The following is a 67,789-nucleotide window of genomic DNA, read 5'->3' as shown; positions in this document are numbered from 1 at the left end:
AGGGGAGGCGGTTCGAGGATTCCTGATATCAGTATTTGTAATATGCTGGCTACTGCCCCGTAGTGCTGATCATGTGGTTTTGCATGAGACTGTGGGTCTGCCTGCTCTTACATAAGTGCAGCAGTTTTCCTCTTGCTCATAGTGTCTCCAGTGAGTTGCTATCTACTAAGCCGTCTAGGATCTTCTGCCAGTTCATTGTAACCCTGAGGGTCATCAGTGTGTGTTTGTATGTGTGTATAAGTGTGAGGCTGTTTACTGATGCTGATCTGCCCCAATGGCAAGCATTGTCAGTGGGTTGGTTTTCCACTGCTCAGCAGTCTTAACTCTGACATCACCAACGTCGCTCTCCAATTTCCCCCTGCGGTCACCGGCCCGAACCGCGGCAGATCATATCAGTGCAACTCTCTAATGACAATAAAGACGTCTGGGTGGAAAAAACATCACTACAACCACATCTGCATCCGCCCACCTACACACATACAGTATATTAACACAAATTGTGCGTGTCCTATGTCAATGATGGAAACATTGTCTTTATGCTTTTTCTCTGCCACTTTACCACCTGGGAATACACTTCTCACAAACGCGAAAAAGGAAACCTATTTTACTCAGGAAATTACCTCCATTCTATGTTCTAAGCTTTACTTAATGTCTCATACACTTAAGCACTGCTAGGTAATGTATTTTCTGTATGCCGGAATGCGCTAAGAGCAAAGCAGAGCCAGTAATGAGTGCATCCTGAATTATCAGGTAATGCAGAAAACAACAGCACAAACATTTAAGGGTCATTGATAATGATTGAAAAAAGGACCTCCTATGTATTTGTTAATAATGTTCTAATAATGTCAGTAATCAGAAAGCACACAGTTTGGTACAGATGGTTTATTCTGTACCTTTAGGTTATACAGGGTGTTTGTGCAGGGAGAAGGGGGGGCAGTATTTGCACTGATCATTCACAAGAGGAACACCGTTGTGTATATTTTAAACACTCTTTTTCCCTGAAGTACCTCCCCTCTGCCTTGTTATCTCCCCGCTCTTGGTGCACTTACTACTGTTGGAAATATTGCAGATATACTGAGAGGATGGGGGTGGGTGGGTGGGAGAGTCAGGGTGAGAGACGGAAAGAAAAAGAGAGAAGGCAAAATCTCGGTGGTATCTGTTTCCCCCAGTTGACGCCTCTGGCTTTTCCCCCTCTCCCCCTTCCCTATAAACTGCTGAAATATTACCGTTAGGGTTTTGGCACATATTGCTGTCTTTTATGCGCAGTGGATGAGATTGCATCTGAATGTGTTATGATCCAGAAGTGGGCAAGTTTGTGTGGAAATAAATGTGTGTGTGTGTGTGTGTGTGTGTGTGTGTGTGTGTGTGTGTGTGTGTGTGTGTGTGTGTGTGTGTGTGTGTGTGTGTGTGTGTGTGTGTGTGTGTGTGTGTGTGTGTGTGTGGTATGTCTATGTGTGGGACAGCAATATGTTCCCTCCAAAAATTCACCATAACATCACCATAAAAATAGAATGCAAATAATTTGTATTACATGTGGAGCCGGATAAATATTCTTACAAAAGAGGGTTTATTCTATCGTTCAGACCACAGAGCTCCACAGAGAGGCTGTGTGAGGTTGATTTCTTTTATCAAATAAATATGGCACAGTTCATGGTAAACTGTGGCTCTTTTTAAAACAGCATTCAATTTGTGAACAAAATACAACAGAGCTTTCATTTCACTCTAAGATACCATCAGCTTGGAGCGAATGTGTGAGCACGTATGTGTGCGGAGAAAATAGGATTTACCACACTAATATGTGCATTTGTCCATATGTGCTGGTGAACATTGAGATTTATCGCCCATTTGCGTGTTTGCTATGTGTGTGTATGTCTACTCACCTGCATGTGTGTGTGTGCACAGTTTGTGTATGTGTATATAGTGTATGAGTGCGATCATATGTGTGTTTATCTCGTGTGTGTCCGCACATGCACCAGTGAGAATATAAAAATGCCATGAACAGTTGTGTCTGCATATGGGTGAAGCCATGCACACATCTGTCCTGCACTGCAGATTGATAGGAATGAAATATTCAGTAATCTAAATGTAAATGGAAGTGAAATTTACCGGTGGGTTCTATGTAATTACCAGTGCCACAATTTATTAGAGTTGTGTTTGTGTAAGGTGGTGAGCAAGAAAGAGAGTATGAAAGAGAGCGAGAAGGGGGATTGAGGGGAAATAAAGAGAGCAAATGCGAGAGTGTGGAAGGGCTATCAGAATGACAGAGTAAGAGAAAGGATGATTTATATTTAGTTATGGTTTCATGGTTGAGCAGTATAGGTGCAGGCTCACTGCATAGGGAGAGGAAATAGGAAATAAGAGGCTGGTCAAATCTGGTCAGAAGAAAAGGAGTGGAGTGGCCTCTGCTCTGAATAGGACTCTGTTCAGCACACAACAGAGAGGAGCGGAGGGTAAAATATGGGACGAGGGCCAGACTTGAGCCGACAACCTGGCTTTGGATTTGGGCTTGATCTCCTGGGTGGCGGTCAATTAGTCACTCTCTGGTAAAGGGTTCTCATATGTCTTTGATATATGGACAGTTCATGAGTTATGCTCTGTCCTGACCTGAACCTTGCCGGCCCTGCAGCCAAAATGAAATGGTGTCAGAGGCAGTTGCACCGAAAAAGAAAGGGATCATTTAGGTGTGCTGCTGCGCTTTCACTATTAATATATAAGTGTTTATTTACCAAAGTGTGTATATATTTCTCTTTTAGTTTCTGTGTGTATGTTTGTGTCTGTATTTGCATTGCATTTGCTCAAACTCCCTGTGCTACATTCCGTTGGGGTTGAGATTCAAGATGTAGTTTTAATGCACTTTTAGCAATTCATTTCACATATCCCAAATTCCTCTCCCCCTCCTCCACCCTCTTTTTGCCCCCTCTCCCCTCTGCAGCCCTCTCTCCTCCCTTGGCATGCTCCCTGGAAGCTAATCAGCATATATTCTGCTGCAGATGAAAGTAATGGCCCTAAGAGCTAGCACCGATACAGAAATACACAACCCCCTGCCCAGAATGAATGACATCAGTCTGAAGTTCTGCATTTGTGCATGGCCTATTTTGTGCATTTCTCTCCTTCTTTTGTTTGTGTTTGTAAGTATGTGTGCCTTGAACCTATACCACTTTCGACCCCATACTTGTTTGGCATTGTGATGCCTGATTCGAAATGCTATTGCCTGGATCAAAAGATGCCGCTCCGCCTGAATGCCGTAAAGCATATGAATGTGTTTCCTCTTGTTTGTGACAGTAGAAAGTTGTTTGGAATGGCAGCTCGCTTATTTATTGGAATATCAGCGGTGCTTTGTAAATAATAGATAAGGTCTGTTGATGGGGTCTGGTTTGTCCCAGAGGACAATGGGAAACACACTGTGCGCAGCCAATTTTAGTCAAACACACGGGAGCACACTCAAGAGTCCTCTCATCTACAGTTATTGTACTTCAAAGCTATGACAGTTAAGATTAAATATGGTGTAAAAGAGAGCACAGGCTCCACCGCCCTACACCGGTGAGTGCGAAGGAGAGGAGAGGAGAGGAAAAGAGGAGAGGAAAGGAGAGGAAAAGGGAGAGGAGAGGAGAGGAAACGGGAGAGGAGAGGAGAGCGGTCCGAGCTGATTTGGAGAAGCCCTTATCTGCTCTGGCTCTGTGCCCCTCCGCTCTTGGCTGTCCGCCACGTCGAGCAGTGCCTAGCAGGGTCAGAGGAAGGGAGGTCATGTGAATCATGGATGCAGTTAAAGATCCACTTGGCAGCAAATGGCAAATTCACCACTGAAGGTCAGACATACATCACCTATCAGAGAGAGATAGGCCTGCTGCTGGGGCAGAAAGAGATAGAGAGGGGGAGACAGGGGAGATCCTCATCTTTCACTCTGTAGTTGAGAGAGAAGTACGAGCAGGATATGGGGCCCGTCTTTTCACACAGTAACATATAGCCCACCAAGGGAGCTTTATAGTGTTGTTTTGTGCTTGAAAGCAAAGATGTCATGCAGATAAACAGCAGCTGCTGCTCTTTTCATTGTATCCTCTCTTCCATCCAACTGCACACACACAAACACACTAACACCTTTTGGTCTCAACAAAAGAAATTAAATTCCCAGAGAATTTAACGCAAGTGAGTATCCACGACCATGTCGTCCTGGTAGTGAAAGTTTCTGGAGCCAGAGGACCAGCACAGTGACCCATCTCAAGCCGCCTTAATCTAATCAGTCTCCTCCACCTAATAGGCTGGTTTCCCAACAGCCTGGTCCACTGGGACTGTAGCTGCTTTTTATCTGTTGTGTGCCTGTTTACTGTTCAGGGGTCAGGAAACGGCCTCTCTTTCTGTGCAAGAAACTAAAGCTACATCACAGTACATTACATCCAGGCCCACTGTGATTAATGTGCCAGGGAATCCAGTTTTGTGTTTATTCCATGCACAAGTGTGTGTGCATGTGTGTGCTTGTGTGTGTGTGTCTGTCTGTGAGTGTGTGTGTGTGTGTGTGTGTGTGTGTGTGTGTGTGTGTGTGTGTGTGTGAGAGTTTTAATGTGCTTGGCTGGGTCTATCAGATAGACTATAATCTAATCTGGTAGCCAGGCCTGCCATGGTGACCTGTAATGATTTAGAGCTGACCTCAGCTCTCTAACTCAATACACTCTTACCAACTCAGCTGCAGCATGCATATGTGTGTGTGTGTGTGTGTGTGTATAAATATGTGTGTAAGAGCATGCTTGTCTGTATGTCATACAAACCCATTTACATATAGACAGTGAGTATGTGCTTGTGTGTCATGATGCCACCTTGACTTTGCCACCGATCTGAACATTGGCTCTTTGACCCCCCTCATCCACAATCGCACACACACACACACACACACACACACACACACACACACACACACACACACACACACACACACACACACACACACACACACACACACACACACACACACACACACACACACACACACACACACAACACACACACACACACACACAAACAAGCGCACACACATCCCCCACTCTTTTCCTCTCCATACTTGACTCTGTCTTTCTTTCTCTCTCTTTGACCTTCAGTTTGAGTTTATGAGAGTAACCTCCAATCCTATAAACAAGCCACAGTCTAGCCCGCACACATACATACATGCACACACACCTATACACACACACACACACACACACACACACACACACACACACACACACACACACACACACACACACACACACACACACACACACACACACACACACACACACACACACACACACACGCACACACAATGGTTATTGGATTCATAACTGGGATACTCCTATCCTCCTACTCTCTGTGTAAGATGAGAGGTGTTGAAATGAAATTCTCCCGCAGAAAAGCTCTGCTCTTAACTGGGATTTAGAAAATCTCTTTCTCTCTCTCTCTCTCTCTCTCTCTCTCTCTCTCTCTCTCTGTCACAAACACACACACACACACACACACACACACACACACACACACACACACACACACACACACACACACACACACACACACACACACACACAACACAGGGTAGCAGAGGCTGTACATTGAAAGAGAGAGAAAGAGAGTGCAAAATAAGAAGAGTGAGCGAGTGAGACTCAGAGAGACAGAGGGGGCTTACAACGACTGAACTGGGAATGGTAGCAGGATGACAGGAAGAGGAAGAGGAGCTATGAAGGTACTCAAAAAGACTTGGGGAGAGCTGAGTTTCAGACAGAATTGATCTGTCAATCTCTAAGGCTGAAGAGAGGTGGGCGAGGAGACCAGGGGTGGTCAATGGGGCAAGGCAGAACTCATTCTGTTCTCAAGGCAGAGTAGCTGAACTTATTTTCCCCAACACATAAATCTATGAAAAGCTTTAACAGGACAAGTTTTACCCAAAATGATTGTAAAATTCTGTGAATCCTCTCAGCTAACACATCTAAATAGGTTGATTGTGCTGTTCAACACATCCAACAACATTACAAACATGAATCCTTTGAATGTTTTCTGATTTGCTATCTGCTTCAGTTTTGATCAGTTCAAGCCACTGAAACCACTTGGCTAAGTCTAACCCCAAGGTCCATTTAGTAGCCATTTTGGAGCTGTCAGTCATATCGCATGAGCATCATCAACAAATGGAGAGGTGTAGATGAGCACTTTGCGTCTGTGTTGACATTTAAACACTATATGAAGTGTGTTTGGTTAAGGTACGTGAACATGGTTAAAAGTAACAATCACGGATGGTTGACAGATGATAAGATGGGTTCCACAGAGCCTGATGTCTAATGCTTTTTATACCCAATCATCCACCCTGACTTTTTTTCTTAGAGGTTTTACAGCATACGGCATCACACTGTTTCAGCCTTTACTACTCAGAGACAAAAGTCATTATTCGTATGATATTTGAACAAACAGACAATGCCCATTAAATGCCCATGAAATTGAATGTAATGTTGCAGTCTAGACTCAGCTTTACTTTTCTCTTTGATCCTTGTTCCTTTGCAGAGTCCAAGATTGTTAACTTTAACTTGTATTTCTTGTCTTATGAAAAAAGAAATCCAGTGACACTTCTTATAATAACTAATTTGCTATTGTAAATTATGAATTTGGCTATAGATTTACTGTGGAATTTGTCTCTTGATCAGTCCAGTTAAGGCATTCTCAGACTGCGCTGTACAATACAACACAGTATGTTTAAATTAGTGTCTTTCTCTATTTCTCACTGCTTTTGCCAAGCAAAAGCTCTTTGAAATGCAGAGGCACAGACACAAAAGAGACCGAGACATCTTACAGAAAAACCTTACCTGAAAAAAACAAACTTGTTTATTTAACCTGAAAAAGACAAGAACATTATTCACACAATTTCATGCCAGCCTGTGATCACCTTCCCAGAGTATGAGGGTAAACATGCAGACATGCACATTATTCGCTTAAAAGTACCAGAAATACAAATGATGGTAGCTATAATTACAGCAGTACAATAAATAACTTCTGTAACTACTCCCCCGAGGAGTTTGCTTTGGTTATATTGAGACCACGGTAACACAGTGAACCTCTCTATTCTCAGCCTGAAGCAATTAAACGGCTCGCATGATTACGCCCATAAAACATCCCGTGTCTTCAACAGGTCCTCTTTTTTGTGTTGTTAAGCAGAGTCATTACATCTGAAAATATTTTTGGTTGATGGAGTGTGTGCGGTTGAAAAGAGCGGAAAAAAATCTGCAGCTGGATGAATCCTGTGAATGATTTTATAAAGTCTCTATTTTAATTATCTCAGAGTAGGGAGAACAGAGATGAGGTCACAATGGCCCTCTTGCTCTCCCGTGCTATCGGTTTATCTTTTAATTATCCACTACTCCTGTGTGGAAAGCAGAGGGTTGGTATGGAAAAGAAGAGATAGCAGGGGCTCACATTCCCTCATCAACTGCCTGCCAGAAGCGTATGATGATGGGATGATTGAGTCCCCTCTCTTTCCCTCCCCTCTCTCTCTCCATCTAATACCGCAATAGAGGATTCAACTCTCTGTCATCTTAAAAGAGTCTCTTAAACACTTGTCTCTCCTCCATCTCCCACTATACCTTCACAATACCTCTTTTGCATACTATGTACTCACTGTAGGGCATTGGAATTCATTGTAGAAAGAGATCCTGACATGACCTGAAACCTTTTTGTTTATCCACAGGAAGTAGGTATTAGTCAGATGTGAGCATAAAGGAAAGTACCACCACGGAGAACTAAAAATCCTTCAGTGGTACGATGTAGTCAACTGAATCTCTCTTGCAAGGGTACATTGAAGGAAAGCATTACGAAATGTGTCACCATACCATGAATCACTCTCAATGGTTTGATATTTACCTTGACCCGTGAGACACTGCAGCTAATTCCTCGGCCTCTGTAAAAGAAGAGCTGCCTTGGTCAGGTCTGTTGAAGCAGATAGTCATAGAGGGCCATACCACAGTGTTTTTCCCATTACAAATCAAATCATGTGTCATTTTCATTTTCATTTGACTATAATGCAAAAGAAAATAGCAAACACATGAAACTTGCTAAAATGATTTCATTCATCAGAGAGAATATTAACTTTAAAATTGTTGTGCAGTTAATGTGCAGGTTAAATTCTAAATCTGCAATGCATTACCACACAATGACAATTGATCTTCTATCAATGTCTGTGTGTTGTGCTGTTGATGGTACTTTGACAACGTTCACTATGTCACTTTTTCCAGCTTTAGCTCATGTGGTAAATGGATTATCTGTGCATCTGAATAGCCTGAGAGATGGCAATATAATGCAGACTTAATGTTCTCTGTGATATTACACAACTCAAGCATCTTTACAAGTCTGCTAATTGATTTACATAAAATAGAAAGCATTGTCTGCTTGGAATGGTAAGAAACACTGTAAATCATACATTTGAAAATGATCAGATGTAATGTATAACTTGCAAACACATTAAAATGTTCCTTCAAGGAGATCCACCCAATCTCATGTTTATATGCAGTGTACTCAAGAGTCAATTCAATTTAGTTCAACACCCTGCATCCCCATCATGTCCTATATTTCAACTTCCTACATAACATACTATTAGTGTTGACCAAAAGTTTATAGATAACAAATCAGAGGGAAATCTCCCCGACCCTTTCATGTCCAATATTCAAACTTTTCTAAATAACAGATTCATTCATACTCATTCATACAGTGTTTTAATCTCCATCTTCCCAAACATCTCACTAGCAGAGGTCACTGTTTAATAAGATATAGTGCTCTTGACTTATTATTATCCTGTTATCTTGGTTAAAATGAAATATTTCGCTGAAAAATGGAATGAAATGAAAAAATGAACATTGATTTTATCAAAATCTGAGTATATCTTCAAAAACCCTGAAAACTAATTGTAACTAGTCTTTACAATGAAATCAAAACACTGAATTTGTCAATGTTTTGATTTCATTGTAAAGACTAATTTTCAGACTTTCTTATTGCGATGGTGAGAAGCTGGTGTCTCTGGCATTCGGCCTTCTACTAGCATATACACAACAAAAAGCTTGTTAAAAACTCCACAAGGCATCGAGTTTGTCGATGTGTGAGAATATCTGTTTGCATGTGCGTGTTTGTGTGCGTGTCTGTTTACTGTAATCTGTAATCTATAATTAATCATTGTCACTGTCCTAGAATCTGGGCTTTTTTTCTCGCAAATGTGAATACCTACTCTACAATCTCTCGCTCTCTCTCTCTCTTTCTCTTCCTCTTTCTTTCCCATGGGGAATGTCTATTTTAGGAACCTGATGTTCTCTGACAGCTTTCACACATTCCTCCATGGCATTAACGCTGAGAGACGCACACACACAAACACACACATGAAGGGATATTAATTCTCTCTAACATTAATATTTACAGACAGTCCTCAGGACATGTCAGCTGCACTCGGGTAGATTAGCCTCTGGACATACCCAATAAAAAACAACACAATACAAAACGATCTTCTAAAAGGCGCAGTGCATTACCACACACAATACATAACATTTGCATACAATACAATATGATGCGGCACAATACAACTCTGCTCAGTACGAAACATCCCCGGACATTACAATGAGATGGACTGCATTATGTGTATTTCCTCATCCATTTAGTATTGAGTGTAGTCAGGCTGTCTCTGTTAGAGGTCTGCCAACCATGATGATATGATATCAAGTCATAGTTTCTGTCAAAACTTGTCAAGTAAGATTATGGCCAGCTTCAGACATGACATAGAACGGGGATGGGTAGGGGGGGGGGATCACATCCCGAGGCTTTTATAGAGAGTGTGTGGGCTTGTGTGTGCACAGTATGTGTAAAACCAATACGACTGATAGTTCTTAATATGGCACAGGCATCACACACACACATACTTGTGCAGTGACACACACACAAAGACAAAGGAGTGTGAATGACACTTAAATGTCAATCTATAGCTCAGGAAGTCAGAGATTAATTACACTCCTCTGCTGAACACAAATACATTCTTTTGGCTCTTTCTTTGAATCTCCACGGCTACCTGACAGGATACGTGACATGGGCAAAGCCAGTGGAATTACTGCACACACACACACACACACACACACACACACACACACACACACACACACACACACACACACACACACACACACACACACACACACACACACACACACACACACATTGACAAACACACTCATAGAGAACCACATGTTTTGGGAGAAACATTATACAAAGTGATCTCTGTCACACACATGTACACCTTCAGAAGTAAAGTTTGTTGTCACGTTGGGCCATATATTGTCATCTTGTTCACAGCCAAACAGATCACTATTGTGTGTAAGAACAGCCCATATAGCATGTGATCATTTATTATTTTTAAGCCAAAGCTTAAGCTGTTTGCTGAGTGTTTTTTCTTTTTCAGAGCAAAGTCAGGAACTATCCTGTTGCAAGATTAAAAACATCGAGTTTTTGGTGTTTGTGCCTGAGCTTATGTGCGCCTCGAATGTGCTGTGAAGGTCATCAGCAAGGGTGTTCAGAGTAATTATAAATGTGCTCTCCTGCAAGAGGAGACCATGCCTGACCCTTGACAGGTCAGAGTTCATTGCTCTCAGCATGGTCACACAGCAATTAACCTTCGCTTACTGTACAAACGGTTTCTCTTTCTTACTCGCTGTCTCTCTCCCTCACACACACACACACACACACACACACACACACACACACACACACACACACACACACACACACACACACACACACACACACACACACACACACACACACACACACACACAAACATATTCAAGCACACATGCATGAACTGCAACCCATGCAAATTTGAACTGGACATCACCCTCTCTGCTCTTTTTCCATCTGTGCCCTTCTAAATGGGGTCAATTTTATCAAACGGAATATTTTTTGGCAGGGACATTTGCACACTGGAGGGAATAGGATCTAATGTAAACTATAGCATGTGCAGCAAGTTTTAGGCCAACCTTTGTCAAATATTGCCCCTGTGTCCTTTACAGTCTCTCTTTCTGTCTTTCTCTCTTTTCTCATGATGCTCGATGCATCATTCGGTGTGTTATTTTCACCTGTACCTGCAGACAACTGCAATTTCAGGTTTGCATGCGCTGCATTTTTCACCCAACTGCCTCGTGTAACACAAACTCTCTTTCTCACACACACACACACACACACACACACACACACACACACACACACACACACACACACACACACACACACACACACACATGCACACACACACACACACACACACACACACACACAGATGCACACACACACACACACACACACACACACACACACACACACACACACAGACATCTACACACATCATTCATGTTTGAATCCTCTAATATTTGATTGCTAAGTCATTCATTATTTACACATCTCTCAAAATCTATTTTCCTGAAAGACTGGCATAGTCTCTCTCTCTCTTTCTCTGTCTCTCTCTCTCACATTTGCAGATCTACACGTTAGCGCACACACACTTCACACACAGCTTTATTTCAAACAGCTGTTTCCATTTTCGGGTTGTAACTATTGTAACTCTCTGTTAATTAAAACAGAATAAAAAAAATTAAATCATTATATACTAATGCACAAATTTAACACCAATTATTCAAAGACATATTTTCCATTAAAATGTGATTAACTATATGTACTGCAGGTGAAATATTTCAACGCAAGAATCTGACACACACACACTGAATGAGATGAGAGTGGAAAAACACAGTTGTGTTCTTTTATGGCAGCTTGGCATGTATAAATATTAAATATTACACCCAATCATCATTTTTATTTATTCATTTATCTGCTAAATGTCTGTTTCTTATCGCTGTTAGCGAACCATCTGCTGTTTGGAAACACAATGTTGAATGATTGCTCAGGAATGTTCAGCACAATAGAACATAATAGAATCACATAGAATGGCAAACAGAAGTGCAGACCTTACAGATTAGCTGACAATGAATAATTCTCTTTCTCTATTAAAAATAACCCCTCATGAGACAGCAAAATGCACAAGGAACTGGTTAGTCTTATCAGCGCTCACAATATGTATGGTAGTATTTTCTCCAGGAAAGCACGAGACACAGGGATGGCTCTAAGATAATGAGAATATTCTCATTTTTTTTGCAATAATGGAGAAATTTAAGTAACAAAGCTTTTACATTACAATACATCCTTAATTCGAAGTAGATCCTTGGAAATCATGTTTTTCCCTGAATAACAACATTAACAAGCTAACACAGATATAGACTGGTGACCAGACACACAGACAAACTAAGAGACAGATAAACAGACAGACAGAGAGACAGAGAGACAGCCAAACACACACACGTACTTCCTATGAAGAGAAAGATAGATTGACAAACTGGGATGGCACCAAATAACCACATCACAAGCAGGAAATGCAGGTCACTGACAACTTTAAAGCTAACTTTATTGCGGTCTGTGAGAATTCCCCACAAAACATCGTTCTATGGACGTAAGAAGAGAGATGTCTGCTCTGATATTATCAACACCAAACATGAAAACACCCACAGTAGGAACTGATGTCCACAATAATTCATATATTCATATAACTTCATGTATTCTTGAAAAAAACAAAGGTAAATTGCAGAAAAGGCAATTTCAGGCAAAGCCATTCTTTGTTAAAGGTAGCGTTATTAATTGTTAATTAATCCTTTACAGTTGTTACATGTTGTTAACCTAAAGATATAAGTACTGACTGATTTAGTGACACTTGTGGTTACCTTGAAGTGCGAACCGCCTTGACAAACTCACTTTTATTGTCCTGTTCACAATAAAAGCCCCCCTGTGTTTCCTTATTTGACCATTTAATGTGAACCAGCAGCAGTTGGTTGTTCTGTTTGCACTGGCAATATCTTAATACAGCTTAATAGAGTATAAAGAAAGTGAACAGTAAAAGTGAGGATAATGGCCACTCAAAGCACTTTTACAATGCATGCCAGGCCTATCAGAACCAGCTCACAGTCATAACCATTTAAACGCCTCCGGAGAAAGTTGGGGATAAGTGTCCTCCTCAAGGTCACACCAACATGGACTAGCAGGGCTGGGAATTGAACCACCTGATTGAAGGGCGACCCTCTCTATACTGAGCCATAATGGTCCCCTTATCGTTATTCATGATGTCTGTAAGTTTGTGTCTGTGTGTGTGTGTGAGTGTGTGAAGGCAATTAAATCCAGCATGGGAATGGCAGATTCGCCAGTAACCAGTAAACAATGAACAGACAAACATGAGAGAGACCGGTAGATGGACAAGACTGAAAGGACAGACAAGGCCTCAATTAAACTTAGTAACCATGCAACTAATCTTACAGGGCTGCTGCAGGCTCGTAATTATTTTTTCACCAATCATGGGTTCATGTGAGTAGCCTCATTGTGGCATTGTATCCCAGAAGGCAGTTTGAAGGGGAATGAGAACAAATGGCATCCTCCCTTGTTATGAGAATTTTTCCTCCTTGTTAACCACAGATTCGGTGTGAATATGTAGCCTAGATAGAAACAACAATTTACCTAATCACCATTAATCACTATACTGCTCATTTAATATGTGCAAATTGCATGCTGCCTACCCCACTCTCTTCAATTCCTTCACCCTTACTGCTGTAAAATTATAGAGCAGAAAAATTGCATCTCTGATGAGTCTGAGGTTTTCATCCTTATAGAATTAGACTTCTGTGTCAGCTTTTTCCTACCTTGTCAGCTCTTTCACTCGACTAGAGGTAAGGCTGAGGAGATGAGGCGAAAAATTCTTTAGGCCTATTCCAGCCTTATAATGGGCTGCCGATTTCCCTGCAGCCACGAGGGAGGAGCTGTGTGGATGCATGCTATTTGTAAACCACAGCTGTTCGTCAAAGATATGATTATATAGAATGACACAGACACATCAGAGATTTCCATCTTAACTCTCACAGCAGGACAACCAAAACGGCCCTGTTCAGTTTCATCCATCTTAGATCACATAAAGAGTGACGTGGAGTCGAAGAGGGAAGGGAGAAGTCAGATGAGGCAAAAAGATTGTCAAAGCTTGCTTTCCAAGGAGAGGATAAGACAATCCCATGCAAGCATTATCTCTGTCGAGATATTTTCAAAGCGTCACAGTCCCCTGTGTTGAAGGCTGAATTCTGAAATAAGTAATATAATTCAGCAGCGATGTGTGTCGGACGAAAGAGGAAAATCTCTAAATCTGCAGTTTCGTGCAGCTCCTCCCCACCTCTGATTTCTGCCGCTTGGCTTGCCAGATAAGATTCTTAACTTCAAACATGCAGTCAATGTTCATCCTGTTAAAGCAGAGATAGGGGACGAGGCTCTCTGAGTTCGGAAATGTTTCTATGTGGTATATAGGCCCGCTGTGGTGATGGTTGATAATGTGACATTGAGTATAAACTCACACACACACATACAGTTTCTTTTCTCAAAGCATACGAAATGACACACACAGAAACTCGCAAAAACACATACACATACATTATGGTCCATATGCATAGGCATATGATCTATTAATGTATCTCATCAGCCCTAATGCAGCACTTTCATCAAAGGCATACATCTGCAGAAATGGGTTGCACTTTCATCCAAACTGTTTCAGATTCTCCTTAAACCTATTCTAAGTGTTTCATAATGAACATCCCAGGCGGATCTGTCTGGAAAGCTGCTAATGGAATATTTATAGAATATTTCTGGGAATACTTTTGGGAAACTCTGGTTCTAACAAGCGTCTTTGTTCTACTGAGGCACAAATTCAGCTTTCCTAAGTTGCATCTCTCCTTTTGTCTTTTTTTCTGTGTTCCACTCCCCTGCTATTCTCTCTCTCTGTTTCTGTCGTTGTGTCTCATTGTAAATACAGTATCTCTCTGTGCCTTGCTATCTTTCCCTCTGTCTGCTTTTTCAACAACCTCAAAACCTGAGCTCAGTCAGAACCTCAATCTGAACCTCATACCTAATGCATTACAGAAGTAGCCATCGTATAACAGAAATGCCACAGAACTCATCTATCCTGCAGGCTTTTCCTCGTTCATTCTAGCAGCATGGAATATATATATATATATATATATATATATATATATATATATATATATATGCACGCTGTAACTCAAAACTGTCTTTAATAACTGTGCCTCATATCATTCTTCGTGCCTTCTGACAGCTGGAAGCAGCTGGAAACTTCCAAATAATTGCCCTTGGGAATTGAACCTCAGCACCACAGCGGTTCACTCTTGCTTGCAGTTCATGCAGTGCATTTGTCGGTGAGAGTTGCAAATGAGTTTTTTGTCTGTTAAACTAGCAGAATAAATGTTTAATTGCAAGATTGCATGTTCTTTCAGCAATGCACTGCAGGCTGATCCAGCACAGCACTGACACAATTTGAGCTCAGTTTCTCATATGAGCTGTAATCTGTACTCCACCCTGACATTTATAAAATGGTGGTTCATCATGTGTTTGATGTAAACATGTCCCTGTTAAATGTCGCAAGATGTTTTCAGATAAGCACAAAACACTCACATGCTTTCAGATCCTCCCTGGACTTCTGTTGAAACCTTCAAGGACCCAGGTCTTGAAGGTTGTGAGGTGTGTGTGTGCATGAGTGAGTTCATATGTAAATTATGTATTTAAAGCTTGTCGTTGTACTCCCGCTAAGTGGCCCAAAAAAATTGTTTAAATTGTCATTAAATCAAACCAATTTTTGATGCTATTTGTGATTTATTCAGCAGCCGACATTCAGTGTGTCTTCATTTGTTTTCTTTGTTACTTGCAGGTTAACACGAACGTTTTGCCATCATTGGAGTCCGTTTCAAAAGGGGAGGCTCTTTGTTGTTTTGAACGAACAGTTTTGCTCTCTGTGTCGTATCGCACACATCTAAACCACGCCCAAAGCTAGCAGTTGCTCCTCAGAGGACACTGATTGGCAAACACAGACACATAACTTTTGGCCTGGCAAGATGGATTTCGTGTGATCTTAAGATATCGCGAGAATCAAGCTGACGTGCAAGGTAAGCAAAGTCTTGCACAAGATTCAAATTGTTTTCCCACACATAAGGGATGTCCCCTGAGGTTGACACTTGTCATTTCATGTCCCTCTGGAACCTGTATTATTAAAACCTTTATTACAGTCTATGATTAAAACTCACCTTTCGTTACTACCTGTAGCTTCAGGTGTTGACAAATCAACCACAACTGAAATCTGAAGGCTTAATTGCAGCCAGCCTCAGGAAAGTGTCCTTAAAATATGCAACCTGTGTTTTTCTGTGTGTTTAGGAGAAGGGGGTTGATAACCTTGAGAGCAAAGAGGCATTATTTTAGTTTACCCTGTTCTGTTAAAGAGACAGACAATGGAAAATATAACAGCCAGCTTTACTTGAAATTACTCAATGATTTCAATTGTTGTTAATTTAGAGACAGATTGGAAAAGAGAGGCCGGGGAGCACTGGGGGGCGGGCGAGAGAGTGTTGAGAGCAAAAGGGAGAGAGGGAGAAAGAAAGGCAGAAGCTGCAGGAGAGAGAGTGACTTTTAGGCCGATAGAGAGGGAGGAGGAGAAGAAAGGGGAGATGTCCTGGAGGCAGAGCGAGTAAATGAGTCATCCGACTGGATCTGCTATCAGGTCTATTCTAACAGCGCTACAAGTGAATGGATGCCTTAAAGGTTAGGCATAAAATGATTTCTCATTTTGCTGCAACATCCCCCAAGGTAGACATTAATGCTTTAGTTATGGACTTGACTGTAAAAGCTCTTTAGGTAACGCGCTGCTTGTCGTCCATAAATATCGCCGGCTCTCTATATGCACATTGTGATTTCAATGAGGCTGCTTTTATGATGAGGAGCGTATTTTTGAGCACATAGTAGGTAAAGTTGATGTGATGCTGTGTGTCATTTCTACAGCCAGGTAGTCACCCTGCCTGCAGAGCCAACTCCCCAGGTGCTTCAGATCACAGCTGAGACTCTAGTCCGCTCACATCGTTCTGACCCATTTCAGCGTGCACACACACTCGTGCATGGGCACACACACACAGGGACCGACGAACACTTGCAAGCAAAGCCATGCATTCATACAAAGTAAAGCAGCCACACACAGAACACTTACATGTGTGCCAAGCTTCTTTTCTGCTCTGTTGAGTTTATTCGTGTCACAACTTTGCAGATGTTTCAGCCATGCGGACATGAACACTATTTGCACAAACTCTCTTCCCAGTCGTTTGGTTGGAACACTGGGTTTTGAAATGATAATGAATCTGTGGGCCAGGATCTCCCACATGGCACCATGTCTAGTGTGGAAAGAAATAGAATAAGGCAGCCCTGGAAAGAAGCAGAATTTATTTTTTCAGCAAACGTGAAAGTTAGATTCTGACCCAACCAGATATGCCCTCTAAAATGGTCTGTGTTTCTAAGAAGAGATTAAATGTTAAAAATATAAACGCATCTGAGATTATAGTTGCAGCGGCAGATTACATTTTAAAATCCTGCTGTATCAGTCAATCTCTTGACTGCACATGCAGTAATAATGCAGTAATAAAAAGATAAACATATACTCTTTAATGGAGTGACTCCTGCAATAAATGATCTAAGGTGTTGATTGCAGGTGTTAAGAATAACCCAATCCCCCCCCCACACACACACACACACACACACGCTCTTACAGCGGGCAGTAAGGGGTTAAAAATCCCACGGTGTTATGCACACTCAAAGAGGGAGAGGCAGTGTACAGGTCAGATTCCACAGCAATATAACTACACAGCAGGGAACAGTGACCATCCAAAGTCCAAGTGAGAACATTACAGCGGTGAATGGACTGTTGGAGATGATGAAGCCAGAGAGTGTGTTGCTGCATCCTCTTGGCACAGCAGCTGCCCCTGTGCCAGAGATGCTGTGTATCTTCGGGACGGGGGACCTAGGGCGCTCTCTGGGGCTGCGTCTGCTCCAGTCTGGCTACAGGGTGGTGTACGGCAGCCGCAGACCTCACAGCTGTGGCCCCTTGCCTCAGGGAGCTCAGGTACTACACATGGCTTAACATAGCACTTTTAGTCCATCAAAATGTACAAAAAAGGTGTGTGTGTGTGTGTGTGTGTGTGTGTGTGTGTGTGTGTGTGTGTGTGTGTGTGTGTGTGTGTGTGTGTGTGTGTGTGTGTGTGCAGCTCAAATATGTTAATTCTTAATGTCTTGGTTTCTGTGTTTTGTACAGGTGATGAGCCACGAAGCAGCATCCCAATCTGCCAGTCTGATCTTTATTTGTGTTCACAGAGAACACTATGCATTCCTGGAGACAATGGCACCTCATCTGAAAGGAAAGGTAAATCATGGTTTGATGTTAGAATCAATCAATCAATCAATCAATCAATCAATCAATCAATCAATCAATCAATCAATCAATCAATCAATCAATCAATCAATCAATCAATCAATCAATCAATCAATCAATCAATCAGCAATAAGGTACCCGCTTGTGTTAACAAAACTGAACGTAATTTAAGCTGAAGTTAATTTAAGGTGATCATATAGTTATAAAGATGCTTTCTGCGAAATAGCTCACAGTAATGGACTACTTCATTTGAGGGGACACAAAATAGTAACTAATACAAAAACAGTATAAAAGGCAGTCATACGTTTCATGTGATATGATCCGATATATAAGTAGTCCTGAAAACATGGACTTTAAAATAGTTTCACCAAAGAATAATAATTTTCCCCCAGACTGTTTCATTTGAACATTTTTTAGAAGTGTCAAATGTTTTTCAAAAGAAACAAGCATTGACTAGTCAAATAAATGTGTAGTGGACGTATGTTTTGCCTCTAAATCATCTTGAGACCCCACAAGGTTATCTTCTGATGCCTTCCTCCCTTCAGATACCCTTGTATTTTTTCTAAAGTAATTTACCATTTGCCACAAAAGAATCCATGATTTAGAGTTTGTGAAACGTATTATCTATTTATTAATTAATGCCCATTTCATTCTAGATTTATTCTTAATATATTTCTCAGCAACTGTTGTACAGTGTTGTAACACACAGTATCACATTAGAGTCTAAGTGTTAGGGCCGTTACTATTTATTCATAATAAAATTAATGAAGTGATTTCTTTGTAGCACAAGCTTTTCACTGTTTTTACTTCAAACTTTTGTACTACTCATTGTGATACCTGATATATGGTTTAGACAGGATGAAGAGGTCAAGGACAAAGAGAGTAGGTCTAGCAACATCTTGTAGTGATCAAAAAACTTTATACATAGCCATATATACACAGCCACATGTACACAGCATTTAAAGACAGATGTGCTTCACAAAGATTTAAACATTTAATCACTGCCCAAAATGAATCAGGAAAAAAATAAAACAAAAAATAAAACAAAATAGGATGTACCTCAATAAAAATAAGATATGCAAAACAAAATGCAGATAAAGCATATTTCAACTGGAAAATAAAACAATGACATATGAAATAATTTTTTTTAGAAAAAAATCTTATCAGAATCAGACTCAAATCAGAAATTACTGTGTTTCTTATAACTGAGGGTGGAACACTTTACTTGGTGAGACAAAAGTAATACAGTAACCGTAAAACCGTAAAAGTAATGGTAATACAGTAACCCCTCTGTCTGTAAATCAACACTGGTGACAAGGCTTAATCAGCATTTTTTTCTTTTGGTAATCAGCTCAGTTCTATTCACCTTTATCATACTTTCCAAATAGCTGAACATTCTCCCTTTATTGTAATATGAATATGTATGAGACAAGATAAGAGTTAATTGAATTGATTGAACTTCACCCTGTCGATGCTGATGGTTTGATTACAAGGTGCTGGTGGACCTCAGTAACAACCTCAAGAAAGACATGTACCCAGAAGCAAATGCCGCCTACCTGCAGAGGTAACAGACACTGTGCATGTTAAAGCTTCAATCCTCATAAATGTATTGTTTTATTAATGGAGCTAACCTTTCTGCAGATAAACATAAGTATAATGTCAACAATCATTTTGCATCAGTAGGTGCAGTCTTTTTTTTGGGAAAGTCCTCCTAAAAACCACTTAGAGCATTAAAAATCAAAACTCTCAACTGAATCCAACAGAAATGAAAATAAATTGCAGGGTTGCAGCTCCCATGGCCTGCTGTTGGTCTATTCATTTGAAGTGGAAACATTGATTCTCACCATTTTCAGGCCCTTCTTTTCCTGTTTGTGTATTTGTAGATAGAAACAATAGCAGCTAAAGTCCTTGCTGTGTGTTCCTCAGACTGGTCCCTGGAGCTGCTGTGGTGAAAGGCCTTAACACGCTGTCTGCCTGGGCCTTGCAGAATGGACTTCTGGCAGGAAAACAGGTGAGAGAGGGGTGGAAATAAGGAATCTGTTTTCAGAAGTCAGTCGGATCAGGGTGAAACAGACAGGAAGCTCCTGAACCTTGAGGAAGGCCTTGGTTGACTGTAAAGATATAAAGACAGAGCAGTAACAGAGCTAACCAACTTCATATTTTCATCATGGGGCACATGTTTAACCTCCCACCTGACAACAATAACAGTTTACAACATTTCCTGGAACACAATTGAAAAATTGTCTCTTAGGCTTGTTAATAATAGAAGATGAATGCTTCACGATAAACCACACAAACCTTAGGAAGGAAATTGATTTCATTTGTGTTGATGCAGAAGATTGACTTTGCCGTCTTTCCATAACAATGCAAGAGACAACGAGGACAGTGCTTGTATGAACACACAAACAAACAAACAAATAAACACACTTAATGATGTTACAGAGTAGAAAGACCATTGTTTATTGCAGCTTCCGTTTCACAGCTACAAAGAGAAACACAAACACGCTGAAACCTCTTGAGACCAAACCTGAATCTGCCTTGAATCCTCTTCAACACACACACACACACACACACACACACACACACACACACACACACACACACACACACACACACACACACACACACACACACACACACACACACACACACACACACACACACACACACACACACGCACCACTGCAGTGCTCTATTTTCTCTGAAAACAGGTAGCTGTGAGAGAACCTGAGTGTCTGAATGTGTGTCTTTATCAGTGCATGTGTAGGTACAGTATATATCTACACACACATGCTTGTAAGTGTGTGCTATTCGTTGGCCAGCAATTTGATTAGATCCACAGCGGGGCTGTGCCTCTGTCACATTTACATTCAGATGAAGATTTAGTCTGTCGGCCATCCCCTGCTGCTACTGGTGCAGTAATGTAGGGAGACATGGCTGGCTGCCCGGTCCACTTATACACACACCTGGGGGAAAAACTGCTCAATCCCACTGACTCTACTATATGCCTGTCAAACTGCTCTCTCTCTCTCTCTCTCTCTCTCTCTCTCTCTCTCTCTCTCTCTCTCTCTCTCTCTCTCTCACTCTCTCTCTCTCTCTCTCTCTCTCTCTCTCTCACTCTCGCGTGCTTTCTATCGCTCTCCCTTCACAAACAAGTTAATCTTCTTATCACAAAGCTGTGAGTGTGGTAATAACCTTCGGCATGGTAAAGATCTGGAAATAGGATTACATATTGAGTATGTATGTATATATAGTATAGATGTGTATTTGCATAGTCATACACTTCAAGAGGGCTTCATCTCAAAATGACTGAAACAGCACAGTGGAGATCAACAAAAGAAGGCTAATTCTGTAGACAGACACTGTATACATTGCAGTCATGTGCTATATATTCCAAACAGGGTTTGTGAGTCATCTAACAATAATCTTAGGCTGATTATTAGCAGCAAAAGGAACTTACTTCTATTTTTGTTATTCTGAGGCTTTAGCTTGTTTTAAATGTCTGACTAATAGACTATATAATTGCTGATAAAAATAAAATAATATCCCCTTCTACATACATTACAAGGACGTGGCTGACATGCTCCTTCAATGAGATAAACATGGGCATTGTAGTTTATTTTGAATCGGTCCAACAAACACCATTCTGCTGCTGTAAATATAATAATAATAATAATAATAATCAATCCTTTATTAGTCCCACAATGGGGAAATTATTTCTCTGCATTTAACCCATCCCGGAGGAGCAGTGGGCTGCAATGAAGCGCCCGGGGAGCAACTTGGGGTTAGGTGTCTTGCTCAAGGACACCTGCATGTTGCCGGTAGAGGGGCTTGAACCACCAACCTTGTGGTTACGGGACAAGCGCTCTACCTCATGTGCCACAGCCGCCAATATTCACTAGCTCACAAAATCAGTTCGCTGAAAATAGTTCCGAACAAATACACAGTTTACTCTTGTCTGGCCTTGGAAGTTGGAAAGTGATAAGAGGTGGACTACTGCTTGTTTTGGGCTTCTTATGTTATTTGTTGACTGCAAAAAAAATAAAAAATAAAAAATATATAGTACATCACCAGCCTTTTTATTTAAACGGCCGCAACACATTTAAAAAATAACCTCCACCTCCATGCTACAGGTGTACCTGTGTGGGAACAGTGCAGAAGCGAAGCAGGCGGTAGCAGAGATGTCCACCAAACTGGGCCTCACTGTTCTGGATAAAGGGTCTCTGTCAGCAGCCAGAGAGCTGGAGGACTTCCCCCTGCAGCTTTTCCCAGAGTGGAGGCTGCCGCTACGCGTGGCTGTAGGCCTCCTCGCTTTCTTCTTCTTCTACCTGCTCATTAGAGATGTCATCTACGCCTATGTGGACAAAGGAAAAGACATCTCCTTCAGAATCATGGTGTCCCTGGGCAACAAGGTAAAAATTTGCCACCGTCAGGTTAAATGCTCTGTAGATGGTATTTTGTGTTCCACTTTAAAGGATTTGTTCTGTTCATCCCCCGTCTTTCAGGTGTTCCCCATTGTGTCTCTCATCATGTTGTCTCTGTGTTACCTGCCTGGTGTCATAGCTGCCTTCCTTCAGCTCTACAGAGGAACCAAGTACAGGTCAGACATCAAACCATCACAAAAATCTCCTCTGCCATTTCATGTGAAAAAAAGAAAAAAAAGATGTTTCATTTTTAAAGTCTTAGCTCAGTTTTTGCATGTTCCAGACGCTTTCCTGATTGGCTGGACCGCTGGATGCTGTGTAGGAAGCAGATGGGTCTGATTGCACTGGGCTTTGCTTTTCTCCATGCCATCTATACATTCGTCACTCCTACTCGCTATTCTGTCAGACACAAACTCATCTCGCTTGTGGTGGATGAGGTAAGGCAGGCTGGGTCAAACCTTGCAGTACTGTAAGTATAAAGTTAATTATACTTACAGTACTGTCTCTCTTTCTTCCTCAGATGAAAAACAATAAAACCACGCCGTTTTACTTTGATAACACAGAGGCATGGGGCCAAGACTCATTCTATGTGCTGGGAATCCTGGGCTTCTTTCTTTACGTCCTGCTAGGACTAACATCTCTGCCCTCGGTGGGAGGCTCTCTCAGCTGGAGAGAGTTCAACTTCATTCAGGTCAGAGCGCAGCTGGAAACCTACAGTCCTTTAGTTGCATGTGTTAGTGTTTAAGTGTGGGGGTGTGTGCTTGCGTTCACCTCAGGGTCCTCCGACTTTATGTCATGTCATGTGCTTACTATCAGTAAAATAAAGTATTTTAGGACTGTGATAATCTATCTATGGAGTTTCCAAGATTTCAGTAGAGTTATTAAAGTGTTGTAAAAGCAATATGTCACTGGCAGTCATATCCCCAGAGGCTAGTTAACTAACTGCCTTACACAGGCACACAGAGCGAAAGCCTGGCTGACTTTAGACCAGGATCTTAAATGTTAAGTTATTCATTAAATAGAATTATGATACCTGGTATAATCCTTAGGGAGGAGATTGTTAATACAGGTCACAGGTTCATTTGTGTAAAGGTCAGGTCCGTAGGTAGACCTCAGATAGGGAATGAGAGTCAGAGATAGAGGTCTAGGTCAAGATAATTCTTATGATCTGGTAAGAAGAATTGTGATAAAAAATAATATATAATAATATATAATAATATAACTGGTATCAATTTACATAAACTGTTTTTCTTTTCAGGGGTTGTCAACCGAGGAATGTAAATGATTGAATGTTAATGCTCACAGCAGAAGGATTTGCTGTTGTAAACGGGTTGAATATCATTAAAGGGGCAACGTTTATTACTGCACTTCATTAATATGAATGTTTCCTTATTGGGCTGTTTACGCTAAGTCACTGTGGATGAGAACATCAACAGCCAAATGCTAAATATGTAAATTAAAGCACATTATCCAAGTAATTAGTGACAATAACCGAGCCTCAAAGGCCACTTGTGCTACAAAACCAATTACACTGGATTCATATTGAATTCAAATTTTAACGTATCGTAACACAAGCACAGAACAAAACAGACATTCATTTGTAAATACATCAGAAACATACCACAGAAAAGTTCAGTTTGTTACAGGTATTAATAAAATCAACTGTAAAGTTTCAATGGTTTCAATTTAACCAAAACAAACTAATTTTGAACAGCAAAAAATAGCAAGATTTTTATCATGCAATATGGGTTTTTGTATTTAAAATGCTTAAATGAATAGTTTTATGTTTCAGGAAAAATGCTCATATTCTTTATGCCAAGAGTTAGAGGTGTGTCTGCTAAAAATGAATGCCCTTGTTTGTATGAAAACCCAAGTGTGTGGGGTTAAGTGCAGGAATATTTCCGAGCGTGGTAACCTCCTGAGATAAAACGCATGATTAAGTGAGCTTTAGAGGTGCTGGTAGGTGGATTGTGTTAGCTTTGGAAAAAGACGGGCATCTGTTTCCTTTGTGCTAACCTAAGCCAACCAGCTGCTGGCCACAACTATATATTTGAGACATGAAAGAGGTAAACGAATAAGCATATTTCCTAAAATATCTTACACTGCTTTTAACATTTCCTTTTCATGTGATTTTTTCTCAGTCTAAGCTGGGCCACCTAACCCTGTTCATATGCACGGCGCATGGCTACATTTACGGCTGGAACAAATTTCTTCGTCCCTCTACCTACAAATGGTACACTCCTCCGGGCTACATGCTCTGTCTGATTGTGCCCTCTGTGGTGTTGGTGCTGAAGGCACTGGTCCTCCTGCCCTGCGTGGATCGAACCCTCACTCGCATTCGACAAGGCTGGGAGAGGAAACAGCCAGACGAGGAGATGGTTAAGGCCACCAACCTGTGAACTCTGACCTCTGAAGTCATCTGAGATGCCGGTTATTGAGAGTCTATTTCATTTGTTATTTTAAGGGGGGCTGGGGATCATAAAACTGGTCATAACTATACATTTCAAATAGTATTTGAAATACGGATGATCATAAAGTGAGAAAATATTCATAACATAACTTATTCATTATCTAAAATGTCTACTGTTTCGGGGGTGAAATCTCTTATTATTCAGGTTGGCAGGTAGAAGGAGTAATACTTATAGTAAAACATCCAAAGATCATTTTTTCCTTGCTCAGTTGGTGGATGATTGTGTCCTTTGATCAGTCGGCAATGCCTAATCTCAATTGTGCTCTAGCCAAACAAAACCAAAAAATACAAAGTTTATTTCAGCCAAATGGACAGGTCTCTCTGGATTTAAATGTGTCTGTTTCCTTTGATCTTTGAAAATAAAACAGATTTTGTGTTTGTGCTGTATCTTTTTCACAGAACGTGGAGAAAAATAGATTGATATCCCCCACTGACCCATTGTTTTGATAAACATAGGCAACAGTTTCCGCTTTCCTCTCTCCTCCTCTCCCTTCAAGTGGTGCAATTGTATCCCTGAGGTTGCTTTCTTTTCAGAATGTTATTGATCTCCCTGTTCTCTAACACAAATACCTTGCTTCCCAAACCTGCTTTCCTCTTGAGGGCATGCAAACGTGCACACTAACACACTATGCTTGCACATACACACTGTACAGGAGAGTAAGGTTAAGCTAATTATATTACCACATGCAGAGTCAACACACGCGCACACAGATGTACCCATACAAGTGCCAACACCACAGTGGATAACCGATTTGGAAGCCAAAAGCAGACTCAGAAGGAAGAACAGGTGTCTGTAACAGATCTAAAACAGGGTTACAGAGGGCAATGCAGATAGATCATCAGACCATGTACAAGGAGGCAGAGCAGAATGTAGGTTTCATCACAAAGACAGTTTATCAATGACAGGTGACTTGATCAGCAGATGAGCAAAGGTGGCAAAGTCAATAGTGATGGTTGATGGTGCAGAATGGCAGGTGTGGAACAACGAGATATGTTAGTATGTACAACACTAATCAGATGATCCAAAGTCGGTGGAGGGAAGAGAGGAGGATGGAGCAGCTGTCTCCATGACAGAGTCTGGTGCTACAAGATACATTTTCACTGTCTTTTCCCCCCAAAGCAGAACATTTAGTCAGAGGCATTCTGTTATCTAGCATCTAACAGCATTATCTGCCATCCCTTACATCCTCTCTCATTTTATTGTTCTTCAATTACAAGAAAACTGCTGTTGAAACTTATATTAGAAACTCTGAGAAAATGCTCGGGGAGTGTGATGACATAGTAAGCTCTCATAAGCGGTTACAGCCGATAACGCTGTCCTGACTGACACCGTCAATTTGGAAGTCTAGCACCCACCCTCTGGTTCCTCTGGCGGTTTCTCTGTCAGCACTATCATCGTTGTTGGCACTGTTTGCTGTAAGCCTCTGTCTCACCGTTGCCATGTTGAGAGCTGTTGAAAGGCCAAAGAGGAAACCAATGAGTCCAGCCTTGAAGGTTCAATGCTATAAAGGCAAAAATAAACTGCTGAATCTGTGGGTAAAGACACGGACCATAAAACGTTTACCCAGGATTCATCCGTCAAATGTACACTTAGGCGTTAAATTAAATGTATGTAATAAAATGTGTTATGCCAAAGGTTGGACATAGCTTGAGTTTTTGCAAATTTGCTTTGTAACAACATGATCTTGACACTAAATGACTTGGAATTTATTGCTGTGAGGTAGTGTTTATTTGTGTATAGTTGTTAAAATTATATTTCTAATAAATCAAGATGTATGCTTATCATGCCCAGGTCTTTTGCTTAGTTGTATGAAATGTTCATGTCTTGATTACTATCTAACGTTATAACAATACCACTTTTTGTGAAGCCGATAACATATCTCAATAAAACTTAATTTAATTGGTTTTGTCTTAATGTTTTGTCGTGTTACAGAGGTGTTCAGAGAAATCCTAGGCTGTGTAGACATTCAACATCCAAAATAGTTATCTTGCAATATCCTACTTGTGAACAGACATTAAACCCCAAATCTATTTAATCCATGTTATTGGATTTTTTAAATTCATTTTTTTGCCTTCTATGGACTCTGAATTGTGAGCTTTCCATGTTCAAAGAAAAATTGAGACTTGTTACCTGAAATAGATGAAATAAAGGTCTTACTGGTTTTACATACAGATCAGAAGGCCCAATTCTGAAATGCCTCAGGATTGCATTGAGACTGTACAACTCAGCACAGCATGGTGCACATGCACCATGGCCCAGGATATCAAGGGGCAAATGGCATCCCGAGTGAGTGTCCCTCATGAGCCGCTGAGTTTAACTTTTACAATATGTCCAAACCCTCAATCTCTGTCTGTTGAGGTAAAAGTTGCCCTCCATTACATCAGCAAGCAGCTAGCATACCACAAGGGTCTTTTTCGGAGTTCTCACACGGCACATAATGCTTAATTGATTCAGCAGGAATGTCAAAAGAGAGACGTTTAGGTTGAATAGTGTTACTGTTTCAGCTCCTATCCTCCAGCCTAATTTATTGTTGAAGTCCCTTGATGTTTGCAAGCCACCTGCAGCATCACTAGTGCAATACAATTTGAGCAAATGCTACAAAAAAAACATGGTCAAGCAAATGAGTAAATGTTCATCTTGCTAATGAATAGAACTACACATCGCAAATCTTGAACCTGCAGATATCCCAGCAGACCACATGACACTAATACACTAATACACTAATACACTGTGCAATACAATATTTATAATAGTTTCTGTCTGTATATATAATATTACTGTGGATTCTCTACTGTTCCTTACTGTTTTTTACTGTTTTTTATTGCTCATTTGCTTATTTATAATACTTATTTTGATCTTGTGTTTTTTTAATTTTTTTATTTACTATGTCTCTTGTTTTGCACTATCCTCTTTGCTGCTGTAATCCTGTAAATTTCCCCGCTGCGGGACTAATAAAGGATTATCTTATTTTATCTTATCTTATCTTATCTTATCTTATCTTATCTTATCTTATCTTATCTTATCTTATATGGTCTTACTGTTATCTTGTTCCCCACTTTACAGCAGCATGCAGGGAGAAAACAGAACATAGATCAACAATAACTCAGCTCGGACACAGACAGTAATATACAGGTCTCTCAAAAAGCTCATGGTCTGATATATTATTCACACTTTATTTACTGTCTTTAGTGTTGAGTTTTGCTATGTATACAGCTGTTGTTCAGCTACATGATAAACAATTTTACATAATTTATGCATGTAAAATAAGTACCCCAGCCCTATCCCCAGTGGAAATGATTCCGTTGCAGATGCTGATGCAGCAATCCAAGCTTTACCCATGTCTTCAGTGGGTGACCTTGTAATGGCCTATAAAACAGATTTAACCTAGGAAGTCAAAATCTTGTAGCACCGCGGGGACACAGAGCTGGATTAGACCTCTGAAACATTCTAGAGATTAGAAGAAATGTGTATCATCAAGGCTTGTTGAGCTGATATCAAGGGGTCCAAAATTTTGAGGGCACCCCAGCCTTCCACTGATGTGCTGAATTTTATTAAATGATTTATGTCAGAATGATGGACATGAGACGGGACTGCAAAATGCGCCAATTTTAATGAAGTGTGTGGTGGAAATTTCCAATACAATTTACTATACTAATACACAATTTGTACTAGTACTATCTATGTCCCGAGATGAGTCTCAATGAGCGTTGAAATAATGATCAAATAACAAATGAATGTCCTTGCGGTATTTTATTTCTTTGCATGAAAGAGCCAGAAGTTTACAGAGTCACCGGGAGCCTGCAAAGTACTGAACTCAAGAGCAAGGCTGCTCACCTCTGGTATATATGGGAAAATCACAGAGAAGGGGTGACCAGGTTTACAATTCAGTGTCTGCCGGCTCGGTTCTGAGTTAGCATCTCCTGCCAATGAATGTGTATTGGAAGGGGTGCATGGATGTCTAGGAGAAGGAAGAAAGACAAAGGAGAGGAAGAAGACCAAAAGGTGGATATGAGTCTCAGGTAGGGAGGAAGGTCAAAGGTGTGAGAGGGCCAAAAGGTGGGGGCATAAGGGCAGGGAGGGGGGGAAGAACCCCTTCACACAGTGTAACTTAACATACAGAGAGACAAGGTTCTCGACCTTTAGAGTAAAATCTTCACATCATAGTACATTTCATTCAAAACCTTTACATCATATACTTCCAACATACACCAATATAATTTTCCATTACAAGTGTCAAGAAGGACATCACACAAAAAGCAGCAGACAAGGCAGACCCAAAATATATCACAAATGTGACATAATTACATGCAATAGTTACGCAGTTTATAACACGCATTATATTGAGGATTGGTGATTAAAATAAGGATTGTAATTGGTAAAACATGGCACATTTGGATTCAAGCTGGTTAAAGCCGGTGCCCTTCCCAAATACTAAGCTTGAGACTTTTTCTGGCCACTCCTTACGTCAACAGGGCGTTTGCATTTCATATTCATGCAACATCCTGTTTGTTTGTTTTCAATCAGCACTCTTCCCGTGGTCGTGTTCACCAGCGCACTCCAGTTGATCAAATTCCCAGGGGTGAAGTTTAGATCATCCACGTAGTTCTGGATCTCACAGGGGGAAAGGACGTAGTTCCACATGTGGACATCAGACATCATGCCAACAAAAGACTGCTTCAAGTCAAACCCCCCACCATGGGAATCCTGCTCCTGTAGATTACAAATGCAGTTTGAGATACAGTAAATAAAAGCGTAATTGTACAATATTTTGTACTGAAATCTATACACAATAAACCAAGGATAAACGTGTTTAAAGTACTGGAAAACATCCCGCCATAGGAATCCTGCTCCTGTAGTGATTGCAAAGGGTTGAGATAAAAATATTATATTGCTGATTTTTCTATTAAAATCAATACTTAAAAGACTTAAAATGAACACTAAATGTATTAATCTACTGAAGTTTCTGGAATTCTATAAACTATGTTTTTCAATTACACTTACTTGTCCGAGGATAGTAATGGGATTTATTATTTTTGATCCACCAAGGAATTTCTTAATTGTGGGCTTTCCATCTAACCACAGCTGCCCCAGACCAGATGCTGAGTCCCATGTAGAACAAATAGACTGCCATGCGTTTAGTTTGTAGTCCAGCGCTCCAAATCCTTTCCATTTATTGTCAACATGTAGCTGAATCTCATCACTTGCAGCAACCTTGAATATCAGGAAGGCATTGTCAGCAGAGGATGTGGACACAGAGAATAGCGCGTGGGTTCGACTGAGATCTGTAATGGATCTGCAGGCATTGAATGAAAAAAAAAAATGAAATATGATGCTTTTATAGTCAGAGATAAAGTGAGTTTGTTCAAGCATTTTGCACTTACATAATACGTTACCTGAGACAGACAGTTACAGAACTAAAACTCGGTTGTGATGTTATCAGTCTCACACTAGCTGTACTGGTTTCTTCTGGGAAGACCAACATTTTACCGCACATATCTACAAAAAAAAGAGTTGAAGAGAGTTGAATCATGACGAGCACAGTAGACTTTCGCACCATGTGACATACAGTACATTTCAAATGTGTTTCCCAAGTTGCAATTTGTAACTGTTTCATCATATCAATTTCAGAAAATGTTGTTTGTAAATGATAAATCATAAGGTGAATGACAATGTCTACATGTGCATATATATGTATTGTGAAATTCCCTCTTCTTTTCCCTTCGTTAATTAAGCATATATGTTTTACCTTGAGGGCCTGCAGCACATGCTGTCAGCATCAACAGGAGGTAAAAAAACGCCATCTGATACAAAGACAATGAGACACCGAAGAAATAGCTAGTTTAAACTCACTAAATCAAATTCTCTTGAGTCGTTATTACCTACCAGTATACGTTTCAAATCAATTTACTGTAACTTATAATTGCATGACACGGTATACAACACAATACAGATTGAAAAAGTGCAGAGTCCTTAATTTATACTCTCAATGTACTTTGATCTTACCTTTGAGTCTGTGTGAGGATGTTGTGTAAAACAGTGAAACGGAGCGAGTTTTATACCCTCACTGCTTCCTCATTCCTTTTTAATAATTAACTCCTTGACATCAGTACACAGGTAATTAAAATAGGAGGCGACAACATTATTATAAAAGGTAATTGGCTCAGGTCAAGACACCTGTCAACAACAAAATAGGTCACAGCATTTTACAAAACTGTTCTTTCTATGAGATTGATGAATCAGCTACATGTAGCTCATTGAAACCATACGGTACATTCTGCTGGAAGGGCAATGAAGGGCAGCAATGAATCGTCAGGTGGAGTTTTAAGGACATCAGACAATTTTCAACTTTTGTTTGTCAAAATCTTTAATTTAGTTTGATGTTTTGAGCAACACTGAATCAACACTGAATCAAAATGCAATGAATTCAAGACTATATCAATGATCAAGTTTGGCTTAGTTATTACGCTATCGTATTCAGGCATCAAGATTTCGAGCCACATTAATGTTTTTTTTTCCCCTGTGGAGAAATCACTTGTTTGACAGGTCTGGACTACTGGGGAACCAATTTTGGTTCTACCTATAAAAGAAAACAAAAAGAAAAGAAAAAGACTAACTACTGAGTACAATCTATCTATCTGCAGTTTTTTGCACTTTCCACCACCGTGTCCGGAGACTCAGCACGCATGCGGCAGACAGGACGACTGAGAGCGGTAAGAGGAAGGGAGGAGGCCTGGCAGTGTTTGTGAATGATAGATGGTGTAACTCTGGACACATCACTGTTAAGGAGCAGACCTGTACAGAGGACATTGAGCTGTTGGCCGTTAGCATGAGGCCGGACTATCTACCGAGGGAGTTCTCGCATGTTATCACAATAGCTGCGTATATTCCCCCCTCTGCTGACGGAGAAGCGGCCTGTGACGTCATACACTCGGCGATAAGCAGGCTGCTGACACAACATCCCAATGTCCCAGTGTTTTTCCAACAACAAACCCTGGATCAATCCTGATATAAAGACCCTCCTCAAGGAGAAGAAGAGGGTTTTTAGATCAGGAAACAAGGAGGAGCTGAGGGCTGAGGAGGAAGATCAGGGAAGGGAAAAATGTCTACAGGACGAAGATGGAGGATCAGCTGCAGCAGAACAACATCAGTGGAGTCTGGAAGAGCCTCAAGGCCATGTCTGGCCACAAGGGGCCCAACCAACAGCCTGTGGGGGACCAACAGTGGGTGAATGATCTGAACTCATTCTTTAACAGATTTGATCAGCCACCAGGGCATCGGGGTGGATGACGCTAATAATAATAATAATAATATCTACCTGCTACAAAGATGCCTTTCTCACCTGGAAAAGGCTGGAAGCACTGTGAGAGTCGTGTTCTTCGACTTCTCCAGTGCCTTCAACACCATCCAGCCTTTGCTTCTGAGGGACAAGCTGGAGCAGACCGGGGTGGACCACCACCTCACTGTGGATCCTGGACTACCTCACCAACCGTCCACAGTATGTGAGGATAAGGGAGTGTGAGTCAGATCTGGTGTCCTGCAGCACAGGGGCCCCACAAGGAACCGTTCTGGCTCCATTCCTCTTCTCCATCTACACATCAGACTTCAAATATAACTCTGCTACCTGCCACCTGCAAAGTTCTCTGACGACTCTGCAATCGTCGGCCTCATCTCCGCCGGCGATGAGAGGGAATACAGAGAACTGAACCAGGACTTCATAGGATGGTGCCGGCGGAACCGCCTCCAGATCAACTCTGGTAAAACCAAAGAGCTGGTGGTGGACTTCCACCGGGGTAAACACTGTCCTCCAGAACCAGTGAACATCCAGGGACAGGACATTGAGATTGTGAAATCTTATAAGTACCTGGGTGTTCACCTGAACAATAAACTGGACTGGACTAATCATTCAAATGCACTTTATAAAAAGGGTCAGAGCAGACTGTATCTGCTGAGGAGACTGAGGACCTTTGGAGTGCAGGGAGCACTCCTGAGGACCTTTTTCGACTCCGTGGTGGCATCAGCCATCTTTTATGCAGTGGTCTGCTGGAGCAGCAGCATCTCAGCAGCCGACAAGAAGAGACTGAACAAGCTTGTCAGGAAGGCCAGCAGTGTGCTGGGTGTCCACTGGATACGGTGGAGGTGGTGGGAGACAGGAGGGTGATGGCCAAGCTGTCATCCCTGATGAACAACACCTCTCACCCCATGCAGGACACCCTGGCAGCTCTGTGCAGCTCCTTCACCACCGGCTGCTTCACCCCCGGTGGTGAAGGAGAGGTACTGCAGGTCCTTCCTTCCTGCTGCTGTCAGGCTGCACAACCAGCTCTGCTCCCAGCAGACCACATGACACATGACACGTGCAATACAATACACTGTGCAATTGTAGCCATAATAGTTTTTTTTTTCTGTCTGTAAATATAATATTTCAGTTATTGTTGATTTTCTACTGTTTTTTATTGCTTATTTATAATACTTGTTTTTTTATTTCATTTTTATTTTTATCTTTTAGCCTGCAAATTTCCCCGCTGCGGGACTAATAAAGGATTATCTTATCTTATCTTATCTTATCTTATCTTATCTTATCTTATCTTATCTTATCTTATCTTCACAGGCCTGGTGTCAGATGGCCCATCTTGGACTTCAAAAGCAGAAAACAAGATCGGACACATACCATTGCAATAACAGTACGTACACATTGGATAATTAAGAAAGCACAGATATAATTAATGTGTCAATGTGAAAAGTTTATTACCGTTACCCGCTGTTTATTACACAGCTTTTGACCTAGTGCTATTTTAAAAAGAACACAGTTCACAAACTAATATTTTGGATACAGGATGAGTGAATGCGTCACAGCCTAGTGTCTAGTGTTAGAGCAGCTGGGTACACATGTGACTCGGACTCGGTACAGACAACATGTGGGCAAGTCCGCATAGCAGGTGTGGAAGGACAGGAGAAGTTAGTATTTGCAAAACAGAACTTTGTCAGATGATCGAGATGCAGAGGAGGGAAGAGAGGAGGAGGAAGCAGCTGTCGCCATGACAGAGTCTGGGGCTACAAGAGAAATATGCAGCGCCTTTTTTGCCCAAAGCAGAACATTTAGTCAGAGGCGTCCTGTTATCTAGCATCTAACAGAATTATCTGCACACACAATCTGCCATCCCTTACAGGCTCTGGGGTTGTATTGTTCTTATATTACCAAAGAACTGCTGTTGATATTAGCCAATTTCCTGCTGTTGTGTTGCGTTAATGTGAGTGCGAGTGTGAGTGAGTGTGTGTGTGTGTGTGTGTGTGTGTGTGTGTGTGTGTGTGTGTGTGTGTGTGCTGATGTATAAATTAGATAGAGTATTTCAACATTGCCTTAGGAAAGAATTAAGATGTAGCAACATACAGAGAAACTGTGAAACAAGCTTGCTTACATTCATCATTTGCACTCATGTTTAATTTCACACAACGAGGCAAACCTGAAACCCATAATATGATTATGTATGTCCAGCTATGAAGGCTCACTTCTACACGAGCATAAATAAACAGCTGAGCCTAACTTTAACAGGATCACTTACTGCAGCTTAAAGCAATCATCTTTTTGTGCTCTAGCTAATAGACACTGACTCTGAGATTCAACAGTCATGCTAACGAGAAATTTGCTAATTTCAAATTTATAGTAGCCCCGTATTTAATCCAGAACACAACTTTATATTTACTGTACAGGCTTTTGTGGTAGAGATTTTCCCATTCTTGGCAAGCAACTTTTAAATCAACAGTATTACCAAAGTATTATTACACTTAAGATAACTCCTTACAGACACTTATTAGCTCTTGCTTTTTGCAGCACATTCCACAGTAAATTTATTTATCTGCTCATTCCAGAAAAATTTAAATCTTTAAATGATGTCCGATGTATTAATAACAATTCCCTTAATAAGGACACTTAACATTTAAGCTTAGCTAGTTATTGAGATACAGAAATTATTAATCACAATACAATTTATAATTTAACATTACATGAAACTTGTTATATCTTGCCTAAAATACAACCAGTCAAAAATAACACCACAAAAATAAGATACAAAAGTGATGCTATAAAATCTGAACTTTTGTTTCCTCTTCAGCTTGATTACATTTTTGGTGCAATGGCAAGTGACTAAATGGAAAAGTTACCACTGACCAGATTAAGAATTGTTTCCCATTATGAATACGGGTGAAGCCAATAAACAATTAATGCAGGGAAAACAAGTAAAGAAAGTAAAGTTAACAATCGTCCCTCATTTAGATCAAATTATTAGTCAAATGCACTTTAACAAGAGATATTAATCAAAGGTTCCTTCTCAAGAGGCAAAAGCAAGAAATAAATACTGTAAGTGAAGTACAGAAACAAGTAAACATTCCCCTCTTTGGAACTATACTACTTTGGAATATTACTGTGGGAAAAAGTACCAACAAAGACATTTTTAAGGGGAAGTGCACTACTTTTAAAGGGTCAGGGCATTATATTCCCTTTACAGAAAACTTCTGTTCATGTAAATTTTGAACAGTGGGAGAAATGTGCACCCTCCTCTAGGCACCATCATGTACTCAGGTAAATTTCATATTAAGAGTGGAGAAAATGACAGTCAGGGTAACTGTTTCCTTGTTCTACCAGCTATAGTTTTTCCAGGACCATAAGTAAATTGTGAGTAAAAACACAAATCATACACCAAATGTCATGAAGAAATCACTCGGTATTTGTCTGTGAAAGGTACATGAAGATGCTAAATGGTGCCAAGACAGATGTATACTCTCTCATAGTCCTATATATTTGTATTAGCTTTTGTTTTATATGGATTAATAATTTTGAGTTATATAAATGTATTTATGTATGGATGTACGTGTACACTTGTACTTTGCTGAACAAGGAGAAATCATTTATGAAATCAAATTACAACATTAAAAATGAGAAAGCCAATCATTTCCAACTATAACTATTGCAACTAGCTTATCTAATTATTTAGGGTGTCACCTGTGCAACGATACAAATATTGTGTGTCAGTTTTAATCAATTGAGATAAATGACTGAAATTTAGAGTTCCCTTTTTTTGCAATAGCTAATAGTCACTGATAATGCATGCAGGCTACAACAATTAAGCTGAAGAGTCATTAACTTCTAGCTTATTGCAATCTCATGTTTTCCCACATTTCATCAGGAACCTGCTTGTGTAACACAAGAGGCTCCTTTGAGTTCTCACACAACACATATGCTTATTTGATTTAACAGGAAATTTCAAAAGAGAGGTGTTTATGGTGAGAACTTGCTGCTAAAGCTGCTATTATGCAGCATAGTTTATGTGGAAGTGCATGTTATTGTACTTTATTTTGCCAAGGATTTTTAAGAAATACAGAACGGTCCAGACTCTCTGTCGGTCAGTCTCTTCTCATGAGCTTCATGAGAAGCTTCAACAAGAGTGAAGTGTTTTTAGCTTCTTCAGAGACAAAATGTTTGATAATTTATGTGTCCACATGTCTCTGTAAATTACCAGCCTCTTTAGCATTCTCATTATGAATGTGGATCCATGGGACAGAGTGGTAGTTTTACTGATTGAGAGACTGCCAGCATCTGGCTGCACAGAATGACTTGCATGAACAATCAAAGGTCCCTGTCAGAGTGTGTGTGATTTACTATCAAAGAACTGGGAAAGTGATGAAACATGGAGAAACTTTAGCCCTGTGCCAATATTCGTAGAATAGGCCCGTTCACATATGAGAGAGTGACTACAACGTATTGCTGTCCCATTGAATGAAGATTTATTTAAGTGTCTAAAAGAGAGATCATTGCAATTGATATAAATATCAAAACTCATTTAAAGGTGACGTAATCCATTTTTGGCCAGTAGGGGGCAGAGGACATTGAAAACAAGCTGACAGATCCACAGCCCTGATATGATCTTCATAAAGTTGTCATGCCTAACATGTTAAAAAAATAAAACATTTACCTGCTTACCTAGTCACCAGACAACAAACACCATCATCACCTTTTAGTTTTAGTCTGATAAGAGTGTCTGAGCAGTAATACAAAACCAAGACAATGTGGTAGCTGTGCTTAACACCTGGGTAAAGATGCAGAGTGATAATTCTTTGTCTCACAACAAGCATTACATGTGGTCAATTGATTCACTTTTTTATTTTATAAATCTTATCTGATTTTAAAAAGATAGGAAATGAAAAAAGCCCAGGAAATAATTTTAGTTGGCATAATCACACAGATTACAGATTGACATTTAATGAAGAATGGTGTATCTCTGCATGTTGTGAAAAACTGGTGAATGTGACATTTTGCAAAAAAAAAAAGCCCAAGTAATCTTAGATAACCACCTAAAGATAGAAAACCTTAAATCAAAGGGTTGGATTTAGTCTTAATACAAGCATGCCAGCTAATTTATAACTTCTTTTTACTTTTTTATTACTGTTGCCATTCTGCCATTCTACCTCCTTTCATTTCAGAATACCCTTCCCTGCCTGTCCTTTGTGTGTGGCATGCTATTGTTCCCTGTACCATATGGTTTATGCACATACATTTATACATATAGTTTCGTCCGGTCTACTTATATGAGGTATCATAGAGCTCGGGGTTCCCACTTAGGAAAATATCAACGCTGATAGGCTTTTGACACAGCGTCATGCAAATTTCTCGCCTGAACTGAAAATTTAAATTGCGTCAAATCGTTAATGAGATGGATTTTGCGTATTCACGTCGTGTCATTTGCCTCATTTGCTCTGCCCTAGTGCAAATTCTGCATCTTCTCGCGTCCTTTTGCGTCTTTGCACTTTGTATGTAAACTCATAAGAATCCAACATTTCTGTCTTGGCATGTCAGTTTTGCTACCTACCTCTGGCTGAACATTTTTGTGTTTAACCACACAATAAAGATGGCTGTGAAGAAACACCTTTATAGCAGTACTTTATTGAAACATATTTCAAACCCACTTGATTTGTGTAACTCACGATTACTGAAGTCCTATTGTAACTTCAATAATTGTGGTTTTGTGATCAAATTTAGTAACAGATCTTTAGTTTATCTTCTATCAGCACTCTGCCTGTGACCTGGAACTCCAGGGCACTCCAGGTGAGCAGATTCCCCGGGGTGAAGTTTAGTCCATCCACGTACTTCTGGATCTCACAGGGGGAAAGGACGTAGTTCCACATGTGGACATCAGACATCATGCCAACGAAAGACTGTTTCAAGTCAAACCCCCCACCATGGGAATCCTGCTCCTGTAGATTACAAATGCAGTTTGAGATACAGTAAATAAAAGCGTAATTGTACAATATTTGTACTGAAATCTATACACAATAAACCAAGGATAAATGTGTTTAATTATTATGGTGCTTGTTATAAATGCGTACCTGTCCTAGGATAATTGTAGTGGATCCAGCTATGTTTGATCCAGAGCTGACATATTTCCTAATGGAAGGTTGTCCATCAAACCACAGCTGCACCAGTCCAGAGTCACTGTCCCATGTTGTACAAATAGAGTGCCACATGTTTGGCTTGTAGTCCCACCCTTTATATTCTGACTTCTGATTCCGGATATGGGCCTCCATCTCTTTATTTGCTTCATCCCAGAAAATCAGGAAGTCATTGGCAGAAGTGGGTGTGGCCAAAGAGAAAAGGGCGTGGTCTCGCTTAAGGTCTGTAAAGGACCTGTGGGCATTGCAAAGACATTATCATACATGATACTTTTCAAAGTCAAAGAACAATGGGTTGTTGTGGAAATGTTGCACTTTCAGTTTTACCTGTGACAGACGGTTGCAGCACCAAAGTCCGGTCCTGATGTTGTCAACCTCACATGAGCTATGTTGGTTTGTTGTGGGAAGGTGAACATTTTACCTGACAGATCTGAAGAGAGGAAGGATGTTTAGTTTTTTTGTAAATCTATTTGTTTGTCAGCATAGATACATTTTTCCAGCCATATCGTTTAGCTAAGAGTTGAATAACTAGATTATACATTATAGTTTTTATCAATGAATATACTGCATATTTTGGATGAAAGGTATTAAAAACATATGAACTACTGCAAGTTGACATCTGTAAACATTGCTCGGCACGCCATCATTCAGAATATATAAGAACATTTTGAGGAAGAAAAATACTTGCTATGATGTCAACTATTATGTCTTATACAAAAAGAGACACTGCATACCGTTATTAAAAAAAAATGTTTTTGGAACTCCACTAAGCTTTTTGGTTTGCTTATTGTTTTGTCTGGTATATATGTGTTTTGCACAAGTATATGTAGGTACATTTCATCTTCAAATGCTGTAATTATTTAAATTAGTAGGAGCACCAGTGTTACAGTTGTGTCGATTCAAGAAATTGTGAACAATTAAACAAATTCACAATCAGTTATGAAATCATTAAAACATCCACGTTGGATTTTAAAAGATAATAAACTTTTGTGTACTTTCTGTTCTGTTACATTTGTTAACCTTAATTTTGTAGGACAATGTTAGCTGAAAATGATATGTGAAAATAGAAAATAATAAATGTATTATCTCAAATACAGCAGACATATTCTTAAAGACAACATTGGTAATATAAGTAAAGACATTTGACATTTTTTGCCCAGTTCAAAAATCTGCTATTTATATACTGCCAAACCTTTTGTTTGTCTCATCCTAATTCATTTTGAAAGGGAGAAAAATCCTTTTGGTATTCAATCTGTTAAATGGGGATTTTCTTTACCTTGAGGACTTGCAGCACATGCTGTCAACATCACCAACAGCAATACAAACTTCATCTAATATAGAGGGAAAAAGAGACGATGAAAACACTCATTTTGTTTTTGAACCAATGAAGTCAACACTTTTGATTTGCTTCTAGTACTCTATGTGCAACAAATTAAATGTCCCTTATTTACCTGCTAGAATACTCAATGCAGGTGAAGAGTAAAAACAAGAGATTTTTCAAATAATACAATAACTTTTAATTCCTATATTTCGCAGTTTGACATGTGTAGATCTTACCTTGAAATCAGTGTCTGGATGTGTGCAGCGTGAACAGGATTGTGAGTTTTGTGCAATCACTGCTTCCTCATTTCTGTCTGTGTGTCTCTGTGTTTCCTTCCTTATATACCACATTTCTTTAGCTTGAGATTCCTGTTAACACTTTCCACTGAATCATCATTTTACAGTTAAAGTCATTCTCATGTTGAAATAGTCAAATTATTGGGAAGTACTCCATGAAGCTGAAGTGACACTTTTTGTTTTTACCTTTTTTGTTTCAGAAATGAATCACTGCAATAAGAAATATGAAATATTCTAAAATATAAATTTCTGTCTGTTTTTACTATTTCTGAATTTACTATGTATAAATACTCGAACTCTGTTCGTGCTGTCTTGATTTGAATGAATTGATCTTCGTTTGACATGCGTCAGCTGTACATACCAATGAGTTTGCATACGAATTAAGGGTTCATCACTCATCACTAACACATGGAGTTTTCCTTCATTGCACCGAGTTGGGTTAACTGAGATTGTGTTTTTTTTACTCGTTTTAGCGTGAAATTGTATGCTGTGTTGCATGTTTAACCACACCTGACAATCATGTCAAGATGCACTAAATATACCCTATCATTTTTCAGACATTTAATGTTAAAAATCACTATTCGAAAAAGAAATGGGAAATACGCTCATACATAAAACAGAGAAGAGAGGGTTATATAAAGTGCCAAATTTTATTTATAAAAAACATTCAAGATAAAATGTTGTTTTTCTTTATATACTTCTGGATCTCACAGAAAGAAAACATGTGGTCCCACATGTGGACATCAGACATTATGCCAACCAAAGGCTTGTCATGCAGGCCAAATGTTCAACTGGTAGCCTAACTCTAACCCTAATAAGGAGTTTCAGGAAAATTATTTTACAGTTTAGTTTTTTATCATGATTATCATTTTTGCCCATTAATTGAAGATAAAGATCAAGCGCGTTAACATTTCTTGTGAAAGTCGTACAGAATTTCAGGGACATACAAAGCAATAAAGACTATTCATGCTCCCCATGTGGCCAAACCATTGTTCATGATTTATGAATAATGAATGAGGCTTTGAGGAAGATCACAGGTCCTATGAGAGAATATTGTAAACAAACCCTTTTTGATATTCCACTTAGCCTTTTAGTTTATTTAATGTTATACATGTCTTTTGTTTTGGACAAGTTAATATGTAGATCATTTTCTTCTGTAAATCTTCTAACATATTCACTTTTGCTAGTCTGGATGTGTTGTTTAAGGGGAACACTTGTGACTACTGTAGATCTGTCGGTCTTGTGGGACTGGCGGTGATTGTTGGAGGCCGCTTCAGCCAGCCCACTCTCCTGTTGAGCCAGTTGAGGTTTTACTTTATTGGTAAAAGCGTGGATGGCAAAGTTTGAAAATAGTCAAATTGTCTAGTATGAATATAAAGTTTATAGCAGCTTGTTCTCTGTCAAGGCATTTCCTCTAGTATGAAAAAATATGAGCATAATCATTCATTATATTAAATTTGTTTTTTTTCATGCTAATTCACACCATGTGGTGAGTATTTTTGTTTGAGGCATGGTTTCTTTTTTCTCTTTTTTCCCTCCTTCAACTTCCTGCACTACAGGTGTGTGTTTGTGGTGTGCTTTGAATGCATTCATTAATTTGACAACATACTGCATGTTTTCATGCTTGCTTGTCCAAGTGTATAGATGAATGCTAGATCATGTGTCACCACCAACTACCAGTTATCAGTTCTTTGCTTTCTTCACTCCCTTCATGATCAACTAAAATGACTTGCTGCAGCACCACATCAAGGGCCTATCTACACTGTCACATCCAAATATTATATCCTCTCTGCAGAGGACTTCTGTGATGGAGGAGTCTGCACACTCCTCTCTCCACTGATGTGATGAGATCCTGTAGTGACTGGGGAGAAGCCTGCAGCTCAGATAGAATGTTTCCTGGAGAACTGTATCAGATCAGCCAGAGGGATGAACCCGGAGAGGGATCAGACCTAGACGACTAGACAGAGCACACTCAACTCTGCGGGGAGACTGCCTGAGTTTGACTGAGCTTTCCGACAGGATGAAATATATATAGAAGGGAGAAAAAGGACAGTTATGTTCAGTCATGCCTAAGTTTATTGAACAGTTGTTCAACTTGACCTACTCCAACATTGATAAGAAAGATCCAAAATAAAAAATAAAAAAAGATATCAAGAAAATACAATAAACATAAGCCGCCATATACTGTAGAGGAAGGTTGAAGAGAAACTGATGTATACAAGTCAACCTGTTGCTGCTGATGTTTAGGGAAATGCAACAAAGTCGCCTGTCTCAGAGTGAGAGGCTGAAACAACTATGGATGCATATGGGTATCGTGTTAAAATGCTGTAAGGATATATATATATAATATAGTCTTAATGTATTTCCAAGTCATTTACATAAGCCTACACAGTTTCACTGTGTCATGTACTATGTACAACATGGAACAATTACAAGCTGATTACAAAGAGGGACTAAAAAGTTCCAAACATTTTTCTCTGTAATAGTAAGGTCTTGAATCCATGACATCCAAAACAATGAGCCGGGGTTACCTGTTGATTATGCAAGGCCAACGTGTCTTTAGTGTCTGCGTTTTCTTGTGCATATCATATCATTGTCCATAATTGTGATTGTGATAGTCTCTATGTTAGCAGTGCTTTCTCACTGGCTACTTCTGGATCATTCCTCTCCCAGCCCTGTCGAATGCGTATGAGGCTGCGGTCCACGCAGGGCAGGAGGAGCAGCAGCTTGAGCACAATCAACACCGAAGGCACCACCAGAGAGAGCAAGTAGCCTGGAGGAGTGTACCATTTGTAGGAATAGGATTTCAGGAACCTGTCCCAACCGTACAGGTAGGTGTGAAAGGTGCAGAAGAACACTGTGAGGTATCCCAGCTTGGACTAGAAGAGAGAAAAAACAGGTAAGACACAGATTCACATAGTTACACAACTAATTACTGTGTAAAAGGCTTATTAAGCGATAGGCTGACCTTTACAGAGACACGCTTTTGACCTACACATGTGCACACACTCATCTACTTTGTGCACACATACGTATAGAGAGATATTTCCACTAATGATGGAGACCATGCATACACAAGCACACTTGCAAATGTACAGGCAAGTATATCCATTCCATACACATGAACTAAACCTAAAGACTGAGGCAAAAAAAATGATGTATGCCCACCAAATTACATTTGATGAATAACTTAACATTTAAAGCACTGCTCTAATTTGGGCTTGAGTAAAGGGGAGGTGTGTGGAATGAGAAAATGAGCTTGACATGACCCAGTTACATTTATGAATGAGTTGGTTCCCTGTAGTGAGGCAATTCCATTTTCTATTGGTCAAAGTGGGAAAAAAGATAAACTTTTGTTTCTGCAAGAGTAAAAACAATCTCATTAAGCAAGGGAAGGATGGAAATAACACCATAACACTTTCCATAGATTATCCAACGGGAAGTTGGAATCAGCTATCTGGCCCACGTAACTGTTTTCACTCTGGGCTGAAGCACACAATCGTCCTCATCAGTCATAGCTGGAATCTCGGCTAATGGACATGATGTGAATATTGTTGTAAATATTCTTTTCTGCCAGTATTCACACACAAGGTCCACTAGATTCTCTGTACAATTCCACGCCAACTGAATCTCTGCAGCCTAGAGCATAAACAGGTGCAATACTGTAGTGGCAGTACACAGAGCGTTTCATAACGCAGCTTAAAATACCTCCAACGGGCACATTGTGAGTAGATACTAACTGAGCATGTTTAATACTGTGAGCATGTATCTGTGTGTTAACTAAATCATCAATCCGGTTGTCATTTGCAGCTTTTCAAGGCAACAGTGTAGAGGTGAGATAGTTAGTTGTCCTAAATTATATTTTTCCTTTGAGATTGCTCATGAAATATCATAGAAATGTCTCTAAAATGACGAATAAAGTGCTTATCTGCCATTCGGTTTCCTTTTTGTGAGCTACGAGCGCCAAATCTGTTGGCTACAAAAGGTGTGAAGCCTTTGCTGTCTTCCATGTTGTCAAACAGGCACACATATGTGCCTTTGTAATTTGTGGGCCGGTTAAGTTTCCTGAAGAAAAACAAACCTTTGTCATTCTAGATTCATTCTGTTATTCAACAATTTATGTAAATCACGTACGCGAACAAACCCACATGTATTTTAGGGACAAACTGTTGTACAGATTGTTTGGGAATCAATAGGGCCAGCACTACTGGAAATTATATTAAAAAAATTCCACATTCCTCCAGTTGCAACCACCAATTATTGTCTATGTAAACAAAAGGCAGCCCAAGAAGAGTTCTGTATTTTGTTTCCATCATGTGTCAGTGTGAATGTGAAGACACACTGAAGCTCATACACTGTAACACATCCAGATACCCACATATCATATGACTAAGACAAACATGTCAGTCTCTACCTGTATGAAGCTGAACTCTCTCCAGCTGAGAGCATTGCTGACGGAGGGGAGAGAGGTTATTCCCAACAGGAGATACAGGCCAAATCCCAGAATCCCCATAGAGTAGTAAGAGTCAGCACGCCAGGCAGTTGTGGTGTCAAACACTGAAGTTCTGTTCTCCTTTATCTTAAAGCAACAGTAAACGAGAGAGAGAGAATCTTAAACCGTAACTGTTCTGAAACAGCACAAAATTAAGCAGAATCATCTGAATTTATATGGTTGTGTATGAATAAGTACATTTTATGTCTTACCTGTGAGATGGTACTCTCAGAAATTCTGAATCTCACATAATATCTGGGGAAGAAAATGACAAATCTATTTAAACAGTCATCAGGCCTAATTCTTTTACATATCTATTAGTTACCATGACTAATAAAAAAACACTCCTAGTGTTATTATTATGCTATTCATCTGTGGTTAAGCATTATAACTGAATTACTGGTAGTTTAGCTGCACTTATTTGCAGGTACTTAGGGTTTAAATTGTCTATTTTGTGTGCTTCAATTGTGTTGTATCTCTATAATTGACAGATCTGTGTCACACAGCTCTTTCTTTTCTCTAATTTTTTTTTCCCACTATGCCTTATTTGTATCATTATGTGTTATTTCAGACACTATATTTTAAGATCCCACCACAATTTATTCAAACTGTAGCTTTACATCTCAGTTTTAAGTGCCTCTCATTCTGCTGCTACCACTGCTGCCATTGACAGTACTGCTGCTACCACCATCACTACCAGTAATACCTCTGACTGCTACAAACACATATTATACCCTGCTTAACCTGCAATACACCCTAGTAACCACCTTGAATCGCCATAGCAACCACCTCAGTTTGCAGAACAGCTGCCCATAATGCCACAGGAAACCACCAAGTAACTTCCTAGCTGTCTGCCCACTATCAACAACCCTGAACATCCTATCACCTGTTCCACTCTGTTCCACTCTGTGGGTCACAGGATAACGGAAGACTTTGAGATGTGGTGGAAAGCTTTGAAAATGCTCGTATAATTGAACATGCATGCTTAGTCTTAGCAACGGGCAATCAAAATCCTTCCATCCACTTCCATTCCACCTTAGCAACCACCTAGTTACTGCAAATAACTTAACAACTCTTTTTTGACTTCCTTTTTAAAAGACTATTTCTTTCTTTCTTTCTTTCTTTCTTTCTTTCTTTCTTTCTTTCTTTCTTTCTTTCTTTCTTTCTTTCTTTCTTTCTTTCTTTCTTTCTTTCAGACACTGTCAGTCAACAGATAAGATATTAATGAGGGTAGACTACATATTAGAAACACTTCTCAGCACAGAAAACAGTGTCCAAAATAACCATATTAAACATATATGAATGTACAGACTAAACATTAAAACCGTCATGATGGTAGGATTTTTGCAGGGTTGATTTTAGTTTAGTTTTGGTATTTGTTCCTGATAAACTGGCAACCGCTTCCAGTTGAAATTACAGTTTTGATTACTAGCTCAAAGCTGCCATAATTTGTTTTGGTTGATATTAACAACAAAAATGTGGTTGAACATTGCACCTGTTACATACCTTATGGGGATTATGAGAGTGTAAAGCACATGTAGAAACGCCAAACCAAGTGCTACAAGTCCCAGCTGTTTCCTGCACAGCATCCAGCGATCCAACCAGTCAGGAAAACGCCTTAAACAAACATACTTTAACTTGTAGGATACAATAAAATACTTTGAAATGTATTCTCTGTAGGCACTAAAAATATCAGTCCATCCTGTTTTGATGTCTGACCTGTACTTGGTTCCTCTGTAGAGCTGAAGGAAGGCAGCTATGACACCAGGCAGGTAACACAGAGACAACATGATGAGAGACACAATGGGAAACACCTGATAGACGGGGGATGAACATAGAAGTGGTTACAAAGGAGAAAAAAAGATTCAAGTTATTTACTTTCAAAGAGGAACTGATGCTAATTTATCAGACACAAACAGTCTACCTTGTTGGCCAGGGACACCATGATTCTGAAGGAGATGTCTTTTCCTTTGTCCACATAGGCGTAGATGACATCTCTAATGAGCAGGTAGAAGAAGAAGAAAGCGAGGAGGCCTACAGCCACGCGTAGCGGCAGCCTCCACTCTGGGAAAAGCTGCAGGGGGAAGTCCTCCAGCTCTCTGGCTGCTGACAGAGACCCTTTATCCAGAACAGTGAAGCCCAGTTTGGTGGACATCTCTGCTACCGCCTGCTTCGCCTTGGCATCGTTTCCACACAGGTACACCTGGAACATAAAACAACCATAGTATTTAGAGCCCTTGAAATGCTCCGTGTGAGGAGTATGTTTCTTCATTATTCCATGTTTATGCATTTATGTGATTGATGCATTTGCTCATGCAATGATGAAAGGATTGTTTTACTCCAGAGGATTGAACGTCAAAGTACCTGGAGAGGCTTTCTGAATGAAATACTAAATTTAGTTGTAATAAAGCAGGTAAAAACTAACACCAATGCTCAGTCAACACCGATTTGATGTTGCTGATTGTGCTCCAAATACACCAACTCACACATACATAACATAAACACACAACCCCACCAACACACACACTGTGTGTTTTTTACCTTCCTCAGGGATCGCACAACTGGATCAAAATGAAATGAATGAAAAACCCACATATGCTGCAGCTTTGCAGTACAGAGCAAGAGCAAGAGTACAAAGCATGTGACGGAGAGCTTAGATCTAAGAGAGACTGTGGAGTTAATTGATTCAAGGATACATCAGAGATGGCATTCACAGCAAAGACACGAGGCTGACTCTTCAGATATGACTTCTTTTACTTAGATTTGGTTTGATCAAAACTTCCAAATGAGTTAATAATATAGTTTGGACTGAAATGCTTTCTCTCTGAAAGAGTCTATTATTTTTAACTTATTGGCCGATGCCCCACTGTGTTAACAGATCAGAGAATTGTAAAATGCAATGGGAGAAGGATTTGAAAAGGAGTGCTGAATAGATTCATTTCAAAAAGAGAAATGTCACCATTAGAAAATAAATGCATTCCTAAATAGCAGAAGGAGATAGCCCAATTTAACACGTTTTAAAGTGTCAAATACACTACCACTACGTAAACCAAAAGATTTGTTTTAACAGATCTGTTGGAAACAACATCACAAACAGATTCAGCACCTGTCTATTGGCATCTGAGGGTCCATTTTGCAAGGCCCAGGCAGACAAGGTGTTAAAAGCCTTCACCACATGAGCTCCAGGGATCAGACTGACAAAGAACAAACAAAGTGGTAATTCAAACAACATGATGTATGAGATCTCCCAATATTTTAGGTATTTACATTACAGTGCTGCCTGATTTCTCTCTTACCTCTGCAGATACTCAGCATTGCTCTCTGGGTATAGATTCTTCTTAAGGTTGTTGCTGACGTCCACCAGAACCTTACAATCAATGAAATCAGCAGAGTGAATGAAAAAGTAGAAATCAACTGCTATGTGACACAAAGGCATCTAAATGTGCAAAAAGGTACCTTCCCCTTGAGTTGAGGTGCAAGTGTCTCCAGGAAGTCATAGTGTTCTCTGTGAATACAAACTAAGACCAGACCAGCTGACTGGGCTGCTGCCTCGTGGCTCGTCGCCTGCACAACATACACAGATAGTATTGTGTTGAGCATTGCATGAACATAACATGTGTCAACACACTTGTAACAGGCTCAGCGTGTTCAGTGATAGTTGACTACAGTTTGGCACATATTGCACGACAGATGAAAACTAAATGCAGCAACATGTGCAGAGGCACATGAGCGCACATTATCACAGACTTGTTTGGCTTAGTCAACTTTCAAAGCCTGATAACAATGGTTTCTTTTTTCCCAGCACTTTTATCAACACAGTTGTTTGAGTTGGTTCAGGACCATCATGCAACACATGTTCTGAACAATCTCAAAAGAAGGCTTGCGAAAAAGTTTAATTCCAGAGTTTGCAAAGATGTAATGAAAAGTTTAGTACCTGAGCTCCCTGAGGCAAGGGGCCACAGCTGTGAGGTCTGCGGCTGCCGTACACCACCCTGTAGCCAGACTGGAGCAGACGTTGGCCCAGAGAGCGCCCAAAGTCCCCCGTCCCAAAGATACACAGCAGCTCCTGCTCAGGGGCAGCTGCTGAGACCAGAGGACACAGCACCAAGCTCTCTGGCTTCTCCCCCTTTGACAAGTTGCTCAGTCTGTCAGCCGACATGGCCACAGTCTCACACAAACAGTGATGGTCTCTCCTGTGGTTTTGACGGAACAAAACACTTCACCAGCTTTTTTGTCAAAATGTGTAATGTGTCCAGATTCAAGGCAAAAGTAACAAAATAATAATAGGCTTCAAAGTAACAGCTCTTCTGGGTGCTTCTGGAAAAGAAAGTATCTGCAAATCAAGCCCATGTGTCTCCTCTTCAAACTCTTTGGACTGAAATATTTATCAGGGTTGTGTTTGTTTTTGTATTGGCCCACCCCCTCCCATGGCTCAAGCTGAAGTCTGCCTAAACTGGGAAATTCCATGGCAAAAGGTGGGAGGCATGTCTCTGCTAGTATGGGCATCGGGAAATGGTTTGTTAGTACAGTGTGTGTGTGTGTGTGTGTGTGTGTGTGTGTGTGTGTGTGTGTGTGTGTGTGTGTGTGTGTGTGTGTGTGTGTGTGTGTGTGGGGGGGGCTGGGAAATACTGTGGCACAATTTCAATCATGGCCTTCTTCCGGGAATTCCGCAGATCATCTGTGCCAGATTATGCAACACTGGAAAAACTAAATTCATTACAGTGTGCCAAAATACTGTAGTTTTCTGGGTTTACCAAGTCGCTGCAACACACATTAAGAAACACATACAGGGGAAAGCAAAAAGTAAAAGTCCCATTTGATTTGAGGACATGAAGGAAATGCACATTTAAAAACCAAAAAAGGCTCTGACTGGCACAGTATGAGGCAGATTTTAAAAAATTGTAGTTTAATGTCAGTTGCTCAAAGACAATTTTAACATGTTTAGGCATTTACACAGAGTAAAAACCAAACAGATGAAAACAAAATTAAACCTCAAACCACTGTCCTGGATTAAATGCGACTCAGACAAGAATGGGATTAGTTGACAGTTTGCTGATCTGGACCATATGGAGGTCACAATATGCAAACAAAATGTGCTGGAATGCTCCCAACCCCCTCCTCTCTTCCCCTGCATTATCTCCATTATATGAGCGTAACATTCACATGCCCTACCAAGTGCATAATTACTTTGACATGTGTGCAAAACAAGGAACACACATTTCTGTGAGAGGGAGGTTATTTGCCGTGCACTTGGAGTGAAAGAACCCAATCCTTATAATCAGTCACTGATATTGTGGTCAGTAGAGGCACTCACCGATTCATTTGAGCAGGCAAACCACCAATTATAGTCTAATCTTGTGTTGGCCCTAGGAGTAATTAATGTTCTTAGCCTGGTAACAGAAGTTGGCCTCTGAGTGCAGCCCTCCTTATTTTCCCAGAGGTCCAGAATAGCTCCAGTGTTCTGGGTTGAGGTGAACCGCGGGCCTAGTGACCTGTCCTACACTATAATTACTCCCTCTGCTCTAATACCTCCTAAAGTAGCCGGTGTGTTTGTGTGAGTCTACATGTGACACAAATTATAACAGAATTTAACTTGCACACGCACATACAAATACACACATGAGAAAATGTAATGTGTGACCTTAACAACAATTCTACTGTTTGGTAAAAAAAAATACTTGCTCACTTTTCTTCCCACAAGATCCTGCAGCCTAAAGTAAAGTGATGCACTTGATATATTGGGGGTGGGGGTCAGGTTTAATGAATAAATAAAAATCATGAGTTTTATTGCGCCAGCAAATAAGAACAAAAAACAACAGAAGTATGTCTGATAGAAAAGTGTTTGAGTTGAATGTAAATCTGTCAGGTCAGTGTTATTTATGAGCTGTTGTCAAGGGTTTTATTTTTCCCACATCCAGTGGTCAGTTATAACTGACCAAGAGTTCATTGCCCTCTGAAGCCAAGCTCAAAGATCAACCAGTAACAGCCCGGAGCTCGACCTCAGTGAGCATAAGAGCTGCAGTCAAGTACTCGCGAGCAACACACAAAACAATTCATCCTCGAACAGTGTGGGTGTACTTCTGATGATCAAAACAAAACTGAATGGAAGCAGAAATCACATAACAAATGTCAAGTCTGGAAAAAAGGCACTCTCAGGCAAGGGTGATGATTGGACTGTTCAGTACTCCCAGGCTACAGCCATTACCATGATTGGCTTTACTCTGCGCAATATCTGATTGTCTAAGCAAAACACAGTGTGCATTATGCCACAAGTCTATGCTAATGAATTCTGGTGCATGAATACACTATACAGTAACATCCTGCTTTCAAGTTCATTGAACTATATGTTATGTTTTGTGATGTGCAGGGTTCTGTGCTATTTCTAAACCAGCTCTAACAAATGTATAATTGTGGCCATAGTGGAATTTAGACCTTGAGTTGAAGAGAGGGAAGGGGGAAGTTATGTAGGTTTTCTTCAGTGATGGGGTTATCAGAACAGCTGCTCCCCAGGTAATGGATTATCTGATACATGAATAACTTTAGCAATTATTCAGTGGAGAGCATGGTCTAGGGGGATGAATTATTAGTAATCTACAGTAGAAAGATTTGTTGCAAAGTGTGATTTGATGTCAAGAAGAAACATGGAGACAGCATAGAACGAGGGTGGGTGTCCTGCTAGAGAATGGTTGCACAGTACTGCAGGGGTTTGGCGAGTCGAGGTAGCTGGATCTGAGGTGTGACCAAGCCAAGGAGCTGCTGTGCCGCAGGGCAAAAAAGGAGAGCGGGAATCATTCTGGTCTGAGGCAGGATATTTGGTACATTGACTTTTCCCTCTTCTCACTTCACCTCCTCCACACGACACATCTGCTGTTTGTGTTTTCCTTGAGGCACAAAGTGTCCTCATATGAGCCCCCTATGAGCCATCCTTTTGAGGTTAGGTTTTGGGTTTGCGGGCTGTGACCTGACACAGCCAGAAAGGCCACATCTAAAAACAGCTTTTCTTAACGCAGGAACATGAGAAACAAACCCACATATCCTCACCATTTGCTCAGAACATGGTTAAGCTGGCAAATCCTGTGTTTAAATGTGTAACAAAAGAAAATAAAGTCCAGCTGGCTGGTTGGCAGCAGATGACATCCTTAGTGAAACTTATCTTGGCTTTGGACAGAGTCAGGAACAGTGTTGCAAGCTGTGCTTTTCTCTTCTCTCTCTCTCTCTCTCTCTCTCTCTCTCTCTCTCTCTCTCTCTCTCTCTCTCCCTCTCTCTGTGGTTTATCATTGAGATCGTTGTAGAGATTTACAGTGAAATCTCCCTACTGACCCCTGCTGCACCGGTGCGCAATGAGTGGCCTGTAAAGTTAATGGGTCAGATCCAATCTTTCCTTGTAACACGCTTCACTCTCCACACACACACACACACACACACACACACACACACACACACACACACACGCACACACACACTCACACACATGCATAACCTCACTTTCTCTCTTCCTCAGACGCACACACACACACACACACATCTTCCTGTCTCTCTTTCTGTCTCCTACAATTCAGAGCAGCATCAGGACATGGTCTCAGCTTTATGGGGGCTCTAATCACAGTGGTTATAAAACCTGACTGAAGGAACGAGCAGTAGTTCTGTGGTAACACTGATGTGCGCAATATTGCAGGAACCCTGAAGATTTGAGCCTCTGGATATTGTGTGTATTTATTTAACAGCAGTGTACACAGTTGACTGTCTATTCTGTCCCCAAAAACTAGAATAATGTGGATCTTAAAGCGCCTTCACATACTGTAGTCATCTGACACTTGTTGCTTGATTATACCTTCTCAGAACTGTGTGGATGTGTACAGACTCAGCTTGAATGACGTATTTCTCAAACCTGGTATACCCCATTGTTGTACTTATTATGAAAACTAGTTTGGCAATAACAAGTCCTTGCATAGAGTTGCGAAGTGGAAGGAGCTATTTAATGCACCCGTAAGTAGAAGCCCCATTCATTTTTCCCCATAGACCATAGACAAAGTTATGTGACTGGCACTTGTAGGAATTAGCTTGGATCGGCCCAGATGTTGTAGTATCTCAACCCAACCGCTGTGCCAAAATGATGGATATGATTTGAGCTGAAATAATTCAAACTGGTGGTCAAAACATAAACCTATTTGTTACATTATTCATAACAGTCCCATGTTTGTTAAGTAACACTGAAGACTTGCACAAGTGGCCCCTTCCACTTTTCAACTGTATAGCAGCACCCACCTTCAGAGGTCTAGCCAGACCATGTGTGGGTGTGAATGTCCTTTAAAAAAAAAATGGAGCTAAAAAAACTATTACGTCTTCTTTCTCATTTATTTTATGTACAATACTGTATGCACAGAGTAACTGCAGAGTTTATATTGAGCCATGGCTCTCATCACTCTGAAAGGCCCTAAAAAAATATTTTGGCAGTCAGCTTCTCAGTATGAGTAATTGGATCCAGTTTTCCATGATAGTTTTTTTTTTTGTTTTTTTTCTCTGTTTTAAGTGGGCGGGGCTCAGTTTGGAAACAGTTAGGATTTTGCAACATCAAAAAACGGTACTTGATGTCCTTTTTTAGGTGTGTTTATTTGGAGGATGTTGCATGTGTACAGATTGTAAAGCCCTCTGAGGCAAATTTGTAATTTGTGATTTTGGGCTATACAAAATAAACTGAATTGAATTGAATTTAATACGAGTCCATGAAATATGTTCAAATCACCAACACACGCACAAAGAAAAAAAGTAAAAACTTTCACTGTTGCTAAGTCATAAACACTTGATGTTATAGTGAAATACTATGATTTTAATTCAAATTTGTTTAAAAAAAAAAAAAAGAATATCTCTCTTGCCAAACACACTAAAACAAGAACTGAGAACAGAAAAACTGGAAGCAGCACTGCACTGCTCAGTATATTTGCACAGGAGGTGCTTGAATCATCTCGTTTCAGTAAATAATCTGTATGTGACCTGAAATAACCTTATTGAAAACATAATCTGAAACTATTAAATGCATATTAAAAACTCACATTTAAAGTATAAAAAATAATGTACGTGAAAAAATCCAAATCCTCTATGTGTAAATCAGCAGTGCCTGGCAATCCTCTGCATACACCTGGGGGTATCACAGACTTCAGTTGGATGTAGAAGTAAAACTTCACTTCCTCCATGTCTAACCTAATCTGCCCTCCCTTCTCCTTTTTAATCACCCCATTGACTCCTTTTTCTGTGTTTTCTCTCTCCATTTTACTCCAGATCCCACTACCTCTTACTACATCAAATCCCCCTCTGACACAGAAGTCCTGACGGGAGTGAATATATAATTCATCCCCATGACCACACATTGCTGAATATTTCACTCTGACAGTCATGTATAATTATAGTTGACTCTGTGTCAGGCTGTCAGTCCGCTGCCCCCTTCTCTGGTAGGTTTTCCTCACAGCCCTTCAGGCCTCAGAAAACAGTTTCCTTGGCAGTGTGGGCTGCCTTTTCGTTTTTTCGGAGGCAGTGGATTGCTCAATTACTGTCACTTGTTGACTGGCAAACCAACATTTTACACCTGGTCCCGCCTCCAGTGGAACATATAACCCTCGCAATTACTGGCAAAAATTGTGTTGCACGAAGCATACATCCTCAGAATGCATACTGTGGTGTTTAGGAAATGAGATAAAGCATGCGGTAACGATCCTCACGAGGGTAGTAATGAGACTTAATGGGAGTTAATGGGGTTACCGCGATCGGGAGAGCAGAGTGACCCCAGGTTAATACAGCTACTAACAGGACAGAGACTGAGTGGGGGTGGGGAGAACAGACACAAAAACACACAAAAACACAGAGCCAATATAAAAGCCAATTTCAGTGCTCATGCAGTAGCCTGAAATCATTAGATCGTTATAACTATCCTCAGTTTAAGAATTATACATGAGCCTTCTGGAAGGTTCCTGTCTTTGATTCACTTGTCCTATGCTACCGTTAGGGTTATACAAGCAGTGTGTGTGTGTGTGGGCGGGTATGTATGGGTGTGTGTGTGTGCATGTTTGAGACAGTATGTTCTTTCAAGTCTTCTGCGCTTAGCAGCAGTTAATGAGATCAGGGTGACTGTTACCTGTGAGGAGGCCTTTGATGAAATATGTTCAGAAAGAGAGGGGGTCGCTGAGAATGAGATGGGAGGAGAGAGCCAGGAGGAGCATGGAGCGAGGGAAGAAAGTGTCAGGCCATGTGGGCATGTGTGTGCGAGTGTGGGGGTTAGGTTGATATATAGAGATGGTTTGAAGAAAAAAGAGAGTATATAGAGGGGATAACAGTAAAAAGAAAAAGGGCAGGACGGACGATAGAAGTGAGGAAACGTGACAGAGAGCTGAAGTGGGCACATCTATTTTTAATCGAGAGGAAGTCAGCTTCACCGCAAAGAGTGAGGCAGATAGATGAGGCCCATTCTCTTACATCGCCCAGCTCACACACCCACAATACAGACATACCTGTGAACACCATACTGTTCACACAGCTTCAAACTGTTTAAAAATGTTTGGACTGTTTAGCGTAGTGTTTGTTTCAAAGGGTGGATTGCACAAAAAATTTAGAAAACCCATAAGGGAGTATTTGGATTATAGTTTTTCCTTCATCATAATCAGACTCAAATCCTCCTTTTAAACTGTAATACTTTAATTGTAATTACTCCACACAGGCTTCAGTGAGCTGAAGACTAGAAGAGGGGGGAGAAACTGTAGGAGACAACAGTGGACTGAAAGAGACAGAGAGACAGGAAAAGAAAGACAGAATGTAAGAAACTGAGAGTTGAAAAGAGGTGAGGTACTTTGGAACTAAACATGGATAACAGTACTTCCTTTCTCTACACTATTTCACTGATGGCTAGCTTCAGAATGCTTTGCTTTCTAAATGGAAGGGTCAGACAAGCACAAAGAGCTCCACCAACAGGTTGAAAGGCACATTTTATTTCATCAGTCACGGAGGCAAAATCACAAACATGCCTCTTAAGAACCATCAGGTCGAGTTGGGTTGGAGAAGCCGACCCATAAACAAAAGACTGTTCAGCCCAGTGTTCTCCTTCGTGTCCCCTTACTCCTGTGTCAGTCCGTCCTGTCTGTCTTTCCCTGCGTTGTCTGTGAGTGTGTGTGTGCGGGCGAGGTTGGCCTCATTCACCTCCCTGAACTACTTTGACTCACCTGTTGTCCATCAGCTCGTCACTCTGCCCCGCCGACACATCTGCCTTCCATCAGTCTCATCAACCACAGAAGATAAATCCCTGCCAAATTGTTGGTTTTTTTTCCATACCTCACTCCCTCAATGCCTAAATACCACCAACTTTTTGTATTTCCTAATACTGCTCTGCTTTTTATCCATCCATCCATCCATCCATTTTCCGTAACCTGCTTATCCAGTTAAGGGTCACAGGGGTGCTGGAGCCGATCTCAGCTGTCAATGGGTGAAGGCAGGGTTCACCTGGACAGGTCTCCAGTCTGTCACAGGGCTGACATATAGAGACAAACAACCATACACACTCACATCCACACCTACGGGCAATTTAGAGTCTTCAATGCACCTAAGCTGCATGTCTTTGGACTGTGGGAGGAAGCCGGAGAACCCGGAGAGAACCCACGCTGACACGGGGAGAACATGCAAACTCCACACAGAAGGTTGTCCAGCCCGGGAATTGAACCCCGGCCCCTCTTGCTGTGAGGCGACAGTGCTAACCACTACACCACCGTGCAGCCTCTGCTTTTTATTTTACAATTAAACTGTTTAAACATTTTCCCTTGTGTCCCTTTGTCTGAGTCTGCGTCTGGGTTTTCCCCAAGATTGTAACAGTTGACTGCGCAAATCTTGCAAAACAACAATACTGAGTGCTATAGACACGAAACTACCATATTAATGTACCTGTTGACAAAGCTCCCAAAATCTAAATTTTTAAGTATCAAAATATGCAGAGAAAAGACAATCACTCAATCATTTGCAAAGCACATGGTGTACTCCTGCAGGGTGTTGTCCTTTTTTGGCAGTTTTATTTTTTTTGGTATGTCCAACTAGGGAAAAGTTGTGCTGCCAAACAGAAATAATTCTTTCTTGGTCCAGTAAGTTGGGAGGGAAAATAATAAAAGTGAACTTTTGTCTACTGCCTGATTGTGAATTTTTTAGATTGCATTTATGTGGCATTGCCACTGTGGCAACATTCTACAACCCTAGTCTCTTAGCACATCAGCTGTAAATGTGTTAGGTATTTAGCGAGTGTTTTCCTATTTCTAGCACCAGTGGGACAGGTTTAGGTCATTCAAACAGTGCCTTTGTGAAGAAAACAAAAGAAAACATCCTTGGGTTGTAGAATGTTGCCACAGTGGCAATGCCACATAAATGCAATCTAAAAACTTCACAATGGTAAATGATTACCCACCGGTATACCAACCTGTGCAGAACACAGACAGATGCTCAGCGGGATCTAATAACACTTTACTGACCACTGGCCCAGTGGGATTCCAGTTCAAACCAGACTTGAGCAAAACAGGAAGATGTTTAATTTTTCCCAGAGGGCTCTCTCTCTCTCTCTCTCTCTCTCTCTCTCTCTCTCTCTCTCTCTCTCTCTCTCTCTCTCTCTCTCTCTCTCTCTCTCTCATGCATTCCCTGGTGTTATCTCTATAATTCTCCACATGTGCTGCTTTTCATCCTACTCCTAGAGCTGAGGAGATACACAACCCACAGAAGGAGAAACACACACAAACACACAGTAGTTAGAAAGCACACACAGACAGAAAGGGAGGAAGCACACACAAAAGAGAAATTCATTCTCTCTCTCTCTCTCTCTCTCTCTCTCTCTGTCTCTCTGTCCCTAACACACAGACACACACACACACACAACACACACACACACACACACACACACACACACACACACACACACACACACACACACACACACACACACACACACACACACACACACACACACACACACGGGTGTATATATATACAGACACAGTGGGCCCTATTTCAGGATGCTGTCAGCAGGGGGACAGAGGCTAGAGGAAACACAGGATGAATTCTCCCCTGCCTCATTCCATCACACTACCATGACACCCCTATTTACCTCCCCCATCTATCTCCCCACCGACTGTCTACCACCTTGTCTTGCCTGTGTGTGTGTGTGTGTGTGTGTGTGTGTGTGTGCCTGTTACTGTGTGTGTGCATGCGTGAAGGCGCGTGGGTGCTGTGTGGGTGCGTCTGCACATGTGCGAGCCTAAGTGTATCAGCACATTCACAGAGATGGAGTGAGGTGAGGTGGACACTGTATATTGTGCTCTACGGGGTTAGGACACGCTGTGCAGCCCATCAGCGTTTGACATAGCCCTGTGTTGTGTTTAGACGGTTGTAACACATGGCACTCGGTCCCCCATAGGAGAGACTCAGGAAGTTTCTTCATTAAAGTTTACAGCGGTGCCAGACCCGAGGTTTCTCAAGCAATCTGCTCGACTGATTCCCCCTTAATTCGGTTTTTTTTCCTGTCATCTCTTCGGGCTCGCGAGCATACCTCTCCCCCTGTCGTCATCCGATGGCTTTGCTTCACACCCCATATGTCCTCTTGCGAATATGAGAGAGGCACTTTCATTTGGGGGAACCAAAGTGTTCAATCCAATTCCCCAACCTCATTTTGGCTCTGAGAGAAATGGTCCCTTTCTTTGTCTCTCACACATGTACACGCACACACACAAACCCACAAATTGTCCCTACAGTGTTGGCCCTCTACTCCCCAAGGCTATGGTCATGCATTTTCGCTTCATATTAATTGGGTTTTTTTTTTTGCTCTCCCTAGCCTTTTATGATCCATGACCACAAAAAGAGAGAGAACACACAATGAGAGCAAATAAAATGAATATTAGCAGAACAGACATGCAGCATGAGCTGTCCGGTAAGGCTCGATCCCTCAATGAAATACTAGCAAGCACTTCTCAAGGCAAACAATAAAATAATAATTCTATTTAATTTCTGCTCTTTTGTGCTTGCTCTGTATAACTGTGGAGTTCCATGTTTGCACTGTTACTTAATTGTCGTTATAAATACACATTTACACCAACATACATTTACGTTTGAGTCATGACTGAGTCCTTCATTTAGACCATATAGTGTGGACATTCACAGTCTGTTGACTTCATATCTATCCATATATACAGTATCCGAAGGCGGAATGAGTCTGAGATACCTTACTGGATTTATATATTTAATACATCTCTATATGAGATGGCCTTATAAGGTAAAAATAAATCTAGCTTCAATTGCAAGGTGTCATGAGCTCCAATCATCAGTTAGATGCCACTGTGATAGACAAGTCTTTATATTCGTTGATAAGTAGCATGATAGTGTCAAAGATCACATCCTCCCAGACATTTTTGCAATTATTGTGTATATGGCACCAGCAAGCTGTTAATACTTTCTATACCTACTTAATTCTCTTCAGCGCCATGAAGCTGTCACTATGCAGCCTTCAGCAGAGTGAAGCATCGATACGGTTTCACACATACTGATTAAGATCATCATTTTTCTTCCAGTTAACATACAGAGATATTTCCTTAAATGTGCATTGATGCGTGTTTGAAGCTCTACTCAGAGGTAACTATTTTCATCATTAAATATTCACTAACACTTGATATTCAAATACCTCAAGGACTTATGTATGAAATTTTCCAAAAAGTGCTTACTTGCTGTAATGTGGTTTAAGCTGTAATTCTTGCTGGATTTGCTGCAGTTCATTTGATTAAATTCAGAGCACTAACCTAGTTCATAATATTCACACTCCGTTCATCATGACAACTTAAACACTAAAGGGTGACAAATGATGGTTCATGTAACAAGGCTTACATGAGGGTATGTTACTGTGCATAATGCATTCTTTAATATGCAACAGACTCTCCAGCTCTGTATATGGCTGTATTTTTTCTTGAAAATGTGTGTGTGCAAAGGACTGGTTGACAGTCTGCTGATGGGCTAACACCTTTTTTCTAGACAACCTATCCTCCTGTATCGTCTGGCCAAAGCAATGGAGTCCTCCTCAGCATGGGAAACAATGCTCACCAAGAAAAAGGCATCCCCACACACACACTCACACACACACACACACACACACACACACACACACACACACACACACACACACACACACACACACACACACACACACACACACACACACACACACACACACACACACACACACACACACACACACACACACATTAACAATCATGCTCACAATTCTTTTTAAACAGATTTGTTATGTGTTTACCCAAAGCAGCAGCTTAGAATTCCCAAGGCAAGGTCAGAAAATATTGCTTGACAATACAAACACAAAAGCAAAATAAGTCAAAGAGGCACCATCCAGAAATACTAAATTAATGCTGGCCATTCCAAACACAGAAGCCGTCCCAGATGCTGAGAAAAGGTCCTTCGGGGGCCCATACAATAATGCTTAAGGGGTAGTTAGTTATTTTGAGAAGCAATAATTAGCATCCAGAGTGTCAAGATTTCTCTCTGGCCTCGCTCTCCCTGGCAAATATTTTGTATGACAACTATTAAACAGCATTAAATCAACTTGAAGAGCCTATTAGTTACACTACTTTGACATAGCTATTTAAATTCAAATATACATAAAACAGAGTGAGAAAGGAAGAAGCGTTGAAGAAACAGGTGGAAGAGAGCATGGGATTTCTGAAATGCTATAATTTCCTGAACATTTTCCTTGAGTTTTCCTTCAATTGTAATGTGGTAAAAATCACAGGGGGAAAACATTCTGAGATTAGGTTGAGTAGCTCCTTGCAATAGGATTTTATTTTTAAAGAAATGCTACTTCTGAAATCTTAGTAAACAGGCAGTCTTTGTTTATTTCCCTACTGGAAATGACATTTTACCCACTGATGTTGATTTGATTGACAGAATTGCTGTCTTTTCCATGGCTCTCTTTATGACTTTACGCCTACACTTCAGTTCTTTTCTAGGGACTTATAGGAAACTATGTAAGCCTAAAAATGAATTGTTACTGAGAAGGAGAGACCTTTGACACTGTTAGATGGTCGTACCTTTATCCTTAAATGGACGCATTGAAACCTACAGTATGTTAGGACACTATAACAGCTACCAAAACATAACATGTCAATCAATATCAAGGTAAAACAATATTTTTACTATTCCCCGTCCTAAGATTCCACATCATAGACTACCTCTCACCTTTCTTCTTCTTCTCATTCATTTCATTCATTTTCATTCTTTATGTAAACATGCATCAATGTATGGCTGCATGAGTGTGAGTGTGCACTTGTGTATGTGTGTCTGTATTAGAATGAGGATGTGAGGATAATTTAATTATGGACAAGATAGAGCGGGTTACTGAGGTTAATATCCTGCATGCACTCTGCTCCTCTCCGGACACAGTAATTGCTTTAAGCACATTAGGAACTTTATTGACTGCGATGGCCTTTTAAGACATTACATTTCTGCTGCTTAGTGTCAGACAGGAGTCGTCCGGTTCTGCTTACTGTCTCTGTCTCCCTCTATCTCTGTCTTTCTTCCTCTTGCCCTCTGCTCGCCCTGTCACTCTCTCCTCTCTGCATGTGTCTCCTTGCCTGTATCTGCTTAATTGAAGGCTCCGCAAATATGATGAGATTTGTATAGAGCCTCATCCGTAGAGGGGGCTTGATGAGGTTTGATTGGCAGGTGATTAACTCCTCTTAACCCGCAGAATCATTTGTCCTCGGTGGAACAGTTACACTAATGACACCATAAAAGGCTTCTTGATGTGTCAAATTCTGGAGCAGAGCTCTGGAGAGAGAGCTTCCAACTACTCCTTCGAAAAAGTGCAGCCCCCTCACTTCTCTTTCTCTCAGTTGAGATCAATCCACTCAACACCCCCTCTGTAGATCTCTCCATTTTCACTCAACTAGACCCCTTAATGAGGATGGAGGTGAATGGAAGGAGTTATTAAAAAGTCCTCACCTTCCTCCTGGGACCGCTAAAGAGGAATTATATGCAACAAAGTGCACTTACAGCCCCAGTTAGAGTTATTTCACATTTCTATTGCCATAAATCCACATTCACTTCTGTCATGACAGGAGTGGAAAATTATTTCTGGCCCAGAAAGAATTTGGTGTTCCTTTCTTTTCATAAGGGATGTGCTGCAAGGTTTTCGTTAGGGTCTTCAGGTAAGGAAAAAATGAAAATTACAAATTGGAGGAAAGGTAGGGAGGAGTTGAGAGACAAGCAAAGTGATGGGGAGGAGAGGAGACACGATGGAACGATGTCGCAGCTGACAGGGAGGGGAGCCAAGCAATAAGTACAGCAGATATAGCCGATGTGCAGAGATAAATGATGTAATATCTGCATGGATCGATGTCTGTACTGTCCCTCTAAAAGGGGTTCTCTCTATAAATCACATCACCATCCCTCCTACTGCATGTGCACGTACCCACACTCAGATACACTCATTCACACCGCAAATACACTCAACACTCCACAGCTATCTCAATTAGTATGAATTAAGATATATGGTTGTAGAGTTTCAGTGGCTCGACACCACTATGTAAATGTCTTCTTCCAGCTGTCCAGTCCCATCACTATGCAGATGGTAGGAGGAACCAAGGAGGAAATCAATTTGTTAAGATAGCACTATCCAGCTAATGAGAAATCAAGTGGCTTGACTTTTCACATGAATCCCATCATGTCCGCTCATATTATGAAACCAAGATGTCATTAGTTGCACTTAGTGTGACTAATAGTCCAACCACGTCCTTGTTCAGTGGCTTTGCTAACAGTCCCACCTTGTGGCATTTTCAATAATTACACTTTAAAGGATCACAGACATGGGAGTGGGCAAAGTGAAACATCTTTAAAATATATATATATATATATATATATATATATATATATATATATATATAAAACTTAATTCATAAACTTAACTATTTTAATGTTCCTTTTATTAAAACTAAGTGGATTAAAACTCAGTGGTTGGCCTTTAAGGAAATATATGTCTCACACACATTTGCCCCTTAGATAATAATTATGACTTGGAAATTTATAAACACAGTGTCGGATTATCAAGACTTTTTAATCCAGAGTGGCACACACACAATCACACATTAACACACACATTAACACACACGGTTGTGATTTAATGACTTTTGGGGACATAACATTGACTCACTCATTTTCATTTTCTGGAGACTAACCCTAACAGAAACCACAACCGCTACCAGCCTAATACTAACACTGACCCTAACCACCCTAAACCTAACCTTACCCTAAATTTGACCAAGTTTTCACTGTGAAATGTAATTCTTTTTTTAATGGGGACATGCAATTCCACTTTTTGTAATTAGATGTCCCCACAAGATGGGTAAAACAACCATGTATACACACACACACACACACACACACACACACACACACACACACACACACACAAACTACTATTATACCCAAAGTTATACTCCTAAATGATGAAACATTAATAGTCTTATTGAATCTTAGAAAATATTTATCTTTTTAGGTTGGACATCTGTCAAAAATAGAGCACATGAAGGGAATCAAGAGTTCCTTTTAGCTGATAATTAGTGCAGTAGCATACATAAACAGAAAATGCCACTTATATATTTACGATACGAACACTGTGTACGTGGGCAGATGACTAGAAAGACTCAGAATCTTTGGGTACATTTGCTTGGTCCACCAGTTTGTTGATGATGGCAAATGTCTTCTTGTGACCACATTCTTTTCCTTCTTGTTATACAGTGATGCTGTGGTTCAATGACTAAATGTCACATGTATAACTGATGATTGTAAGACTTCTTTAAAGCTGACTATATATTGCAAACTAGCACTCAGCTGAATGTGACTCATTTCTGAAGCTGTCTTTGGAATTTATAATTTCTTGTATAAATATCATGAACTTCTGCAACTGTTTTCAAGACAGTAAAATTACGAAATGTAGCAAGGGAGTAAGACTTAACAAGACTGAGTTTACTATCGTGCTAGCACTTCTGTGAGGCTAAACAGAATTAACTTTGAGCTAGATGCTAATGTTAGCATGGCCAAATGCTCACAATGAATTATGCTGATGTTGAGCAGGTAAAATGTTTAGCATCTTAGTTTAGTATGTAAGCAAAATAAAGCTAAGGATTTTGGGAATGTGGCTCCGGTATATTATCATAAACCAAAGTACTGAGATTTTGTACAAATGATTGTGCTAGAGGAAAAGTCAAGGAATCATCGCAGTAAGTATTCATCCTCTGGAGATAACTGATGCAAAAGTAGTAACCATGCCACTATAGCTACACATCATTAACCAGTCACTGTGATGTGTGTGTTCATTGACCTTGATTTTATTCAAGCCTAACAAAGTGTTGATAAAATCACATTCACAGCTGGGAGATTAACAATCAAGCTCAGCATTCCACTCTTACACATTAAGCAGTTTCATCAGAATACTTTAGTGCCGGCACGATGAAGTCCTATTGATTTTAGAGGGTGTAAGAAGGGCATTTTTCTAAAGTGTTCATTTTTGACAAGCTGTAGCCTATAGAAAAAGTGGAGAGTTAATTTTGAAAGTCTGAGTTATGAGATGTACAGTAAAGCATGAGGTAATCCATTTTGAGGTTCTGTTGCACACCATTCCTGCCTGTGTTAAAGCAGGTGTCTTTTTTTTAAATGATAGATATCCCAGTTCAGAAATGCCATTAAAATACAGAGGGAAGAATACCTCATACAGACAAAACAAATAATGGAAAGCTGTTCTGCAGCAGGATGAATGGTGATTCTGCCTCTCCCCCGTGTGTCAACTGGAGTAGGCAAATTGTTCAATCATCGCATTTCCGTCCAGGGTGGAGGTTCAGGGATTACTTGTTTTAGAACTGGGTGTTTTAGGGGTAACTTATTGATCCAAAAGTTACTGGAGAAACTGAAGGATGGTGATTGAAAGTCTCCTATTAAGACTGAAGCACCTTGATATCAGCATTATTAAAAGTGAAAGAATGTTTTGAAAATCTGAGCTAAATCAGTTCAGAAACGACAGTGAGTATTACAGTGTTTGCTATTGTCCTTAGGTGACACTATACAAGGCCACATCGTGACAGTGTGGATTGTGAGGAAAGCCACTGTCACGGTTACGGTTGCTAGGAGTACCATTATCTTGTCCATGGCTACCAAGTTACAGAATCTCAGAACCATATATGGGCATGTGTCTCACAGAGATGACATCACCAACTTCTGCAGGGGCTCCCCTTTCATTCGAGGGAAAGTAAAGAGTGGGTGTGCTCCTCTGAGCCATAAAGACAGGGCATGCAGATAGTATGTGTGTGGCTTAGAGCGATAGGCAGGTTTAGTTAAAGAAGTGAAACAAAACTTGAGTAGGAAGCATGTTACGTAATAGTTTCTTCACCCAGATAAGTAGCTGAAGAGGAACTTTAACTCAACTGCTGTTCAAAGAGGAATGAGACAGGAATTGAAGGAAGGCCCAGAAATAAAGGCATTAGCAGCTGTTTCAAAGCATCGGCGTTATAGGAAGAGAGAGAGAGAGAGAGAGAGAGAGAGAGGGAGCAAGCAGCAGAGAAAGAGGCAGAGAGGAAGACAGCAGGAGTAGAAAACAAGAGAGGGGAGAGGCTGCTTTCATTCAGTGCTAAGCCTGTTAGTCATCTTACTGAAGGCTTCCAGCGTCAGCACAATGGGAAAATCAGGTAAGTGAAAACTGCACCCTGTGGATATTAACTCTGATTGTATCAATTTGGCCTGAATTAGAACTTTGCCCCCATGAAACTGTGTGTGTGTGTGTGTGTGTGTGTGTGTGTGTGTGTGTGTGTGTGTGTGTGTGTGTGTGTGTGTGTGTGTGTGTGTGTGTGTGTGTGTGTGTGTGTGTGTGTGTGTGTGTGGGCTTGCTTGTTTACTGCATGTGTTTGTGAGCTTTGCTATTTTTTTAAAATAGGACTGACCAAATACTAAACTGCAAAAGAAATTGCTAACTTATTTTCATCTATAATGAGGCTTGCAGTGATATTTCAAAGTGGCTTTTAGTGATCCTTAGTTAACATTCATCTTGCAGCATGCTGAGTAGATGCTGGCTGTAGTAGCAGTAGTATTTGTATTGTGTGTGTTTGTGGCTATTTCAATGGGCCTATTGTGTGAGCACTCGGGGGATTGTGGGATTTATGAAAAGGCCAGTGAGTGATAGGCACCGGGCAGCGAGGGTGATGTGGATGACGTTTTCTGATCAATCATCTGCCATGGAGTTTTACTCTGAGGTCAGTCAGACTTCAGGAGATGAACTCACACTTCAGCTTGAGTTTGTATTCTGCAGCCTTGAATGAATCGTCATGTTGCATCATAAGGTCTCCTTTGTCAGATTGCTCTCTCTTGCTGCCTTATCCTTATTGCCTCTCTCCTTCCTGTGTGTCAGCCTCGAAGCAGTTTGCTGGGGAGATGCTGCAGTGCCATAATGACTACAGGAAGAAGCACCAGGCTCCTCCAATGAAGCTGAGCAGCAAGTTAAGCAGAGAGGCTACCCGGTGGGTTGATGCACACACAGATCAAATTAGAAACCTTATTAGCAAGGACTACACATACCAGTCATTTTCAAACTGCTCTGGATAACAGTGACAGTTCCAGCCTGTCAAATAAAATAACTACAAAATGTAACACAATATTGAGGACCCTGGTTTGTTTTCCTAGTGATTACAACTTATGGTGACAATTTATTGTGTTGAGTAAATGCAAACTTGATCAGTGCTGTCAGGAAAGATAGAGACAACTTGCTGTCTTTGATAATGGACTTCCAATGCATTTACTCAAGTTCATGGTGCAAAAGCTACATTAATTTGCGAAACAACCTTTAATTTTATGAAACCTGATTTGGCAATGTACAGTAACATTCAAAGCACTATATAATGTTGGGAAATAAAGGTTTATTCCTAAATTGATTTTATATTTTATATTGTGTCTTAAAAGAAGAGAAGAACGATAAACAGTCCACACCTGTATATGCAGATCATCTACTATTTAAAGCACAGCGACGTTCATTGGGACATGATGTGTTTACCTCTGCGTCAATTGACTTTTGAAAAGGCACTTACCAAAACTATGCAAGCATTACCATTTCCCCATGTTTAGAAGCACAATTTGCAGCTGCATTTCTTGGGGATAATTTGTAGATTGAAAAAAATAAATAAAATAGGTAACAAAGCTCACTGAACATGTGATTAAAGAGCTGGAGTTTGTCTGTGCATCCAAAAAGCATTAACTATTGTGATGAGGAGCATGTGTGGTTTATCCACACCAGTTGTGTTATCACGGCAGTCACATTATTATTAAGACAGTCTTTTAAATAGAGACATTAATAAGTTACCACCAGGCCCAGGTGTTGAACCTTGTCCCTGCAGTAACAGCCTAGTTTGTAAATTGGAGTAAATGCTGTCACTGCATTTGTACTGTGTTGATAAAACCTATAAAGATTATCATTATTGAAATATTGTGTAAGCCCCAGATGATCTTTTAACCAGTAATAATATCAACCCAATTACCAAAAGAGGTTGTTTAGAGGAATTGGTTTCTGTGCCTGCTTAGCATTTTTAAACTAGATAGAACCTCTGAGGTATTGATTTTTCACTGTTATATTTGAGGTGTGGAAGACGAAACAATGCAGCAAGCTTTCAAAATCTGAGACTACTAGAAAGCCTAAATCTCAAAGAATGACAAGCTTTAAAGTAAATGCCACACACTGTGGCTATCTCTCCAGTGCAGGAATAGAATTTGTTGCAAGATTCAAAATGTGAAAAACAACAAACTATTTCAGCAGAGCTATTTACAACTTTATTTTTCTCTGTCCACAGTTATGCTGAAAGTCTGGCCAGTACACGGATCCTAAAACACAGTGAAGCGTCCAGTAGAGGGAGCTGTGGAGAGAACCTTGCATGGGCCTCCTATGACCAGT

General features: G+C 40.5%; 5 protein-coding genes across 5 annotated transcripts in view; 2 read left to right on the top strand and 3 right to left on the bottom strand.

Moving 5' to 3' along the window:
- Positions 1-17,734: 17,734 nt before the first annotated feature.
- On the top strand, positions 17,735-25,181 carry LOC129109202 (metalloreductase STEAP4-like). Its single transcript, XM_054621222.1, has 9 exons — positions 17,735-18,052; positions 18,242-18,349; positions 19,852-19,922; positions 20,285-20,369; positions 22,492-22,770; positions 22,864-22,958; positions 23,066-23,219; positions 23,303-23,473; positions 24,924-25,181. Exons 1-9 carry the CDS (start codon positions 17,735-17,737, stop codon positions 25,179-25,181), a joined length of 1,539 nt encoding a protein of 512 aa, XP_054477197.1.
- Positions 25,182-29,684: 4,503 nt separating this feature from the next.
- LOC129109196 (serum amyloid P-component-like) lies at positions 29,685-31,054 on the bottom strand. Its single transcript, XM_054621202.1, has 4 exons — positions 31,000-31,054; positions 30,647-30,749; positions 30,255-30,546; positions 29,685-29,963 (listed from the first exon to the last, which is right to left on the bottom strand). Exons 1-4 carry the CDS (start codon positions 31,052-31,054, stop codon positions 29,685-29,687), a joined length of 729 nt encoding a protein of 242 aa, XP_054477177.1.
- A 7,114-nt stretch (positions 31,055-38,168) lies between these two features.
- On the bottom strand, positions 38,169-40,351 carry LOC129108988 (C-reactive protein-like). Its single transcript, XM_054620888.1, has 5 exons — positions 40,248-40,351; positions 39,967-40,021; positions 39,018-39,120; positions 38,628-38,925; positions 38,169-38,495 (listed from the first exon to the last, which is right to left on the bottom strand). Exons 2-5 carry the CDS (start codon positions 40,019-40,021, stop codon positions 38,277-38,279), a joined length of 675 nt encoding a protein of 224 aa, XP_054476863.1. The 5' UTR covers positions 40,248-40,351; the 3' UTR covers positions 38,169-38,276.
- A 587-nt stretch (positions 40,352-40,938) lies between these two features.
- Positions 40,939-49,180, bottom strand: LOC129108987 (metalloreductase STEAP4-like). Its single transcript, XM_054620887.1, has 10 exons — positions 48,734-49,180; positions 48,256-48,363; positions 48,096-48,166; positions 47,906-47,993; positions 46,724-47,002; positions 46,519-46,613; positions 46,306-46,416; positions 45,012-45,054; positions 44,722-44,886; positions 40,939-43,186 (listed from the first exon to the last, which is right to left on the bottom strand). Exons 1-10 carry the CDS (start codon positions 48,956-48,958, stop codon positions 42,929-42,931), a joined length of 1,443 nt encoding a protein of 480 aa, XP_054476862.1. The 5' UTR covers positions 48,959-49,180; the 3' UTR covers positions 40,939-42,928.
- A 15,933-nt stretch (positions 49,181-65,113) lies between these two features.
- The window catches only part of glipr2l (GLI pathogenesis-related 2, like), a 4,986-nt gene continuing 2,310 nt past the window's right edge, over positions 65,114-67,789 (top strand). The window contains exons 1-3 of the mRNA XM_054621744.1: positions 65,114-65,543; positions 66,260-66,368; positions 67,689-67,789. The exon at positions 67,689-67,789 is cut by the window's right edge and continues 3 nt beyond it. Coding sequence (XP_054477719.1) covers positions 65,531-65,543; positions 66,260-66,368; positions 67,689-67,789 — 223 coding nt within the window. The 5' untranslated portion in view covers positions 65,114-65,530. The remainder of the gene's footprint in view (positions 65,544-66,259; positions 66,369-67,688) is intronic.

The sequence above is a fragment of the Anoplopoma fimbria genome, chromosome 20 (genome assembly GCF_027596085.1).
Source record: "Anoplopoma fimbria isolate UVic2021 breed Golden Eagle Sablefish chromosome 20, Afim_UVic_2022, whole genome shotgun sequence".
NCBI lineage: Eukaryota > Metazoa > Chordata > Actinopteri > Perciformes > Anoplopomatidae > Anoplopoma > Anoplopoma fimbria.
This window is presented reverse-complemented; position numbering and strand designations above follow the sequence as displayed.

Coding starts and splice junctions, on each gene's coding strand:
- LOC129109202 (XM_054621222.1), top strand. CDS start 17,735: ATGCACACTCAAAGAGGGAGAGGCAGTGTACAGGTCAGATTCCACAGC. Junction 20,370..22,491: donor GACTTCTGGCAGGAAAACAG/GTGAGAGAGGGG, acceptor TCCATGCTACAG/GTGTACCTGTGTGGGAACAG. Junction 23,474..24,923: donor GAGAGTTCAACTTCATTCAG/GTCAGAGCGCAG, acceptor ATTTTTTCTCAG/TCTAAGCTGGGCCACCTAAC.
- LOC129109196 (XM_054621202.1), bottom strand. CDS start 31,054: ATGGCGTTTTTTTACCTCCTGTTGATGCTGACAGCATGTGCTGCAGGC. Junction 30,547..30,646: donor TCTGTAACTGTCTGTCTCAG/GTAACGTATTAT, acceptor CAATGCCTGCAG/ATCCATTACAGATCTCAGTC. Junction 29,964..30,254: donor CCATTACTATCCTCGGACAA/GTAAGTGTAATT, acceptor TGTAATCTACAG/GAGCAGGATTCCCATGGTGG.
- LOC129108988 (XM_054620888.1), bottom strand. CDS start 40,021: ATGAAGTTTGTATTGCTGTTGGTGATGTTGACAGCATGTGCTGCAAGT. Junction 38,926..39,017: donor GCTGCAACCGTCTGTCACAG/GTAAAACTGAAA, acceptor CAATGCCCACAG/GTCCTTTACAGACCTTAAGC. Junction 38,496..38,627: donor CTACAATTATCCTAGGACAG/GTACGCATTTAT, acceptor TGTAATCTACAG/GAGCAGGATTCCCATGGTGG.
- LOC129108987 (XM_054620887.1), bottom strand. CDS start 48,958: ATGTCGGCTGACAGACTGAGCAACTTGTCAAAGGGGGAGAAGCCAGAG. Junction 48,167..48,255: donor CACCTCAACTCAAGGGGAAG/GTACCTTTTTGC, acceptor ATTGATTGTAAG/GTTCTGGTGGACGTCAGCAA. Junction 47,003..47,905: donor CCTCAGATGCCAATAGACAG/GTGCTGAATCTG, acceptor TTTATGTTCCAG/GTGTACCTGTGTGGAAACGA.